Genomic DNA, 72,089 nt, shown 5'->3' with positions numbered 1-72,089 from the left:
CACACTCTGCACTTAAAAAGTGAATTGGTCTCGGGTGTTTTTAGGATTGCGGTTTGTTCTCAGCTTCCAGTGAAAGGGGTTTCCTTTCTTTTGGGAAATGATGTCGCTGGAGGAAAAGTCCTTCCAGTTCCGGAGGTTGTAGACGTACCGATGTTGGTTACGGACGTGGACTCAAGTCTGGCTTCAGTCTACCCTGCGTGTGTCATTACGCGAGCGCAAGCTCGTAGGTATCAAGATGAAGTTGGGTTATCTGATACTTTTATGTCGTTCGACCCTTCGCCTGTGATTTCTGCGCATGTATCTGAGGAGATGTCCACATGTGGCGATGCTGCAGCTGCTGATGACGTGTGGCTGAGCGTAGATAAAGTGTTGATTGCTGGTGAACAGAAGACTGAGCCTTCTCTGGCCCGGTGCCGTACTGCTGCCAGAGAAGAAGGTGTAGTTAACACATCATCGTCATTTTACTGGGAAGATGGATTTTTAATGCGGAAGTGGATTCCACCACACAGTGAAGATTTGGGGTGGAATGCGGTTATTCAGCTTGTGGTTCCTGCTAAATTTAGAGGTCAGGTACTGGCCGTCGGGCACGACCATGACTTTGCTGGTCATTTGGGGGTAAATAAGACATACCACCGTATTTTACGCCACTTCTTTTGGCCAGGTTTAAGATCTGATGTGGTTAAATACTGCCGGTCATGCCATCGCTGTCAAATAGCAGGAAAACCAAATCAGGTGATTCCCCCTGCTCTGCTCCGTCCCATCCCAGTCATTTCTGAGCCATTTGAGAGAATTATTTTAGATTGTGTAGGACCTTTGCCTACGACAAAGTCTGGGCATCGATATTTGCTGACTATTATGTGTGCTGCAACACGCTATCCTGAAGCCGTCCCATTACGTTCACTCAAAGCTAAACCTGTTTTACGCGCACTGATCCGGTTCTTTTCTACGTTTGGACTGCCAAAGGTAGTACAGACAGATCAGGGCTCTAACTTTCTATCACGCCTGTTTAAGGAAGTGTTGAGTGAGTTGTCCATTAAGCATGTGGTGTCTAGTGCTTATCATCCAGAGTCTCAAGGAGCCTTGGAAAGATTTCATCAGACGCTGAAGACCATGTTTCGTACGTACATTGATGACACTAAAGAGTGGGATGATGGGTTGCCACTCTTATTGTTCGCTGTTCGTGAAACACCCCAAGAGTCACTTGGGTTTAGTCCTGCGGATTTGATCTTTGGCCACACCATCCGGGGCCCATTGAAACTTTTGCGTGAGAAGTGGGGATCTCAGGGCAAAGAGAATTCACGGAACATTCTTGATTTTGTGAGTTCATTTCGTGAGCGTTTGCATCGAGCATGTGAGTGTGCACGCAACGCTTTAGAAAAATCTCAGTTAAAGATGAAGGGGCGTTATGACCGTAAGGCTGTGAGTCGGGAGTTCCAGCCTGGTGAAAAAGTGCTTGTGCTCTTGCCTGTTGTAGGATCTGCGTTACAAGCAAGGTTTTCTGGCCCTTATGAAGTTGTGTCTAAACTGAGTGAAACAGATTATGTCATTCGTACGCCTGATAGACGGCGTAAAACTAGAGTGTGTCACATTAATATGCTCAAGTCTTATGTTACCAGGGATGTGGAGAAAGTAGCTGCTGGAGTCGTTCCAGTCGCAGCCATATCCACTGCGGTGATTCCCTGCTACAGTCCTGAGGAGGATGGCCTTACTCTGCGAGACGTTCCTGTGACTTGTGCCCGTCTCCAGAATTCTGAGATCATGTCTGATCTGGACTCGTTTCTGTCACATCTCTCTGATCAGCATGCCTGTGAGATTAAAAATTTAATAGGCCTCTTTCCTTCTTTGTTTTCAGATGTGCCATCTTGTTGTAATGTCCTGTGCCATGACATTGACGTGGGTGACCATGCTCCCATAAAGCAGCATGCATACCGCCTCAATCCCACAAGGAGGGCTGCGATGGCAGCTGAGGTGGCCTATCTTGCTGATCATGGATTAGCAGTGCCCAGTTCTAGTGCCTGGAGTTCTCCGTGCATTCTGGTTCCTAAACCAGATGGAACTCATCGGTTCTGCACTGACTATCGTAAAGTGAATGCAGTCACACGACCTGACTCCCACTGCCTCGTATGGAGGATTGCGTCGACCGTGTGGGCTCAGCTAGCTTTGTCAGTAAGCTGGACTTGTTGAAAGGCTACTGGCAGGTGCCACTGACACCTAGAGCTGCTGAGGTCTCAGCATTCGTGACGCCAGATAGTTTTATGCAGTATTCTGTAATGGCATTCGGGTTGCGGAATGCACCAGCAACCTTTCAGCGTCTTATGACTACCGTGTTTGCAGGAGTGCCAAATTGTGAGGCGTACCTCGATGATGTAGTCATTCATTCGTCTACCTGGTCTGACCATGTGCAGTCACTCCACACTGTGTTTGACCGCTTGTGTAAAGCTTCGCTCACCCTAAACTTGGCGAAGTGTGAGTTTGCGAAAGCAACTGTGAGTTATTTGGGTAAACAAGTTGGTCAGGGACAAGTTCGTCCCCTTGCAGCTAAAGTAGTAGCCATCTTTGACTTTCCCATACCAACCACTCAGCGAGAGCTGCGTAGGTTCCTTGGGATGATTGGGTACTACCGTAGTTTTTGTAAAAACTTCTCTGATGTAGTGTTGCCACTGACGAATCTGCTCCGTAAAAATACTGTCTTTGTTTGGTCTGCAGATTGCCAGAAGGCATTTGAACATGCCAAAGCATTGCTTTGTAGTTCTCCAGTTCTTGCTGCTCCAAACTTTAATGTTTTTAGTGGTGGGGGTGTTACGTCCTGGTATTTTGGGGTGTGTTTCTGTTCTGTGTTTTGTGCTGTTTGCAGGTGCCTGGTGATTGTAAATTGAGTCCACCTGTACCTGCTGTGGGACAGACAGAATAAAAGGAGCCTCAGTCTCCTTTTACGGGGCTGCGCTTGCCGTGCCATCCACCCACCCGCCTTCCTACCATTTCCCTTTGACATCACTTCCGGTTTCCCCTGCGCTTCCCCTAGGAGGCGACGCAACTTGTTGTGTCGGCCTGCTTCGGTGTTTGTTTTTCTCTGTTTTCCTGTTTTGTTTGCTGTTATTCGTTGTAATTCGTTTTGTATGTATTTCTTCTTTATTTATATATTTAGTAGTTAATAAAATACTTGTTAAAATTATCCGTTTCGTCATAGTAGGTTTACGTTTGTGTCCTTTCTTTTGTTACGGGCCAGAGCCCCTAGACCGGTTCGTAACACCAGGGACAAGGCGGCTGTCGTCGTCCACCCAGCGAGTCGCGGCACCTTGGATCTCAGCGGGACGGCGTCGGCTGCGTCCAGATGTGGTCACGTCTTTCTGTCACAACCATCTGGCATGACGAGGCAGGTGAACTGAGACGGTGACAAACTAGACGAGAAGGACGCATTCACATGACGTCATGATACAGAGGTTTTAATTTGTGATGAACAGGACAGGGGAGACATCTGGTGAACATGTAACATAACAAAGACCCGACGGAGAACAGACACGAGCAGGGCAGCTTTATATGAAAATTTTGGAAGCTCCTAGTCACATCCTGGCACACAGTTTGAGCGGTCTGACTCCAAGATCGAGACAGGAGATTTATCCTGTACCTTTATACAAGGAAGATTTTCAAGTTCACTAAAAGTGCCCTAAAATTGTCTGCCTCATCAGCTTTCTGGTTGGACTCATGCATACAGCAAGATCTCCTCCACAATTATGAATTGCATTTAGGTGCCTGGAATGTGTACATTCCTGTGAGCAGCAGAGAGATAAACCAGAGTGGCAGAAGAAGGACATCTGATGGAGGAAATGGAAGGATATATATTCTTCTGGAAAGAAAAACCTGCTATTGACCTATGGATACATGAGGTTGGACTGGGAGGACTGGGAGAATCAGGATTGAGACGATTATGGTGCAGCAGACAGGCAGGAGAGACGTGGAGCATGGTCAAAGAACAAAGTTGTCAAAATGAAACTTTTACTCAGGTAAAAGGCTTGCAGCAAACAACAATGAGCTTGCAATGAACAATATGGCTGCTGAATATCTTATGTCCCTCACCTTGTTATAGATAATCCCCCAAGTGGATGGCCTGTGCCAAGGACACCAAGAGCAGGGTGAGAAGGACTGTGGACTGTGACAGTACTTGCCAGACACCCCACAGTACTGCTCCAGCAGTGAGACAGACTACCTCTGGGACTCGGCAGCACCAGGGAGAGTGATTGTCAAATTTCAGCACTGACGACCAACATCAGCCTAGTGGCTGCTGGACCCACCTCCGCAGCTCCTGTACGGTTCAGCAAACTCTTTATCATGCAAACAAATCAGCTGATTCAAGACATTATTTTATTATCATGGTTCCAATTCATAATGCAAGTGGGCACAACTTTTGTATTCCAGGTTTTCCTAATGATTTTTATTTCATTATTTCATATGGTTTTTATGGTTTAAATGTGAAGCACTTTTATTTTACAAATGAAAGAATGTGAAACAAATGTGAATAGGTCTCCCACCTTATACCTTGTCATCAGCACAACATATGCCTGATAAACAATAAAAAAAACTTCCCATTACCCCAGTTTGTTTATACATCATTTCTCCATGCAGGATAACCCACAGCCTGCAACTAGCAACTTTACGCCAGTGTCCTGACCTATCCTTAACCATGTGTTTAGCCTTCCCCAATCCCTCTCTCCTATTGCTCATAGAGCCTCAATGTGCTTGAACCCTGATCTGGCACAAGAGAAATGGAAACAGGGATTGAATACACTTCACAACTTCTCACTCCCTGATGACACTAACCTCCCCTTTTTTTTGTGTGTCACCTCCAAGTACATAAAAACATACAAATATCCAGTTGATGTTGAGTCATGGTTTACTGAACTAATGAAAGTCGGCATTAGATTATCTGGTATTATGTAGGATGAATTACAGTGTTCCCGCATTGTCCCTCACATCAACACATCTCTTCAAATCTAGGCTTCTCCTCTCTTCTGCAGCTAATACTTTAATTAAATATTTCTATTTTTTTGCTACTGATTCTGTCATTAAACTATAAGTCTTTGCATAAAGTTCATTAGAAGGCCATGGTTTCCATAGAATACTTCACAATGCTGAGGATTTGTAATGCTACTGAACTGAACCAGACAAGTTGGCGATCAAATGAAACTCAAGACATTTAATTCAAACAATAACATCCCCATACTGTATTAATGACAAAATCACACATTGCATTATCTCAGTTGTCTAAGACAGGATATAGGTCATGCAGAAGTACCCTACAAAGTTTCAAGGCTGTCAAGATGTTTATATGCGAAAAGGATTTGATTTAGAGGAGAAAAGGGAGCAAATACAAACAGCCCAAATCTGATATGACACTGATGTTGAAGTGAGAATTGACTCTCAGTGTTTCCTCTACTTGTGCTGCATAATAAGCAGTGAGTTCTCACACAGTTTAATATTTCTAATAACAAAGAACATCATGGTGGTCAGTACATCATAAATGTATATGTAGTTAGTCTTTAGAATCCACTGACTATGTAGATGGTCCTTAGAATATACCAGTAAATAAACAGATAAAAGGATAATATTCCTTTAACGGTGTGATCTATATGGCATTTACATATAATAAGAAATCTAAAGATTCATGCAATTTAGTATTCGTGGAGGGGGGTGTCCTGGAATCAATCCCCCTGTGGAAATCGAGGAATGAGTGTCCTCTATACTCAATTCAGACTGTGACCACTGATTAGAATGCTTGAAGCCCAGACTACAGAAATCTTTGATATTTTTGAGGAGTCATAAGGGAATCCATTGTAATCACAATTCATCACCAAGGATGCCTTCATAACTCACTATCTACACTCACCATTTAATAAATGCCATTTATTTCTTCTTTTCTAAGACGATAACATTTTGCCATATAAGCTGAACAATCAGGAAATTTTGTGTGCCAATTATGACTGATTATCAGGCTGATGTGAATGCCACTTCATTATTTTCTGTTCTCCGGGGAATATGAAAATGTGACAGATGTCACCTCAAATAGACACCAATGAATAAAAAATATATGCAGAGCTGGCACTGTTTTCAAAACTTTTGCATATGAAACATATTTTGCATTAAACAGGAGAAGGTTCAGGCTGAAGTTCTTAGTATCGTACCTGGAGTTCCCTCCCAGACAGAATGTTTTTATTCCTGCATTCGGTGCTTTCAACCTGCAACTTCCATATTGGTGATTAATTGCCTGATCTTAATTAAAACACTATCCAGGAACAGTAATGGGAAGTTGCTGAAGCTGTTATGTTCATACTGTAAGGGTTCTGTATAGAGGTTGTAAAAAATGTTTACATCATAGTGCACTTTGTGATGAATACTTATTTACATTTATTATTAATTAGACTATTTGCTTCAGCTGTAATCAGACACAAGACAAGAAACTCCAATTTGACTCAAATATAGCTAGTCAGGTAATTCACTCAAATAGATAAATAGACGATAGGGTGGTAGTAGCCTAGTGGGTAACACACTCGCCTGTGAACCAGAAGACCCAGGTTCAAATCCCACTTACTACCATTGTGTCCCTGAGCAAGACACTTAACCCTAAATTGCTCCAGGGGGACTGTCCCCTGTAACTAGTCGCTCTGGATAAGGGCGTCTGATAAATGCCATAAATGTAGACGAAAGACAATAGGGAATGGATGATTTAAAAGGTACTAAAGACACTGTGAATTTGTATCAGCGTTACCAAGTCCAATCAATAAACAGTGGCCAAATTTGATTAATAACAGAACTCATTACCCTGTGGATTTGCACCATCTTACAAAAGGCTGATCACATACCGGATAGTTATGGTTCACATCTTGTGGCCATATTACTAGAAAGTTTCCACTATAACCAACAACTTTAGTTAAAAGGATCTTCTATTTTAAGACCTGAGATTAAATATATCAATATTCACATTATGATACAAAATCTTTTTACCGATATGATAAATATAATTCCTAATTGTCCAAACATGAGGTCTTACACATTGTCATAGGTCAAGATCAAAATCAATCCAACATAGCAAGCCGATGTTACACACATCACTGGATAAAAAGACTGGTTGCAGAATTCTAAATAACCATTGTGGGAGAGATTGAATGCAGAGACTCCCTGAGTGGCCCATAACCTTCCCTTTTGTATTCTGTTTGGAGACTTTTCATCTTGCTATGGTTTAGGGTTCTGGCTTTTACATCCTCTTCTCATAACAGGTATGAGTTTAATTTTATGTGACTGGAGCCAATGAGTGACACCAAAAACACATAGTGCTGTCATGAAGATTGGTGCGTCTCCAGGTGCACCCAATCGTGACAGAGGAATGTGTGAAACCGGCCTAGGAAAGGTGCAGCAAAGGCTGTGAATACTTATATACATGTTCTTTCTCATTTTTTTTAAATCAATTTGCCAAACCTCAAATAATATTTTTTTCATGTTTATATTTACATTTACATTTACGGCATTTGGCAGACGCCCTTATCCAGAGCGACTTACAACGTGCTTTCAAGTTACCACAATTCCGGCTCACTAGGATCCCCAACTATGAATATTCACTCTGTTGTAGATTCTGTACACAAGTTCGACAATAACAAAGTTACACGTTAATCTAGATATTCTTTAAAGAGGAAGGTCTTGAGCTGTCGTTTGAAAATACTCAGTGACTGAGCTGTTCTGACCTCGAGGGGAAGTTCATTCCACCACCGAGGGGCCAAGACGGAGAAGAGGAGGACCTAGCACCGAGCCTTGAGGGACCCCAGTGGAGAGTCTACGTGAGGTAGAGGTGGATCTTTTCCAAGTCACTTGGTAAGATCGCCCATCAAGGTAGGAAGCAAACCACTGCCATGCTGAGCCCTGAATTCCAAGCCTCTTCAGGATTGACAAGAGAGTCTTGTGGTTAACGGTGTTAAATGCTGCAGAGAGGTCGAGGAGAATAAGTACAGATGACAGTTTTGCCAATCTGGCCGCATGTAGCTGCTTAGTAATAGCCAGAAGGGCCGTCTCAGTAGAATGAGCTGTTCTGAAGCCAGACTGGTTAGGATCCAGGAGGTTGTTCTGTGATAGATGAAGTGATAGCTGATTGTAGACTCAGCGCTCAAGGATTTTGGATAGAAATGAGAGGAGGGAAACTGGTCTGTAATTGTTAATGTCTGTAGGATCAGCAGTGGGTTTCTTTAGGATTGGAAGAACCCTGGCTGTTTTAAAGGCGGATGGTACATGGCCAGATGACATTGAGCTGTTTATAATATAAGAAATGAAAGGAATGAGGTCAGGGGAGATAGTTTGAAGCATTGCATAAGGGATTGGATCTAGTGGACAGGTGGTTGGGTTGCCTGTAGATATGATCTGAATGATTTCATCAGATGTGAGTTTAGAAAATTGATTTAGAGCAGTTGTAGGGTAGAGTAGGATTTGTGGTGGAAAATGTCTCAGATTTTGTCTTCCATTTTTTCAATGTGAAGAAGTTGGCAAAATCACTGGCTGTTAGGGAAGACGGGGCAGTGGGAGTCAGAGGGTTGAGTAGGGATAAGAAGATGTTGTGGAGTTTTTGAGGGTTGTGGGCAGAGGTTTCTAGTTTTGTTTTGTAGAAAGCAGTCTTAGCAGAAGTGAGGTTAGTGGAAAATTTGCACAGAAGATTCTGGTAATACAGTAGGTCTGAGTCAAGTTGAGATTTCTTGTATTTTCTCTCCGCTGCTCGAAGAACTCTTCGATTGCTGCGCAATGTATCGGAGAGCCAGGGTGCAGGGGGAGAAGTCTTTTTGGGTTTTGTTGATAGAGGACAGAGTTGATCCATGGAAAGGGAAAGTGAGGTGAGGAGAGAGTTAGAAGGACATTCCCTCCTTTGTGTGAGATGTTGCTGTTGGTCAAGGAAAAAGAGTGGAGAAGGGGAAGAAGGCAGGATGAATGGAGTTTGGCTGATGGAAGGTTGAAGCCACCAAGGAGAGAGAAAATGCTGAGGAGAGTGTCCAATTCATCTATAAAAGGTCCCAAGTGGCCCTGGAGGACAATATAAGACAATGAGAAGGATGTTCACAGGAGAAGAAACTGAGACTGCATGGAATTCGAAAGAAGAGATGTGGGAGAGGCATTGGTGTGAAGGACCAATTTCTTGATATTAAAAGGCCAGTACCCCCTCCTCTCCCAGTTTTTCTAGGAGTGAGGGAGAACGTGTAGGCAGAAGAGAGGGCAGCAGGTGTAGCTGTGTTCTGAGGGGATATCCAGGTCTCTGTTAGAGCCAGGAAATCTAGGGAGTGGAGAATAGTGAGACCAGAGATAAAGTCAGCTTTTTTAACAGCGGATTGACAGTTCCAGAGCCCACCTACCACACTTGGTACCACTAATGTTGTCATTATGGGCTGTTGTGTGTAGGATTAAGAAAAAAAAAATGCATTCAAATAATATTTGTAATAAGGCTGTAACATGACAAAATGTGAAAAAAGTGAATACTTTCCAGATGCACTGTAATAAAATGATGCAAAATACTGGAAATGCACAAACTATAACTCTTAACATGTTCTATATAACAAAAAAAACAGACACAAATGTAGCTGTACCGATGACACTGTGCTGACACTGTACTGAAAAAATGCTAAATGAAGTACAACTACAGTACACAAACACAAGCATAAATGTATCAGCAGAGTGAACATGATACTGTAGTACACATGATGTAGTGGTGTCATGATCCGGACCGGCAGGGGTTACTCCGGATCTGGAGTCCGGACCGGAGTTTCATGTTAGTCCTGTGTAATGTTCCCTGATCGTGTTCACCTGCTGTCTATTTATATAATTGTATAAAACTATCCTGTTCGTGTCTATTCGCCGTCGGGTCATTGTGCATGTTCATGTTCCCCTGTCTTGTGAAGTTTGTATTAAACCCCTGTCCTGTGATCGTGCGAATGCGTCCTCCTTCATGCCATGTCCAGCCCACCCGTGACAAGTGGTAATAGCAACAGTGGGGGGGTCAATGGAAAAAGCGAGGGACCCATGAAATGTGTAATGCTGAGTAAGAAGGTCGGGTGGGAGATTAACTGCCCACAGAATTTTTTTCCATAGTCTGTAGACTCAGTAGCCACAGAATCAGATCCAAACACCAGTCACTTCTGAACAGATGAACAGCCCCAAGTAAGTATAATGAGTTAATTAGTCCATTAAGGTACTGTTGACTGTGTGCTTGCACCAACCATATATACATTCTTGATATGTTTTTCGTAAAATGTATTAAATGTATTTTTAGTAAGGTTGTACTATAATGACATGAGCTATACATTTGACATGAATAATTAATATAAGATGGACGTACTGTACTGGTATTAAAATCAAAATTATATTATTGTATTCTATTGTTATTGTATATTATCAGCAGTTGCAATAACTAATAACAGTTCTGCAATATCGCACATCTTTTTTGTTCATCTTACCAGAACTTTTATCACTGCTTACTTTATTTACTTTGTCAATATGTTAGATGGTATCTTCTATTTAATTTGACTTATTTTTACTTATCTTTGATTGAAACAATAGTTTTAATGTGCATGTGCGGGTCTGCTCCTAATGTTATCTTGCTGTACTTATATAGTATAGAATTCTACCTATATTTTAAACATTTAAACAAGATTATCTGAGCCCACCATGGGTGTGGTAGGGGGATGCAGAGAAAGATTGTATGGTGTCTTGCTCAGGGACCCAATGGTAGTAAGTGGGGTTTGAACGTAGGTCTTCTGGTTCATAAGCGATCGTGTTACCCACAAGGCTTCTACTACCCATAAGGTGCCTAGCACTGGTGGACTACTTGATCACCCGCTAGTTAAATACCCATCTACCATGTCTAGCACGTCATGATCTGGTTGTGTAAAATTCAAAGTGCTGTTACAAGCAGACCAGAAGATCATTTTGGAGTGTTCCCCAAGTTGTTTAATTATCATAATGTGAAAAGTAAATTGGAACAATTAATAATTGTATTGACTAGAATTGAAAAAGTTTTGACTGTGGAAATTTGATTTTGTTACAGTTCATTATGTTCACAATTTTTATTTACTTCTTTATTTAATTCTTTTAACTATTTGTCATTTCCTATGACTCTAGACTCATCTATATATACACATATTTAAATAACATCTAAATATAAGCTGTCTCAATATTAAAATATATAGAGAGAACAGATAGTTCTCACATAGTACATAATGACACAGTTCCAGAGACATTTTTTGTTTTGCAGGTCTTTCACTGCCAGAAAAGAAGTCTCATCCACTTTGTCAGAATGTTTACTGTAGAATAAAATGAAAGCAGTGTTGCAGTATGGTAGAACCAAGTGCTTTTCATGTGAGATGCAGCCTCATCCCATTTCTGCTTTTAATCTCAAATACGCTATAGTTATAATGCCAGGGGCTCCATAGAATGACGGAAAGTGGGTCAGGGCAGGTCTTTGTATTTTACTCATCTGACTCACCCTCTCAGTCTGAGCCCTGTCTGGTCTGTGAGCATCGTTACAACTTAGCCTTTCTGACAAGACTCCTCACTACAGTATGATCTTGTAAATATCATAAATATCTACAGTAAATAACCGTATATATTCTGGCATATCGATTCATGTTAGCACTAACAATATCTGACTATTCCAGTCGGAAATAACTAAAAATAATTTAATAAAGATACTTGAAAACGATATCAGATAAATTAATCTTCTCTGGCCCACTACCCTAGTTTCATGGTAGCAGGCTCCTAGATATAAATCGCTGGTTGTTGGAGTGGTGTCCAAAAAATAAAGTGGGTTTTATTAATAACTGGCCAACATTTCTGGGGGAGTTCCCCCAAAACTGGTAGGACGCCACTCAGTTATCTAAAAATCTTAGATAACTAAGAATCAAGAGTCTTAGAACCAACATTTTTGACTGGCTCGCCACAGCTGAGACCAGGTGGCGTGAGGATCTGCCATTTGATAGAGCTGCCACCCACTTTGTGCACTATTGACACTGTCTGTACCTCTCTCTTTTAAAACAAGAGCTCCTACAACAACATTATTAATATAACACATAAATAACCACACTGTGTCTGTTCCCCAGACTGGGTGGGTGTCTGTTTCAGCATCATTTCTACTGAGTGTACTACCAGCACCTCTGATGTAAGAAAAGGATTATTATATGTTAGATCTCTCACATCTAAAACGCTCATTGTTAATTAAATTATTGCAGATTAGGGGTTTGATGTACTGTGCCTGACCAAAACATTTTTAAAACAAAATTTAAAAGTCTAGCTTTCCTGCATACAATTATGTACACCAACCTTACAAAACCTATCCTTTAAATGATTAATTTGTCGCTTAGCACTGGCAACGTATCAAGTTCGTTCAAGGGAGCAGTCAATCATACCCATGATTACAAAACAGATCTTCATCGATCAATAGACCAATATCCACCCTCCTTTTTATATAAAATTTTTTAGAAAAGGTTGTATATCAACACAGCAACAGCATTCATGAATTATATCAGTTGGGATTTAGACCTCATCATCGTACTGACTAAAGTGGTTAATGACCTGCAGTTGGCATTTGATCAGGGCCACATCTCACCTCTTGTCTTGCTTGACCTTAGTGCAACGTTTTACACTACTGACAATGCTATTCTATCCTGGTCCAGGTCATATTTGACTGATCAGTATCAGTTTGTGGACATTAATGGTGATTCATGTTCACATAGCAAATTGTAGTTTGCTGTTCCACAAGGTTCCATCGTCAGTTGCTTTTTTCCTTATACATGTTACCTTTAATTCACATTACCTTTAGTTCATTAACTTTCACTGCTATGCCGGCGACACAGAGCTGTATATTTCAACAATGCCAGATGAGAGGCAGCATGCTGAGCAGAATAAGGAATTGTCTAAAGGACATTAGACAGTGGATGCTCACCAACTTCTTCTGTTAAATCCTGATAAGCTCTTGTAATTGGGCCTTATGCAGCCAGATGTAAGCTATATATCACATCCTTATTTTTTCACATCTAAATAATTTCACTAAGCGTTCTTTCACCTTAGAAATATTGCAAAAATAAGAAATATAATCTCAATGCATGATGCAGAAAAGTTATTTATCACATCAAGGTTAGATTACTGCAACACATTACTGTCTGGATGTTCTACTAGGTGCATGAGCAAACTCCAGCTAGTTTAGAATGCTGCAGCAAGAGTTTTACCTAGAACCAGAAAATATGACCATATCACTCAGGTCTTCCCTTCACTGCACTGGCTACCTTAGGTTTGACCACAAAATCCTATTCTTGACCTATAAAGCACTTAATGGTCTCACCCCACAGTACCCGAGTGAGCTTTTAGTTATTTACGATACAGCATGGCACCTGCGTTTGAAGGGTGCGGATCACTTTGCACTTTGGACTTTCCTACCACTACACCTATAGCACCATTTTTTCTTGGACAAATCATTACCAACCCTGCACTGACACCAATTGCTGGCTCACTCTACCTAAGGGGGTCCCTCTCTGACTCACTCCTTCCCAAGATTTCTTTCTTTTCTTGTTTTCTCTCTCCCAGAATTTTTTTTAGTGGCGCTTTTCCTTGTGTGCAGATGTGTCAGTTGTTGGGTCTGTCAAAGCCCATTCTGTATGTGAGTTTTTTTGTTTGGGAAATTAGGTAGAAAATGGTTTTGTGAAGTGTGGGGGTGTAACATCTTCGCTTTGAGCACACTGCCCATTGCCATAAAGAAAAATGATTGTTGATTGTTGTCTATCATTTGCAAACAAAGCAGCACTTTGCTTTTCGTTGGTGTAATTGTTGGGCGAAGGATCATATTTCTGGTTTATTTGTTAATAGTAAGAGTAGAACAATATTTTTTGCAGATTCACAGACATCCACAGATTACTGGATATCCAGAATACAATTCACAGTCTGCCACCCACTTTGGATGGTGGGAGGAAATTGGAGAAGTTGGAGGAAACCTGAGCAAATACAGGGAGAGTCTGAAAATTAAACACACTGCACATGAAAAAGCATACCACGGTAGATCTGACCAGGCATGTTAATTGTGGCATAATTATAATGGTATACCTCAGCCTTAAGTATATAATTGCATGTTAATCCAGAAAGGAGAACCTTTTGCAAACCTGAATTCTCTGCAGAGTCTGCCAACATGCTCTAATGACCCACCCGCTGTCATTCAGTTCTGCCGCTCAAAATCCATCTTGAAAATACTCACTTTAAAAGCTTACCTTTCTTCCTAATATGACATATGCTTCGCTGTATAATCGCCAGACACACATTTGAATGGATTAGCACTGGTGCAAGGCCCATGATTTCATGGCCTAATATTTTGTGAAGGCGAATCTGTGTTTAATTTGTGCGCTGAAGCACTCTGGTTTAGGATTACTCAGCTGAACTCCTTGCTCTTGGCTTTGGCTGTAAAGCTTTGGTCAAATGGATGAATGGAAACAAACATTCACTTACCTGTGAGGAGCCAGTTCCAAGAGCTTTATATCTCAAAGAGCTTAGTCAGAAAAAAAGTGGGAGCACTACACTCAGCCTACAGTTACTGCATTAAGAGCATCTTGTAACCTCTGGTGCACGCACAACTTTGGTCCAGGAAGATCGCCACTCTCTCAAACAAAACTTAAACAACTTCATTTTAGGGCATATTATCTAAAGTCCATTAAGAGCAATGGTTTTCTAACCCTACGTATCCTAGACAAGGTTGTGGGCAAAAAGCCAGACAGAGAGTGCTCAGGTTTAAGAAAATACATGTAGGCAGTGATATTATGTTCTTACACATTTGGTGCTGGTTGTGTTCTTTTTATATGATTCAAATGAGCAAGCATATAATCATTCTCAAAGGGTTGACATTTTATTTACTGACTGCAACCATTATGATTATACATTTGTTCTTTCTATCCCGAAGACCAGAAGCAAGACTAAATGTGTAATATCATTGTCATTACCATTGCAGAGATGGAGGAAGCATAACTTCTTGTCTATATTTCTTCAAAATGTCAAAACATAAGTAATTGTTCTTGGTGGCCAAAATGAAACATAACCAAGGCCCTGGACAAGACAAATGCATACTCTGTCCTTCAAAGGTTGCAGCACCCAAGAATTGTTCTATGTGGTGGTTTAGCTTCAGATAATTTCCTATTTTTGTCTGTCACCAGTGCCCGACGAGTTTCAGGATTTAAGATTCATCAAGGAGTCTTTCAAATGCAACAGCCATTGAATTGGGGTGTATAACACTGTGCAAGAGTTTTTAATCCCAGCCACCGGGAATGCACACAACAGTGTATTTTTTGGTGCTGTTCTCAAGCTCAAATAAAGAGGGTTTCACCAGAAATTGTATCCGACATGTTAACATGGACAACCGGTTGACGTTCTGCATAAAAAACATTTGAAAAGCTGCAAGATGGGAGTCCTTGACCCCCAGTTTGTCTCCAAGCTGTGGCCTCACCGTCATGGGCAATGACTGTCACCAGGGTGCAACAAATGGCCGGAAGTGCCAAGATGGGAGAGTTTTGGGGGGAAGGGGGGTGGGGGTGACCACTGTATTCCTGTATCAGGTTTTTCTGGATAAAGCGGATACATAAAAGGGCAATCTTTACTTTACTTAGCAGACGCTTTTATCCAAAGCTACTTACAATCTGATTGGTTTGTGGTAACCTTTTGGGAGCCAAATGTCTAGTTTTCAGACCTATGTGACAAGATTCTTTTCACAGCTCCTCTATTCCCTTTTCCCTCTTGTTTCCAGGCTCCAGTTTGGCTCTTTGCAATTTCTCTCTCTTTTCCTTTGCATCTCTTTTTCCATTTCACTAATGTTTCTGTTTTATTGGTACATTTTACATACAATAACTTTACATAAAATAGTAATCAACTGCATTAATACATTAGAAACATCAGATTAGTTAGAGAATACATTGCTTATAATTATTGGAGTCAGATTATCAAGGTCAACGCAATCTCTGACGTCCACCCTTCATTGCAGAGTTGAATTAAATTTTCGGGCCAACTGGCAGGGTGTTTTAAAAATCTAAATAAAGGTTTTCCCCATTTTTTCAGGAAAGGCAATGGAAGGGTACTAAAGGTATAGAACACACAGATAATAATTAAGATGTGAAAGTGGCAATAATTTAATTTTAGAAAAACATGTTTATCTACAGATTTACTACTAAGAACTCAGGATTGGTTTCTCCCAAGTCTACACATGGAGGATGATATTGTATTGCTGCTCAATAGAACAATAGAACAATAGGAGTCTCTTTTACTCTAGGAAATTTAGCAAACAAACTTTTCAGGTAAACCGATTTTCGATCAATGTTTGATTATTGGATAATGTTTGTTGCTGACACACTTTCAGCCTGTTCACCTGAATTCTGAGCACCTGCAACTCTCTGCACCCCCCCAGAGATCGGAGCAGTTGACCATTCTTGAGCCCATCTGTCGTGTGTTTGCTTAGCATAACATCTAATGATTCTAAACTCTGTGTAACTTTTCCCAATCTAGGGGAGACGTAACAATGGCGTGGAGAGGGAGCAGTGTTGACACACCCAAAAGGCTATGACTAAAGGTACAATTAAGTGCTCTTTAATTATCCGTGAATAACACATCACAAACAACAGGGACAAGAGAAGAACAAACAAACAGAAGATGTTAGGCAGCGGTTGGGAGAGCCAGAAGAGACAAAAAAAAGTGGCGAAGCTAAACACACAGGCGGCGACTCTAACACTCAGGGAGCAGTAGATCCCTACCAAAACTCCCAAAACATGGACCGAGGTCTTCTTAAATATCCAGCCAGTATTCATGTTGCATTTACACTCAAATGCATGGCTGCGCACAAATACAAACATGATCAAAGACAATGGTGGGTGCCTAGCAGTTAAGGAAGTGGCCCTGTAATCAGAAGGTTATTGGTTCGAATCCCGATCCGTCAAGGTACCACTGAGCAAAGCACCGTCCCCACACACTGCTCCCCGGGTGCCTTTCATGGCTGCCCACTGCTCACCAAGGGTAATTTCTGAAGGTTTCATTCTGCCTTGATTTAAGCTAACAAATGCAAATGTGCCAGGCTTCACAGGTAATGGGTGTGTTTTCAGAACAAAAGCAAGATAACAATGGAGCGCAGCAGGATGCCAGTAGGTGTGAGGTCCTGGGAATTTGTGCAGGCTTAGTAAATCTAGTGTTAAAAGGAGAGGACACATTTTGTTGTGTCACCGTGTGCTTTGCTGCAGTGTATCACAATGACAATCCCTTCACTTTTACTTCACATGACATTGGCTGGCATGTGTTCTGGACTACAGATAGCAGGCTGTCTGTTTTTTTCACACAACTCAAGAAGCATCCATTACATTTTAGAGAGGATCCATGTCAAAGGGACAGATTCAACATTTTAGTTCAGGTTTTTCAGTATGTGGAATTTAGCCTTGGCAGAACTGCATGTGACTACATATAGCCCTAAAAATGTCAAAAACACAGCTGAATACTTCTGAATACCTTCAATTAAGGGTCGTCACAGCGGATAAACCAGTCTGGTTGTCCAGACAATTTGCCAGGCTGAAGATTAATGCTGGATTCCCTTCCTTAAGCAACCCTCCCCATTTACCCTGAATTTGGGCCTGGGTTAACTGAAATCCTCCACATTCTTATATGAAATCGGAGTACAAGGTGCTTTGATATTATTTGATGATTATTAGGATAATAATTGTTGTTGTCATCCTGTCATCCTGCTTGTGCACTCTGTTTGACAGAAGACTCGCCAACTTTCCTGATCCCTGAGTTTAGGTCAAGCTAAATTGCACAGTTGCTGAAAGTAGCTGAGTGTTTTAAGGGCTTTTTAATGAAGACAAATTCTCAGTTTTCTGAATGTCACTTGCCAGTGAGGCACATTAAATATTCACAACAGCCACATTGGACGAGGATTAAGTTGTCCAGTTTTGGCACAGCTTTCTACAAAACCAACTCCGGTCTCAAGAGAAGCCCTTACAATACTTTGCATCATTCTTGTCCAAATACTGTCAGATTCCAAGGTATCAGTGCGAAGCAAATCATCATTAAAAAGGTAAAGTTTACTTAGTATAAGAAATGTTTAATAGCCTCATGTCATGTCTACGAGGCTCCCAAAAGTCATCATTGTGCTAATCATTTCTCAGCATATTAAAGCAGTCTCCAGGCTCTTTTTATTTATATGCTCAGGGTTTCATGGGAGTTGATCAGGACTGGATTGCAACACAGACTATTCACACTTGATTTATAAGTCCTGGAAAAGTAATAAAAGCTGCCCACTCAAGCATTTGAATCCAATTATCTTTCATGGAATACTGGTGTTATCCAATTAAAACTCCCTGTGCTCTTGAGAATTATAATAAGTTATTATTATTATTTATATATTTTGGGGGGGCTTTTGACAGGGATGATGTATAGAGACTTCTGTACAGCTTGTTCAGACAAGGATAACTGAATGTAAAAAGTGAGAGAAAGAATGTAATGTCAAATAGTTTCTAGGTTAGATCATCCATATTCGGAGGACATTCGGGAAGGTTTATTCCCGCAGTTTTTAATCAGCGATGACTAGAAAATCGGTGCTTTGTTTGAGTCCCATCGACTTCAGGCTTACTTGTTTAGACTGGTTGAAGTTGAGATGATCCCTGTTACCCTGACTCCTAGCTGCCTTATCGCTTCCCTTCCACTGGTGGTGTCCAAGCGTTCATATAATAAAAACCAAACTTACCTGCTTAATTGTGTGTATCTGCATTTGGGTTCACCTACTTTCACAACACTCGCTGCTCCGTGGCTGTGTAATCTTTCGCCCTGTGACGTTTTTTGTTCTTGAGAAAAATTATGTTCACTTTACATATCAAAATGGATGGAACATAACACAATATTGATTAAAAATCATATCCATAAATTGTTACTGTTTTAAATGTCCATGGCAACTCCAAATGGATTATAAATTTAAATGTAGAGAAGCCCATTATCTGGACGTCTGTCAATTTAAAAGGTTAATTGAGTACTACAAACCACTTTTGGAATGATCTTAGTACAGCTGGAACAGTTGTCAATGACTATTCCTTTTTCATTTTGTAATATGTTCTATTCAAAATCATTTCCCTTTTAATTGAAAACAAGGACATATAAATAAGAAATAAATGTACCACAATAAATATAATAACATCTGGAATCATGAGCTTTATTCAGCAATATAAAATATACACCAGGGAAAATAGTTTCCTCTATCAATCATATATTTTTTAAATATTTTATTTGTTTTAATCCAAAAATCATCTTACTTTGCCCACTTGCAGATCCCAGTGAAAAGAACAGTCAAATTCCACACCAGAAGTTCACAGAGTTAAAAAAAGAGTTTTTTTTGTGTTTGTATCAATCTGGAATTGAGGATAAATGGGTTAGGTGAGGATTCTCTTAAATCCTCACATCCATTTATTGGGACTGTTTGGACTCTGACTCTCGAAAGAGTCTGGCCAGTGTGTGAACCTCCGGTCCCCATTCATCCAGGTCACTGGAGTCAAACTCAGATTGGGCGGCAGGGAGATCCAGGGAGCTAATGGATCCGGTGGGAGATCCATGGCCCTCGTAGGCATAGGTCTGCAGGGAGTCATATGGGGGTCCCCTGGTGTCCCGGTCAGCCACCGCCACCCTCTGTTTGATTATTTCATTGATATCCTCATCAGCCAGGGCCAAAGAGACACAGCTAGCCCCAACAGCAGCCCCTGCTTCCCAAGCCTGGAACAAGACGTCTCTCCGGAGCTTCATTTCCCCGACAGCTGAAGGGTTCCTCAGTGCTGTGATGTCAAAGGCCTCTGTGTCTTCCTCGCCGCCTCCCTCATCGTCGTATGTTACAACATTCTCCCGAACGTCCTCTTCCGAAATGATAAGCGGCTCTTTCTTGGTCTTCTTGCTCCGGAGAGTGACAAACAGCACCACGATGGCTAAAACCCAAAGCAGAAAACCCCTATTTAACCCTGTTTTGTTGTCCTTGCATCACTTCTGTACTTTACAAAGCAAAATCAGATATTCTGCATTAAAGTAGTAGAAACTGTTTTGGCAGTGAAGTCATGCTCTATAATTGGAAACTGATAGCTGAAGTACCAGTGGTTTTAACACATGCTGCAGGTATGCAATCGGTTCTCACGTCTGTCTCTTACCCAGGAGGATGATTATGCATAGCAGGATGGCAACTAGGGCTCCAGTGCTGAGGCCGGCCGAAGACAGGAAAGCCTGGGCTTGGCAGACACGTGCCCGGCCACCTCTCTGGCAGGGGCAGACCCTGAGGGTAAGGGTGCTGGTGCTGCTGAGCAGTGGCTCGCCCCCATCCCCGACCTCCACGGCCAGCTGGTACACCTCCTGCTCCGCCTGACTGAAGCCCCGCCTCCGAGACATTATACTGGCACTGTTATCTGCATGAGGAAAGAGCAAAAGATGTTTTTTCTTGGTGGGAAATGCATTATGCAAACAAGCGCAGCCTGAGTGCACTGGGGACTCCAGAGAAGGATAAGCAGCATCTGCTGATTGGCTATCTGCACTTTCATTTTCGGCTGTGCGCTTTTCTCTTTCTGATGATTACAGTGTTGGAACACATAGTCTGTGCCCCTGGAAAAATGTTCCCATATAGTGTGGTATAAATCATTGCATTTGAAAAAAAAATAAAAACAGTGGTTCTTGTTTCTCTGACTGAACCGGTCTGAGCCAGTAAAAGAAAAACAGGCTTGTAGAGGGGTCAGGAACATGGTGCCTTATTAAGTCTTCCCCATTATACAACTTTTCTCATTCTGAAGAGGCCTGGGCAGAGGGTACAGATGCATGTCTCCAACTCCCCCAGATCAGCATTTGCAATCACGGCCCACCACTTCAACATGCAGATTCCACAGGCCTCCCTGGGAACCTCTGTGGTGTCCAGCATCCCAGGCAGCAGAAGGAGCAAGATGGGCTCTCTTCAAGCCAGGAGCCTCTCACATGCAGGGGGGCAGTGACCCTATAGGTGTGGGGCTTTCTATTACTAGACCAAGGGACTGTGAAGCACGGCAACACGTAAGGAGCGGACATTTGTTTTGGTGCCATCGCCAACAGTCAGTCTTGCTTACACTGCATATTTTGACTCATCCTGTTATCCTCATTAGGCAAATCAGCAAACCCTTCACTGTTTTTAGATTCACGCAGGTGAGACCAGATTGTTGGCTTGAACCTCTTAAGAATAAACTGCACAAGGCAATATGATTAGAAGCCTATTTCAGAGACTTAACAGATGTGCTAATAATCACAAGGTAGCTATCAAATTAATTAAAAATTACTGAAAATGTTTGTGCAACCTACTCCACAGAGTAATTTGAGGAGCATGAGCTCAGATGCTGCTTGTTTTTTCTCAAGCAGAAACTGCAGTGGGCCATATGAAAATATTTTCCCAGAGTGGGGGAAAATTCACACTCCACGCCATGGTTACTGAGCATCACCAATTAGACCCTGATGTCAACCCTCTCGCGATAACTTGTCTCAGATTAAATCATTGGATTAAATCATTCATAAATAAAAATCTGTGAAAATATCATGGGAAGCAGGCTTGCTAAAACTACGGTGAGAGGAAATTCCTCTCACCGTAGGACGAGCACCACAGCACGTGCAGAATGAACCTTCTGGCTCCCTTCGTGACTGCAGCACTGGGAAACGTGCATGGCTACAAATGGTGGTTGAAAGTGAACTGGTGGGGATGCCACACCAGACATGAGCTGCTCCCATGAGTGAATCCTGCATCCCGGATGAGACTTGAGACGTGTGCATTCCTACCCACGCTTGCCCGGTTCACTCTACTGGCTCAGTGGTTGCTGGTGTGCATAAAATGAGCGGTGCTGTTCAGCTCGAGGTTATTAGTATTTGCAGTGGTGTTTCACTGATTAAAGATGACACAGGATGTGTTGGGCTTGTACAATCAGTGATGGGCAAAATCTTTTGCAGGATGGGTAGTTGGCTCTCCATTGTGTAAACAGGGCTTTAATAGCTCATCTATGGGGATGCTGTCTTAGTGCTGTAATGCGTGAGGGTAGAAAGGGCTTGGCTGGAGAAAAGGGGTTCAGAGAAAGGAAAAAAAAAAAAAAGAAAAATGCAACTTCATGGCTTGTGGTCAGTGTATTGCTAGCTTGCTGCAGCGAAAGCCTTAGAAATTCACCAGGAGCCCCTTTCTTTAGCTGATCCCTAAAACTGGCCACCTGAGAAGGCATTGTGCTGGCAACGTCAAGACTGGTTGCCTGAGAAACACCACTGTCAGCATTTCCTTTATTAAATGGGTGATTTGAAGAGGTGGTGGTGGATGTGGGGCATAACAAAATTGTGTCCAACAAATTGGTTTTTAACCCTTCAGAAGAAATGCTGGTCTAGAGCCTGCTGTGTAGGATCCATATTGGGCCCTTTTTTTGCACAAGTGCAAAGGCAAGTGCTCTGTCATCTCTGGCAGCAACATGTAACAGAAGACACCAGTGCTGTTTGCTAGAGCTTTATTTCAGTATGGTGCTGCACACAAAAATGTAAAGCTGAAGATAGTGCTGTTCACACACACACACACACACACACACACAAAACAAGTCAAAACTGACCATTTTACATTTATTTAATGTAAAATGGTACTGTAATAAAATGTTGAACTCAACAGAATTAATCTGTAATCAGAATGTGTAAAACAATGGAAATAAATTATATATAAATAAATAATAAAAGCACAAAAATAAATAAATATAAAAGGATCATTTCTATTATACAGGGTGGGCCATTTATATGGATACACCTAAATAAAATGGGAATGGTTGGTGACATTGAACACATTTTATAAGTGGTCAGAAACTTGTAAATAACTCATGAAAGAATAAAGTTACGTTAAAAGCACACCATTGTTTTTCTTGTGAAATTACCAATACATTTGATGTGTCACATGACCCTCTTCCTATTGAAAAAAAACAAAAAGTTGGATCCAAGATGACCGACTTCAAAATGGCCACTATGGTCACCACCCATCTTGAAAAGTTTGCCCCCTCACATATACTAATGTGCCACAAAGAGGACGTTAATATCACCAACCATTCCCATTTTATTAAGGTGTATCCATATAAATGGCCCACCCTGTACATTTATATAATAATAGTGAGTACATGTGATGCACTGACATGATATTATATAAACAAATAAACTTGAAGTTTATTAGAGTTAATTAGTTTATTAGTTTTTATGCATGTTTTATATTTATATTATTTAGACATCTGGTAATTATAGGTAACTGCACACAGACCTATTTATTAAGGCCAATCATTTAATTACTGTAATGCCATGTGGGATGGAAGTGAATGAGGAAACGCAAATGCTCATCACAGTGCAAGTAAGTAATAAGAAACCTGATCGTTGGAACAAACAGAAAAGGCACAGCAAAGTCTTGGAGGAAGTTTACAAAAAGTGAAGTGATTGTCACACGTGATACACAGCAGCACAGCACACAGTGCACACAGTGAAATTTGTCCTCTGCATTTAACCCATCAATCTGAGTGAGCAGTGGGCAGCCATGACAGGCGCCCGGGGAGCAGTGTGTGGGGACGGTGCTTTGCTCAGTGGCACCTCAGTGGTACCTTGGCAGATCGGGATTCGAACCAGCAACCTTCTGATTACGGGGCCGCTTCCTTAACCGCTAGGCCACCACTACCCCAAGGGACCAGCGTCTATACACAGTCTACTTTTGAAGCCCCCTAATGTCAGGCATGACGGCACCTGGTCTTATCACCTGTGCCCAATCCGGACAGCCTATAAAGGACTGGAGCTCCGCCCCTTCTGGAGCTCCGACATTTTCATGGACTTTCGTGAACTTGACTTTGCAATGGTGTACGTGTTAGTCTTTTGAGTTCTGGCAATCGCCACACACCTGCGGGCAAGTTTATGTTCTCCCCTTTGTTGAAACTGTTTTCGGCCACTGAGCCGCGTTTATTTGTGTGTATTTATTGGTTAATAATAAAACCCCGTTCCCAGCATGTCCCGCCTCTGCGCTTCCTTCCCCCGTCAGCTCGCCAGCGTGACACCTAATGCAAACAGGTGTCACCTGACTAGCCCAGTGACACACAAGGAATCATAATTACTAAACATATCAATTACCATGTGATATTTTGCTCCATCGAGCATTTCATTTATTAGTGTAATTATTTACCCAACTGAGTAGTTGTTTCACTAAGTGTGATATGATAATTCGTTTTAATAAGTAATTGTGCATACTGAAGCTTGGCTTATGGCAGCATACTGCAGAAAACATTTGTAAATACAGATTTATGATGGACTTTGCACAAAGAGAAAAGATGAGGTTTCAAATATTTTATGCGTTAATCTTAACTTTGCATTCTTTTTTGTGTGTGTGTGTGTGTGTGTGTGTGTGTGAATTGTTCTGTGACCTCAGCATAGCAGAAGTAGATGAACAGTGAAAGCTGCTTTGCCTTTTTGTTGGTTCTTTAATGCCTTACAATAACATTTCTGAAACATTATAATATTTTGTTATTAGGTTGTTTTTGCTTCTATTAGATTTGCATTTGAATGAGGAGGCAGTGGTGACCAGCCGACATGAAGACTCATTTCAGGGTGCTTCACGGTGACAAATGCTACTGTAAATGCTACTGTCTCACCTGCATGTTCTTATTTCTTTGCTTTGGTTTCCGGGATATTTTATTCAATTTTGGGGTATCATGAAGCCATTGTCAACATGCAGGAGACACCCGGAACTTACAGGAGACTTGGTATCTCTGGACAGTTTTTAAAATTAATATTATACATTTTCATGAGGGTGTCAGTGAAACGGTTTTACTCATGTCATATCATATTTCAAATCACTTCTTAGGAGAGGATAGCATTTTAATTATCATTTAAAAGCCGGTACGTCATGTTGAACTGTAATAAAACAGCTCTGAAAGCTGTAAAATGATGACTAACCTCACATCTGTGACTAAGTGTGCTATCATCAGTTTTTAGTTGTTTTACAAGTAATCGCTGGCTGGAATCAATTTATAATGGAAATGGAGTTTGTGTTTGTTTCGTGTTATGTACACAATATCAATTTAAAAATTTCAAAATATGAAATTGTATTGATGAAATTGGCTGAATGATGACGTGGAGGTTAGCATTTTGGTCTTGGTTTTCACAGATGCTTAAAATGTTTACATTTTGAATGCCCTCTATGTAGTAGAGTAAATGTCCTAACTTGCTGTGTCCTTGACTGTAGTTTTGACTGTGGATGACAGTTGAATAACATATATGGCACATATATGGAAACTCTTGAAATCAAACTGAAAAAAAGTTGCTCAAACTTCCTGTTCAGTGCAGCCCTAGACAATGAACAAATGCTGCATCAAAATACCTTGAGTAGGTTCTTTGAATTGGAAGTGATATTTTTATAAATCAAATGATCTGTTGCTCATTGACAAATCTCTTTAAATTGACCATACAAAAAGAAGTGCTCTACAGTGTTCAGTTCACCATCTTTGAAATGCAAATCATAATCATGAGTCAATAATCATGAGTCACATGTTTTTATGTATTTATTAATTCATTTCATTTGGCAGAAGCTTTCACCCAATGTGACTTGAGAGCAGACAAGATGTGTCAACAACACGTCAATGGACTTAGCATGCAAAACCCGTGTGACTCATGACAACTCGTGAAGTTACTATTTATAACATGTACCTTCGTTATCCTTCAGGGTGAAGTTGGGGTTGACTGGCAGATCTCCAGGCAGAGAGAAGGAAAACCGGCCGTTTGCGAAGTCATCCTTGTCTGTGGCTCTGACTATCTGGATTACCTTTATATAAGAAGAGGCAAACAGAGAGAAATGAAATGGGGGAAAGAGAGAGAGACAGAGAGAGAGTTAATAAAAAGAAGGAAAAGACCACAGTGACATGCCTTTAGTGAAGGTCTCTCAGGATCACTAGTGTAATTGGACTACCTGGGGGTTTTCCTCTACTTTTCGTTTTGTGAAGGGCGTTGGGCAGAGGGTCCCGCGCGGCCTCAGGCACATCGAGCAGCTCAGCCTCAGCGGGGGGGCGGGTTGAGGGTCTGCGAGGCTATGTGTATTCTGTCTCCTAGCATGGCTCCTTCCCACTGAAATTGTGTCAGCTCGATAAGCTAAATTATCTCCTGCTAGCGGACTGGCACAGAGTGAGAACCTCCAGCTGAGCCCATTCCAATTATTTCGGCTTCACACCTGTTTGTGGCAGCTCTGGGATGGCCAGGTGAGAAGCTGGGATCGCCCAGTGCATGAACGAACCGTTCTTTCATGCTTTGTTTTAAGCATTTATTTTTTTTTAATCATTTTTTTTTCATTTATTTCTTGGTATTTTTAGTTTTGTATATTTTGGGTTTGAATATGGTGATGGATAGATGTAGATTTATTTAGTATGTTATTATAAAAATGTTGAGTCTTTCTTTTTTCTTTTATTTTTTTATTTCAGAAATTAATGAATAAATAAAGAAACCAATTAACGAACAAATGCATAAACGAGCACAAAGTAATGAGATTAAAAAGGGGAGGGTCGTGACCGGTAATGGCGCTCTCATTCATGTCCAACAGCTGTAGAGCTGCGCATGTTTTTGAACTAATGCTTTCATGCAGTGGAATTTCTCCATGAATCATCTCAATTAGAGGTCACCAGTCGACATCCACCGCAGCATCCCTTATGGATCTGACATTTTAAAGTATAAACGTGAAAGAGGAGCAATGGGCAGTTCAGAGGAGCAGATGTCACAACTTTTTTTCTTAGTTTTTTTTTATTTTTATGCAGGGTCTCTTAATTAGCTTTAGATGACAGCAGAAGGTGAGATCCAAGGGGACATGGGAGAAATGAGTCTGACAGAGTTGAAAGTATTGCATAAATACCACCCGGCAAAATCAGAGCCGGTCTTTTAACATTGTCACTCCCCAACCCCCTCAGCCAATCCCCTCCTGCACACCAGACTAAGGCAGTGATTCTTCATTAGTCCTTTTAAGTTTTACCTCCCGTTAATATCTGCTGCAATGTTGTGAGATGTCTCTTGACATTTAATCTGCACATGCATCATCTGTCACCTCCCTTATGTGCGCAGATTATGTGCCGCTGCCAGGTTAGCAGTCTTCATTCAAGGGGAAAAATATGAAGAGAAAATGCTGCGGCGATGCAAATCTGCGCTGCCCCGCTTTGCTGCGCACGGCCCCCAATTTGAATGAACGATGATTAACATTTCCAGCAAGCCAGCTCCGGAGCGTTCTGCGCTCAGCCTATCTGCTGCTGGAGACACTGGTACACGCTGAATAATTTATAGGTTCAAGGGGCTGCAAAGTCTGCAGAGCCCCAGATAAATCCATCCCTGATGGTGTCAGACGTATCATAAAAGTGTGTGTGTGCAGATGCGTTTGGAGTCTATGTGCGTTGAAGGCAAGAAAGAAGACAAAAAAAAAGGAAGATGCAACAAATGAAGGGAAAATATATAGAATATAATCAGGTTTGAAGATGGGTGCAGGGATTGAGGGTGAAGATAGAGTAGAGGCTGATTGAGGGTGAAGAGGAGAGAAAATGAGATGGCAAAAAAAAAAAAAAAAAATGGATTAGAAGACAGAAAGGAGACGGGATGCAAGTGGAAGACTCACCTGGCCCACTCTGGAACTTTCACACACAATGATGTCACTGTCTGTGGCGATGTACGGCATGTTGTCGTTGACATCCAAGACCTGGACCGTGACTGGGACATAAGTGACAAGACTGGGATTGTCTGTAAACAAGAATTTTTTTTTTTTAACAGAAAGCATCAAAAGCATAAAGCTATTGTTCAATTCATTTTGCAAATCCAGAACATCAGATAAAGTTTTCAAACAGATTTTCCAAAAAGTCAGTGATCATACATCAAATTTAAACCTACAGCCAATGTGCCCTTGTCCCACGAATGTCCAAAATTAATGCAAAAGTTGTGCTGAATACCTGCGGTTCTGTAATAAATATGAAGCTCTGAAAATCATTTAAAATAATATGAAAGTGTTTAAAACAGCATCAGTATGAAACAGTACTAATTCAATGTTCTGTACTAAAAATATAAATAAATGAAAGTTGATTTGTCACCAGACAAGAGTCATGTGACGTGATAAAAGACATTTGTGGCGGTGTGACTGGAGTCGTGTCATTGGAGAGTATTAAAATCCTCTGCATAATTCAAGTTAACCTACCATGACTGAATATTATGCCATCAGAAAAATAAAGCATATTGCTCTGGCAACATGACAGGATAACCACTGAACTCGCTTTGCATGAAGGAAAAACTCTCATTAAAGTATTCATCCACTCTGATTTCACAAAATTAGAAAATGCCTTCATTTATATTAAAACAAGACCGGTTGGAATTTCAGCCTCTAATATAGAAGCAGTATCTCAAGCTGTTGATGTAAAATACACACGTACACACACCTTTATCTCCCACACACATACTTTCCTTGGCGATATAAATCCAGACAAACCCCCACCCCCTTTTGTCTTAACATTTCCATTTATTAAAGTCACATCCTCAATGTGAGCTCAGTTTGTTTATCTTCTTACGTCTCCTGAGGTCACCTAAGTTGCCAGTTAGACACTTTAGCATTCAGTCACTGTCTTGCCATTGACCGATGACTCCAGTCCCTCCTGTCAGACTCCAGAATAAGCACAGACATCAATAACATGCCTGACGAGTTTATTCAAGCATTTGCAAGGGCCGCGTCACGCCCGACACTGAAGACATCGTCCTTGTCACCTGATGTGCTGCAGTCACCAGATATAATCAATGGCATCAATTATGAGTGTGCATGTGTTACTTGGATCCACACGCTCATTTCTGGAATACCTCACTTAATCTGTTGCTGTAAACAGCCAAGCGAACATCCAAATTGCATATCAGTCTCACACTAAGCCTTGTGATGGCATGCACTTCAAGACCTCATAACTGGTTGACAAATTATCATATAAGTGAGCTTATATTTAATTTAAGGAGATGTATAATCCTTGTCGATTAGTTGTTTAATGGCTTGGCAAGAAAATCTATTGCAGTATGACTGTGACCTGTTTTAACACTCACATTTTGTGTTTGAAATGTTAACTCAGTTAACACAAGCTTTAAGAGACTTTAAGAGGCTTTAAGTGCCACGAGGTAATGCCTTCCTATTTTTTGTGAATACAAAACTGAACCAATAATTTTGTGAATGATGAAAATGAAACTGAATGCTGCTCATGTTTTAATGCATGCAGCAACCATGTGCTTCAGATGCTCTGCACATGCATACACTTGCTAAAGTTAAACCTTCACAGATGCAAATTTACAGCAATATGACTGCATTATGACTGATCCAAATATTCTATTATTTTTTCATTATATTAATACAACTCTGTTGTATTATGTTTATTATATTTTTGGAACTGTGAACTTAATTAAAAAAACAAAAAGAATTATGCAAGTAAACTACTGCATTTTCATTTGTATAATCTGAACTATGAAGTATTTAATCAATGTAAAAAACAAACAAACAAAACAGCAAAACACTGGAAAATGGCATATGCAGGCCCTGCCCCTGCACGTCTCTGCTCCCAGCTCAACATACATGTTGTGGAGAATATGCTGTCGAAATAAATGTTTTCACAAGGGACTAAAACAAAGTGCATTTCATTCCGGGTTATTAAATTTTTAATTTATAGATGATGCTAGATTTGTGTATTTATAAGATTTATAATACTAGCATCTTATTGTATGTTGATGTGTGGTGCTAGAAGCTTTTGGCTTGTTCCAATGTTATGGAAAAAAATTATTTTATTTTTATTTTCTTGGTTTGATCTTTGCTTGATTTTTTTGAATTTATTCACTTGCTAACACCATTCTTTGTTTCTTTGCTGAACAAGTATAGTGGTGGAATTAAGTATATAAGTCAAAAGCAAAATCATTGGGAATGAACTAGTTAATATGGAAACTTTACATCATCAGCCTTGCACTGGCTGACATTATCGACGGCTAGTTTCAGTCCATTAGCCAAACACCATTGTGAAGAAAGGGTAAAGGAAAGGGTAATTGCTTAGATAAGCATCAATGAAGGAAAAAAAAATGACGAAAAATTGATTCAACTCCTCCACCTTCAGCGTTAAACCTTGATATGGGCTGCCATCTCTGCTTTAGTCATAAAGAATCATTTGCTGTATTCAGTTTCAAATACTGAATTCAAATGTTTTCTTTAGAAATGCATAATGAAATAATCATCCCACCCCATCATGCCTAATAAATGTCTACTTACCAACCTCTGTGGCCATTACAGTGATGTTGTGCCAGGCAACATCTTCTCTGTCAAGGATGTGTTTTGTTGTAATGAGTCCACTACTGACATCAATGTTGAAATTTTGATCCACATGGCCATTTTTATCAATGGCGTACCTAAAATAAATGAAAACCAAAAAAAAAAATAAATAAAAAAATATCAAACAGTTGCAGTACAATGTGAAATGTCAACTTTACAAATTACAAAAAAAAAATGTAAAAGGAGCAGTAAATTGAAAATGTTCAATTGAAAATCATTATGATATTATATACAGTGCTTTTCTAGTGATTTATGCATTGTTGCTGTAATTTCATGGCATCTAACGTTGTGATGCCCCGGGGCCATGGGGCAGGTGCCCATGCACCTGATTATGGAGTCATGATCCAATGCACCTGGCACCAATTGGGCTTAATAGATCGGGACTCCCATAAAACTGGAATGCAGCAGGCAGTCCAATGTTGCAACATTAGTGGACACTGTTTATTTTGTGTTAATAAATAAATCCAACTTGCAAGTATGTCTTGTTTCTGTGCTTCCTTTCCCCGTCAGCCCGCAGACGTGACAAAGTATTGAAGCGTAATCCATTGACTGTACTCCAAGTTGTAGTAGGGTGGTAGCAGCTTAGTGGCTAACACACTCGAATATGAAGCACACCACAAAGTCACAGGTTTCAAACTCCACTTATTCCACCTATTGTGTCCCTGAGCAAGACGCTTAATGTTGAGTTGCTCCAGGGGAACTGTTGCTCAGGAGAAGTATAAATGTATATGTATAATACAGTATTTTTTAACCTATTTCAGAAAATATGTAAAATATAGGATAATTTAATAAATTTACACAAACTTTTCTCAAATACAATTTTTTTTGTATTAATTCATGGACACATTTATGGTGCACTATCACAATTTTAGTACAAAAAAGGCTTTGTTCGCTATGAGCATTAGACAGGGGAATTAGAGGTTGGCATGTTAAAGGTTATCTATCATGAAAAATTCACTTTGTGAGATTATTTAACATTCATCTGAGTTCCCCTAGCCTGTCTATTGTTCTGTCGTGGCTAGAAATGGCGATAGCTGCAAAGAGTGCTTTGGCCATTCTGCTTCACTGTTTAGAGAGCGGCAGTTCAGATGGTCGGATCTGGAATTTGAAGTGAAGTGATGTTTGTAGGTCTGCTGACTTAGGCTGTAATATATAATTTACTCTCGTCCCAATCGACCGTTGTGCAAAATCTTGCCTAATAAGGGCAGTAAAAAGTCTAACAGCAATACTTAGATTATATTGTGGTATACTGTGGTGTTTAGTGTTTTTACAATGTATGTGTCACTTGAAAGTATGTTGAGGGTATATTTTTTAATCTGTATCTTCTCTTACTCGCTTAGCCTTGTTTACTCAGGGTCATGAATGCTAGAGCCCATCTCAGGATACTAGCTACCAGGCAGGGACTCACAAAACACCATTCTCTCACAACTACGCTCAATTTAGAACCACCAATCCACCTAGTGTACATGTCTTTGTAGTTTGTGAAGAAAACCAAAGCGCATTGAGCAAAGGTCCAAGCTTGGATTCAATCCCAAAACCTTGTGGGATTACCTCTGACAACCTCGGTTACCTTTCAGCTGTATGTTTTTACTTCAGTCAGCCAGAATAAAAGTTAAAGTGAAGTGATTGTCACATGTGATACACAGCAGCACAGCACACGGTGCACACAGTGAAATTTGTCCTCTGCATTTAACCCATCACCCTGAGTGAGCAGTGGGCAGCCATGACCAGCGCCCGGGGAGCAGTGTGTGGGGACGGTGCTTTGCTCAGTGGCACCTCAGTGGTACCTTGGCGGATCTGGATTCGAACCGGCAACCTTCTGATTACGGGGTCGCTTCCTTAACCGCTAGGCCACCACTTTTCATCTTTAATGATATTTTTACAAACAGAGATTAAAACGGGAGCCCAATGATTGTTAAATTCTCATTCTGGATGATTTAAACCTGCCACTCTCAATACGTCACACGTGCAAACATCAGTAAAGGTCTTGTTTCCTTCTTTTATATATTTATTTATGGTAACCCTTACACTATTAAACAAACCTCACAATGCTTAGCACAATGTGCTATATACTGCCAGGTCAAGTATAGTGCCCTTAGTAGTTAAATCTACATACACTCCAGAGCCACAAGAAGGAACAATGTCACTCAAAAATGTAATTAAATCACAACCTTTGGGTCACAACCTCTGGTGCATTGTCTTAGTCTCCTATCCATGAAGGAAACAGTGTTGTGGTTTGCAATCAGATTCTGGAAAAGACAGGCCTTCCAACATTTCCCTCAGAAATTGATGCTGCTGTTTGGAAGAGTGTTTCAATTCGGATAAGTTGCCATCAACAGCCACTTGCCCAGCTCTCAAAGGCCCTGCAAATCTGTACCCTTGAAGCAAGACTGTAACCTGACGTGCATATATAAATACCACAGACCACACCACAAAGAAACACAACTTTAAACCAACTGAAGGTTCAAAAAATCTATTAACAGCAGGCTGTCACCTTGGAAACCCTGGTGCCTTTATTAATCCCCCAAACATTCACATCCCTCGAAAGACCACGTCTGCCCACTGAAATCACCCATCACCCCCAGGCAGAACAAAACCAACCACCTGCCAAAAAAATAAACTCTTGGTCACAGAGTTATTCTTGTCGTGGTGCTATTGTGCATACTCAATAGCACCATAACACAATTGTTTAATTCCAAGGTCTCAATTTACATTTACAAATAAAATGTTCTTCTTATCTTTTGTCAAATGTAATCATTAGAACAAATATTTTATGAAACAATAATAATATTTTTATATAATAATTATAACAATGTAAAAATAATGTTTGATTATTTTAATTACACTGGTATTGAACAAATGGACTAAAAACTAAGCTTTATGCTTTTCTCACGAATTAAAAATTAAGCTTGGTAGACAAAGCATCAGACAGCAGGCTGAGAATGGAGGCTGTTTTTTTAAAATGAGCAATGATTCTCTGTCCTTCAAAGCTGGTTTTCTAATTTGCAAAATGATTAAAGAAACGACAAATACTGATGTCTTCATTCAAGAGTTGGAGGTCAATGGAAGGCACATGGCCATTAATGTTTTGAAAAGCCCTGATATTTGTGAAATCAACTCCTGAGGGATTTAACTGCTCTTGCATTTGATCATAGATATAATATTACATTCTTTAGAAAATATATAGGGCATGGCCAGACAGTCTGATAACAATAGTAAAAAGCTTCCCACAAACTCATGAAAGAGACCAAATAAAAAATAAGATTAAGACTGTTAAAGAATGAAAAACAAGAGAAAGGCAAACAGCCTCGTTGATCATTGCTGCTGCACCTACTTCCCTCAGCAGCCAAGCAACCTGGAAAGCCTTACCTGACTGCACTTTTGGTGCTGTCTGGATCCTGCGCGGTTACCGTGCCAACCTCTGTCCCAATGGGGGCATTTTCATAGACATCCAAAATGTAATAGTCCATGGAAAAGACTGGCGCCTCGTCCACGTCCCCAATAATTATCTTCAGTGTGGTGGTGTCTTTGAAAGGGCCCAGGTGAGAAAAGCGTGAATCCAGGTGTGTGTTAACCCCTTCAATTTGAAGCGTGTAGGCTTTCTTCTTCTCATAGTCTAAAGTCTGTAGAACATAGAACAAGTTACTTACTAAGGATTAATTCTAAAAACACATTCTATACTCAATATATAATAGTATATTTTATTTGGTTACACTAATGTAATGAGTAACTGAGTAATGCATAATCCCAGCACTGGCTACTGTATTTTGATGGAATCTGGTACGCACCATTTTCAAAGAGAGAACACCTTCCTTCTTGTCACTATCGGTTGAGATTGAGAACATGGTGTCTCCATCTGGGTTGGTGATGCTGTAAGTCATTTCTGCATTGATGCCAAAGTCTTCATCGTTGGCTTTTATTTTTCCCACGGCTTTTCCAACCTGGGCTGACTCTGGAACATAGAGCTGGTAGTTCTCTATGGTCATATAAAATGAATTAAATAGGTCATAAAAATCTGAATAATACAGAAAAGTAAAGGAAAATATTGAGGAATATAAAAGAAATCTAGTACATACTCTGAGGGAATCTGGGTGGATTGTCGTTCACGTCAGTTAGTGTGATGTTGATAGTGGTTGATCCAGAAAGACCGCCAACCTGGCCAGCCATGTCTTTTGCTTGTATGATGATTGAGTAGAATTCCCTTGACTCCCGGTCCATGTTGGCCAATCCGGTCCTAATAATACCTGTAAAAGCAGCTTTTATGAACATACTGTGCAGATTGCGCAATATATGAAAAGGATTAACATAGATGCATGTAATCAGTTACAAAATTGTCGTTCAGTCTTGAGTTCGCTATTCATACTTTTTGCAAAATATATTTTTCGTTACAAAAGGTACAACCATATTTGCAGACAATCCAGTCAATAGTGAAACATTAATGTTCATTTAGTCAGTTTTAATTTAATTTACATATTAACTATATATTGGGTGTCAGCTTCGCTGCACAGAGAAATCAATTTAAAAACTCATAGTGGTCAACAAACATGACCTTCTAGCCTCTATGTCTAGGTGCAAAACCCACTCCTGTGCGCCAAGCAGCACCCACATGCATGATGAATTTCATAAGGCCACCTGCCATCTGTCCCAGCCACCCACCATGGATCAGAGACAATGGCAGGCAGATTGAGTTTCCTCATTGCACCTATACAGGCATGAAACCTTAGGGAGCACTGTACCCCCACCCCCACCCCACTCTGAAGGCAGCGGGGGCATGGGATGGCAGTCATGAGTCACCAAGTCCACTGAAGAACTCTTCAACCGGAAATACCCAGAGGCTGGGGGGAAAGCGCTTTGACATTTAACAATCCACTCAACAGGGAGTCATGAGTGTGGCCTGATAGTGGGGTGTTTCCCAGGGAAGCCATATCTGAGCTGAGTTTCCATTTACATGTCCAGGGCATTTCTCAAACATATTTGTCCTGGAGACCAGAACTGCAAGGCCCTGCATAAATGACGGCCCTCAAATTTGTTTTTGTGGCTGTCATAATTTTGTGTAAAAGGGTGATGCTTCTCGCCTCTGGCAAAAACTCATCCTGTAAGTTGCCATTGTCTGTGGACATAATTTTTTTAAAAATAAAAATAGACTTGCTCTCTTTAAATACCCCATGATTTTGAATGCCCCATGAAGGGTAGGAATGCTGACCTTTTTAGAACGCTGAAACAAGGGGCTGGGAAGGGAATACAGTGACAGAAGCGCTGAGATCAGACCTGGTCTGACTGAATTTTAATAAGTACAGAATCGAGGCTCCACTCATAGTTTGAGTGCAATAGGGAATAGCATAATTGCTACCCTTACTTGTGTGTACTTTGTGCTCTCTCTCATATACAGTATATATATGAAACATAGATGCAAAGGTAAACACTAATTTTTTTTTAATAAAAGACAGCTTGGAAGAAAATGCATCCATGGATATAACCTTAATGGAAAATGAAAGTGTGCCATCTGTGGCAGATATAAGCTCTTGCAGCATAGAAGGAGGACATTTAGCAAGGTGTGAAAATGGAGTTGGGGGGCTTGGTGGAGACTGAGGAAATATATGCAGGCAGACAGACAACTCAGTCCGGCAGACCGACTAAGTCCGCCACAGCGCTCGGCCTCAAAGAATGTCACAGAGATGGCACCCTGAACATCCCGACCAGATACCCATGACAAAGACAAGGGATTTTGTCCAAATTCATAAAAGTAAATAAATAAATATAAAACATGTTAATGCTAAGCTGTCACTTTGTATTCAACTAAGGTCCAAAGACCAGAGACCGAACATAAACCAAGCAAACAGAATCAGACACTGATGCAGTGCGGGCATATAAATTAAATATTCCACGGCCACGCTGTTATATAGTCGTTCACTATGGTCTTCATAACGAAATATTTTGTAAACCGTGGCTTGTTTTCATGGACAGCAATTATGGAATTATTGACTCGGTTGCAACTGATGAACGATCACCACACTGTGTGCGTCAGGGTTAACATTGAATTTTGGAGGTGATGGAACTACATTACATGGGTGAGCTGTGATTTGTTCCACTTGCCTGCTTTAATTTCAGATGGTGTGCATATCATCATCTCACCCTCTGACCAACTGCACACAGGGTGAATAGTAATTGGATAATGTTCATGTACATGCTCAGCACAAAAAGTGTGAAATAGAAATACAGTGCATTCGGAAAGTATTCACAGCACGTTTTCCACATTTTGTTATATTACAGCCTCATTAAAAAATTCTTTAATTTGGAAAGACACACACCTCCTGTATAAGGTCCCACAGTTGACAACTCATGTTAGAGCACAAACCAAGTAAGAAGTCAAAGGAATTGTCTGTAGACAATTCAACTAGGATTCAACAGGATTGTCTCGAGGCACAAATCTGGGGAAGGTTACAGAATAAGTTCTGCTGCTTTGAAGTTCCCAATTAAGACAACCATCTCTGGAGCAATCCACCTGTATGGTACAGTGGCCAGAGGGAAACCACTCCTTAGTAAAAGGCACATGGCACAAAAAGCACCTGAAGGACTCTCAGACCATGAGAAACAAAATTCTGTGGTCTGACGAGACAAAGATTGAACTTTAGTCTGAATGCCGTTGTGACGTTTGGAGAAAACCAGGCACCAATCATCACCAGGCCAATACCTTCCCTAGAGTGAAGCATGGTGTTGGCAGCATCATGCTGTAGTGATGTTTATCAGCTGCAGGAACCGGATGAGTAGTCAGGATGGAGGGAAAGATGACTGCAACAAATGTATAGAGACATCCTGGATGAAAACCTGCTCCAGAGCACTCTTGAACTCAGACTGTGGCGACGGTTCATCTTTCAGCACAAAATGGTGAAAAGTTTGAATACTTTCTGGATGCACTGTATTTCCTCATAAACATAACATGCTTGTCACAACCAAAGTTCTGAAGCATTATGAAAGAAGGGCCTCATGTTGACATTGTTGCACGTTGAAACAATACATAGACATATTGGATATGATACATATTGGAGTGTTTTGTAAACTGATATACAAAGAAACATCAGAATTGCTTTACAAAACCTTGCTTTTTCAAAGGCATGCTAGAACCTGATTGGTCAATTTTTTTATACTATACAATGCTAAAGAAGCTGTGTGCAAATTTCAAATAACAATGAAGCATTTCCATTGAACACCTCCATTAAGTTAGAAAGAAAAAGTGATACACAGGTGCCTAGGCAGTTTGGGTTTGAACCAGCAACCTTTCGTTACAAGTCTGCTTCCTTACCACTAGGCCACCAAAGCCCATAATGGGGCTAATTGTTGACTAATTTTCCAGACTAAGTCACAGCCTAGCACTTTTTTGTTTTGTTTAAATCTTTGTACAAGCTTTTGTTCACTGACATTTTACTTTTGCTAGTGGATTTTTCTATCATAATGCTGTTGAGCCATTGAGATCTGCTGACATAGCAATATTACTCTTGGGTATATAATCATCATATCGGCAGCCGTTCGATGGGATCTTACCCAAATCCCTGGCCATCATTCTGTAATTTAACCAGCCGGAATGATGATTGTCGAAAGTGAATGTTACAAGCACTGTTTTGCTGGCTTTCCAGCCTCGTCCAATTTTACTGATGATGCAGGTGCACATGCATAACAGATTGATTCTGGCCTCTGCGGTTATTGGTCATAGTGTTTCTGTGCCAGGAGTTTAGTGCTCAAGCTGCAAATTTGAACAGTCTGAGCCATTAGCTTTTGCTATGATGAGAGTTTGCTGCAGTTTGCAGACATACACACACATACACACAAGCAAACAAACAAAAAAACAGGTGTGGATGTGCAGAAATTCACACCTCACCAATTCATCAAAGACAAAGTGGTGCATAGACTGTAGTATAATTGTCAGATAATTAAAATAAAAAAAAACTGAACTCAGCAATGCACAGCTTATTGTTTTAGCCACAGCATTAACACTGAATGCATAAAGTCTGAACCCTTTAATGGTCTTAACAATAAAGAGCTGGTTATAAAATCTGCAAAGAAATAAAATATATACAGAAAAAAAAAGAAAACAGCACTCCTGAGACCACGCCTCTGCTACTGCTGCTGCTACTATCACTGTGCATTTCTGCAATGATGTATTGATGGGAAATGATGATAAAAAGATTCATTCAGATACACTTTTATATAGAGACAAAAACATGGAACGATCTGGATGGTTTATGCCGTTGCAAGCAGAGATAGCTACTTTTGCCAATAAAGGCACTTTAGACAAGAATAAAAACCAGAAGGACAAATCTCTGACTATGAGAAAAAGGGTAATCCTAGCCCACAGGTAAAATAAATGTAACTATATTTATTTTTAAATTCTAGAACACAAATTATTTGCTGCATGTGCAAAAATAAGTCGTTTCCGCTTTGAATCCGTGAATGGTGCATGTGTGTCAGAACCCTGAGTAGGACAAAGCTGTTTTGAAAAACGAGTTAGTTAAATTTTTCATGCAAGGAGGAAAATTAAGTTTGCCTGTCTTTAAAACAGTTCCACAGAGTTCTGTGTTAAGACTGCATATTTAATTGGTTTTTGGGAATGGCAGGTGAGTCTGGAGTCTACAGACATGGAAACCACATGACAGGCATTCTCCCACAGGACAGGTGACCGCACCCTGACTATGTATGTTACAATAAATCTAGGCATCTTCCGTAATAAAAGCTGAAATGCACATCACGCCACAGTCTATGAATTCTCCTTCTCACTGAATGTCAGAATAACATAAAATGAAATAAAGTGTAATTTAGACAGTGCAGTGGGACTTGGTTATGATGGCAGGTTCAGTGATGGCAGCTCCCAGTAGAACTCTGCAGTGCTGAGGTCTTCTGTGGTGGGAATCTGGGTGCAGTACAGAGAGATTAGAGTTTTTTTTTCTCTTTCGTGTTTCTTTTTTTGCAGAGTTTGATTTATTAACAGGCTGACCTTGAAATCTTTTTATCCTCGCCAATGACCAGAGGTGCCCAATTAGAGTGCAGTCCAGAAGATCAAATTACAAGGAGGTTTATCAACTTTTTTCTCGCCGGTTATATTAAGCTTTAATATGCTCTTAATGGCATTTTGGGCTGTGTCTTTCAACAAATAAGTTTGCTTGCAGTATAGCTTGTGTATATTTTTTACTAGCCTTCTTTTATTCATTTTTAAGAACTTACGTTAACTATGCACAGTGAAAACTGTGGGGCAGTGGTGGGCCTAGCGGTTAAGGAAGCGGCCCTGTAATCAGAAGGTTGCTGGTTTGAATCCCGAGCCGGCAAGTTGCCACTGAGGTGCCACTGAGCAAAGCACCGTCCCCACACACTGCTCCCCGGGCGCTTGTCATGGCTGCCCACTGCTCACTCAGGGTGATGGGTTAAATGCAGAGGACAAATTTCACTGTGTGCACTGTGTGCTGTGCTGCTGTGTATCACATGTGACAATCACTTCACTTTAACTTTAACTTCACTTTAACAGAGTGGTTCAGGGTGCATTTCACTGCGTGTTTTCTGCACCTCAGAAAACAAAGACAGCCCAGCGCATCATTGGAACCTGCCTCCGAACTTTTGAGCAGATCCATCACACCCGGTGTAGAGGCAGACTGAAGGCAGACTAGAGGCAGACAGGGTGGTAGTATCCTAGTGGGTGACACACGAAGACCCAGGTTCAAATGCCGCTTACTACAATTGTGTCCCTGAGAAGGAAACTTAACCCTAAGTTGTTCCAGGAGGACTGTCCCTGTAACTACTGTTGCTCTGGATAAGGGCGTCTGATTAATGCCGTAAATGTAAATGTAAATGTAAGAACATCATGATACATGAGACACACCCTGTACACATGTTCTTCACACTGCTGCCCTCTGGCAAGCGCAAGTGCTTCAGGACTCTGTTCACACATGCATCCCGGTTCAGGAACAGTTTCGACTCCACCGTCATCAAACTGCAGAATCCCCAGCACAGCTTCTAATTAACATTAGGACTCACTGGACTTCTGCAAGGACACACACACACACACACACACACACACACACACACACACACACACACTGCTACCCTGGACTTGTACACACCCATTCTGTCATTATTTAATGCTGTTTTTAAAAATTATTGTGCACTACTCATACACTTTATGTCTTGAAGTGCAATAACTGTTGAGCAAAATTATCCCCAATCATCATCATCATCATCATCTTAACTGCTGTAATGTCAAAAGGGTGCACAAATGCCTCCTTTAAAGAAAAAATATTGAGATTTACTAAACAGAAAACAAAACAAAGGCATGATGACACAGTTCTAACATGTTTCTTTACCATAAAAAAAAAAGAAAAAAGACAGGACAACCTGAGCGTCTCCTCCTTTCAGCTACTCCTTATAAAGTGTCCGGATCACTCAAGCCTAATGAGGGGCTGCTGTGAGTGATCAGGACCCAATTATCAGGTAGACAGGAACCAGCTGGGTACGTTAACTGGTTACTTTATATTGTAACTATATTTTATTAATCTTTGTTGGAAAATAAAGAGAAGATGAAGACATGGAAGTCTGTCAGTCCTTTTATCTTAGGGCTGGTGCTGGACCAATGATGAGAGGTGTAGGGTGGGGATTTAATTTTGGCGACAGGTTGATGTGCTAGGAAAAGACCTCTCCTCTGAACTCTATGCTACATAATAAAAATTCTTAAACATAAAAAGTTTTTTGTACACAGCATAAAATATGTTTTATACCAATACACTCAAATGAGTGTACATTGATAGTGGCTCAGTCCTAATATATTTACTATATTCATGAGTTTGTGACAGTCTTGAGTTTAGCAACCTCTTCAACAAGTATCTTTCTGTAAGATTCCAGTGTGAAGAGATAGGGTGAGAGGTACAGTACAGGCCAAAAGTTTGGACACACGCTCTCATTCAATGTGTTTTCTTTACTTTCATGACTATTTACGTTGGTAGATTCTCACTGAAGGCATTAAAACCATGAATGAACACGTGGAGTTATGTTCTTAACAAAAAAAGTTGAAATAACTGAAAACATGTTTTATATTCTAGTTTCTTCAAAATAGCCGCCCTTTGCTCTGATTACTGCTTCGCACACTCTTGGCATTCTCTCGATGAGCTTCAAGAGGTCGTCACCTGAAATGCTTTTCCAACAGTCTTGAAGGTGTTTAGCACTTGTTGGCCCCTTTGCCTTCACTCTGCGGTCCAGCTCACCCCAAACCATCTCCATTGGGTTCAGGTCCGGTGACTGTGGAGGCCAGGTCTCCACTTTTTATTAAGTACATAACTCCACATGTGTTCATTCATAGTTTTGATGCCTTCAGTGAGAATCTACCAATGCAAATGGTCATGAAAATAAAGAAAACACATTGAATAAGAGGTGTGTCAAAACTTTTGGCCTGTACTGTAGCGTTTCTTTTCTTATCAGTCTTAGGTCCAGCACCATCAGCTAGACGTGAATACAGGAAGGCTGAGCACCTCTGGAAAAAGAACTGGCTGCAGGTGTCTTTAGACATTCTAAAAGAAAAACTGAGCATATCAAAAGTATTTCTCTGATATAGTTTCTAACAATTGTCACAAGCCTGGAATTCTTTTCCGTTCCATCAATGCCTCTCTCAATAGCACTCATGCAAACTGTCTGGAAGTCCCCCTGATACTTGTGAAATATTTTCTAACTATTTTGTGGACAAAGTTAAAAATGTTAGAGCTCTAATTACACCCCCATCTCACGACCCATTTGCTCCATCCTCATGCCTCAGTTTGAGCCAGTTTCTCTGTCCATCATTGAGGAAGTGATTTCAAATATGAAATTATCACCTGGTCTTACTGATGTGGTGCCACCCTGACTTATTAAAGATACTTTTATGGATTTAGGTCACTGCATTCAGAAATTGCTTAATAGTAGTCTTACCTCCAGCATCGTCCCAACCTACATCAAACAGACTCTAGTGCAACCAATGATCAGGAAACACCCCTAGACACCTCCACTTTGAATAATGTTAGACCGATATCTAAACGGCCGTTTATTTCGAAGCTGCTGGAAAAACTGGTCCTGTCTTAGATCCAGTCCTATTTGGATAAGAAAACCTTTATAGTTAGGATTTAAAGGCCTCCATAGCATGTATACTGCCTTGTTGAAGGTTTATAATGATCTTTTATAAGATGCTGATTCTGGTGATTATGCCATCCTCATACTGTTGGACCTTACAGCAGAATTTGATACAGTTGACAAGAGTTTATTAATTTCCAGACTGGAGCATTGTGTGGGTATTAAAGAGTGGTAGAGAGCACTAGAGTGGTTTAGATCCTCTCTGACAGACGTAGATACCTCTCTGACAGACGTTGTTCTGTCAGCATTGGTGACTGTACATCCTTCAGGTCTCCTGTTCACTATGGGGTGCCCCAGGGATCTGTACTTGGCCCTTTGCTGTTTTCTTTATACACACTCCCACTAGGATGTTTTATTGCTTTTTTATGCCGATGATATGCAAATCTACCTGCCCCTAAAACAGTAACATACCTTTTTTAAAACCATTACTTGACGACCTGGATGCCATAAAAGAATGGATGGGTTTGAACTTTTTACATTTTAATCAAGGCAATTCAGAGGTTTTCAATTCAAATATCTCAATTTGGTTCGGGAACAGCACCATGCAGGACAGGCGACCCCTACAGAGGGAGGTTCGATCAGCCGAACGAATCATCCATACCAAGCTCCCTGACCTTCAATCCATCTACAGCAAACGTTGCTGTACCAGGGCCAGGAAGATAGTGAAGGACCTCAGCCACCCCAACAATGGACTCTTCTCTCTGTTGCGATCAAGGAAGCGCTTTCGCTCCCTGAAGTTCAACACAGAGAGAATGAGGAGGAGCTTCTTCCCGCAGGCTGTCCGAGCTCTCAACAACAACAGTACATAGAACTCCAGCACAATCACTCTGGACTCTTTGCACAAAATCACTTTGCACAAAATCTTTGCGCTTTTTACTTTACTGCTATTTTTATGGCTCTTTTCTTTAAACATTGTCTTTCACTCATTTGCACACCTTCACCCTACCAGTTACACATATTTTACAATAATTTTGTAATAATTGGTTATGTTTGCAATATTCGCATATTGGTTCATTGTATACTTGCAACATTTGCAATACTGCGGTCTGTAGCAGTCGCAAAAAGCATTTCACTGCATATCATACCGTGTATGACTATGTATGTGACAAATAAAATTTGAGGTTTTTAACTTTTAAGCCCAATGCCGGCTCTTGCCTTAAATTGAACATTGTTTCCCTATTATAGTTCCCCTATAATAAGTCCTTGGTACAGAACCTGGGTGTAATAATGGATGGTGATTTTAAAATAGACAAGCAAATAAATGTTGTTGTCGAGTCAAGTTTTTGAGTCTCTGACACTTTTAACTAGTTAAAAGTTAAGCCTATTTTACATTTGAATGATTTTGAAGTCAGTACATTACATCGTAGCTTGACTACTGCAACACTCTCTATATTGGTCTCCCACTGTCACTGTTATCACAGCTTCAGCTGGTCCAGAATACTGCAGCGCGCTTGCTGACAAGTACTAAAAAGAGACAACACATAACCCCAGTTTTTGCATCACTGCACTGGTTGCCGGTTCATTTTTGAATTCAGTTTAAAATCTTATTGGACAGGCCCCACCCCACATAACAGATCTTGTTCATTTTCAGCCAACTCCTACATCCTTAAGATCGAGTGGCAATGCCCTCCTCCATGTACCCCAATCTCGCCTTAAGCAAGGTGACAGAGCCTTCACAATTGCTGGGCCCCACCTATGGAACCAGCTACCACTTGACATTAAATTTGCCCTTACAATCTCTGCTTTTAAATCCAGGCTTAAAACTCACCTCTACTCTTTAGCTTTCCCAGACTTTTAAAAAGTTTTCCCTCAATGTGTTTTTATTTTTTTGTCCTCTTCAGCCCTCCCTATCTTTTAACTTTTAAATTTTAGGTTTAATCCTATCATTATACTTTTATGTCATTTTCTTTTTATTGACTTATTTTATTTGTTTATTTATCCCTATTTGTTGCTTCTGCTGTCCATGTATTTTACATCCATGTGTTCTTCTTATGTATAACTGTTTGTCCTTTTATGCCTGTACAGCATTTTGGTCCAGTGGTACTGTTTTTAAAAAGTGCTCTAGAACTGAAGTTGACTTGACTTGACCAAGTGGACAATTTTATGAACAAAGAGTGCATAAGGTTGTGCAGGCTTATGATCATATTCAACCAGCCCGCATGTCCCCTAATATTGTGGCTGTCAAAATGTTAATTTAAGTATTTATTTTATTTTATCCCAATTAAATTAATGAATGCAATGAATCTGATTACTCTTTTGGATACCCAGTTACGTTACTACACTCAAAACACAAGAGCAGAGTGCTTGGGGTGTGTCTGTGATGTGCCTACAACTTTTTTCCAGAGTGCAGTAAGTTGAAAGGTGCAATTAAATTAGTGTGTCAACTGCCATTCCTGCTTAAAAATTCATGCTTTTCCAGCACATCTCACAGATGGTCAATCTGATGTGAGTTGTGGGGACTTTTAAGGACTGACAAAGATGCTGACTTGGTCTTATACATTATCCAAGTGAAATTGGTAATTAGTGCAAATGATCAGCAACATCTAGATGAACACACAACCCATGGATTCCCAGCAGAACCCTGTTCAGAGCATGACAAGCTTGCCTTCTTGTAATCTCACAAGGCCACTTTCATTAAATGAGCAGGTTTGTTGCTCACATGCCAGTCATAGAAGCTTTTGAGGCTGGAAAGAGGGTCACTCCCTTGTCAACAGCTACACAGTTCCAACAGCAAGCTGTGAGCCAAAGTGTGCCCTGGCATCTTTCCTTCATGATCAGCATTCGCTTCCCCAACCCCTCCCCAATAAAAGCTTAGGCACCCAAAATACTTAAACATTAACAGCCAAACCAGAATCCATTTATACTTTATTGTAAATAAAAGGCAGAAGCTAAACAACATATAAAGGTGTTCCCAGTAGATGTCTGGTTTTACTGAACCTGCTAGTTTTGCTGTCATTGCTGATGGGGTCCCGATGAGCCAGAGAAACAGCTGAAAAAGATGGCTGAACTGAGGGCACTCCCATGGGAGCTCACTCAGCTCCTTTTTCAGGAAAGCTTTTGTTGCCCATTCTCTGTTACTGTGCCAACATGGTTCTGAAGTCAGCTTCCACATTTTTTTCAGCTGTTTGGACTATTCCAAAATATTTAAATCCTTCATAGGCTTGGGTAGCTATTGCACATTAGACAGTGATGTCATTACTATCATATATCGTAAAAAGCTTGATACTACATGCATATTACATATTAAAATCACAATAAAAGAGCATTAAAACAACCACTTCCCATAACCACTTAGTCCTACTATCCTGGGACACTGGGCTTAGTGTGGGGACTCACCAAGGGTGGGACGCCAGTCAACCTCAGGCCACACACACACACACACACACACACACACGGTCTCACTCTGACACTTACTGACAATTCAGAGTCACCATGTGTGCATTCCTTTGCAAGTGCCCTCCCATGACTGTGTGGCCAGTCACTGCTCAAACACAATCTTGAGGTTTGGTGATTACATGGTGGTGAAGGGTTCATCTTAAACCACAATAAGATGGCCTACATGGAGGAGGTAGAGAGCCTCATATCATGGTGTCAGGAAAACTACCTCCAGCTGAACATAAGCAAGACAAAGTGCTGGTGGTGGATGTCAGCAAGTGATGGCAACGGGGCTACAAGCCCTTCAACATCTGTAGGATTCCAGTGGAGAGGGTGACCAGTTTCAAGGTGTCTCTAGGCATGAGTTTGTATCCTCATGCTATAAGGATGCTGAACCAGGACCTCACACCACGACCATCTGAATGTTTGCAATCTGCTACTGCTACACTGGTAATTGCGCATTCAATACACAATGCACTTTAATAGTATCAATAACCACTACGCAGTGATGTCTGTGTCTTATGCTCTCCATGTACATAAATATTTGCTTGCATTTTAGTGCGCTTACCTTTTTACAAGTCTCATTCCTCGTTTATTACATTTTATTTTCCCCTTTATTCTATTTTATTTATTTTTATTGCCTTATTTCTTTAACTATGCACAGCTAAACAGAGCGGTTCAGGGTGCACGTTGTACTTCTAGAACTATGCATTTGACAAAAAAAAAAAATCAGAAATCTTGAATACGAGATATGACTTAACATTTTTAAATCATAAAAATAAATATGCAAAAAAAAAATATATATATTCTGCCTCTTTGTAGCCTACAAACACCACAATCATAGATTAAGTAAATTAAGTAAATGCACTTGATTACAGTAAATGAATGTGAAAATACTGATATTATATGCATCAAATTTAAATTATTTTCGAGCATTTTGAATAGTGGACACTGGATAAATAATTTAAATATACATTTTTTGAATAGTTTCAGAAAATATTGTGGAAAGGTCATATTCCCATCATCCCTACCATAAATTATGACCATGGATAGTTTCATGCCCATGGAGCGTGAGATTACCCGTGGAGACTTTTGTCTCGAATATTTCAGTGAGGAATCAAAACAAACTCTGTGCTGTATTGGTGCGGCTTTCTATAACAATACTGTTGATTGGCCCAGAGGAGCAATATTTAATTAAGGTCAGAGTGGTTTCCAGATAAAATCAAGAATTTAAATGATTATTATTTTGAACCACTAAACGATGGCTTCTGTTTGCATTAGCTAAGAGGGCTGCTGGATAATGCTGCGGTTAATAATTATACACATAATAGTATTGTGTATAAATGAAAGGGGGAGAGTCAACATTTCCCTGTATTCTTTCAGATGTAGTCGTGCACCAAAATCCCAGCAGTTTTTGAGTAATTTGGGAGATTTGTTCACAGCTGAAATTTCAAAAGATCAATATCTGAGGTCAAGTTTGAATCCAGACACCAGACTATGCTTCTTTCTGTCTCTACACAAGCACACACACACACATACACTTGCACGTTCCCAAATCATTATATTGATGTGCACCCTCCTGTGAAAATCACATTCTGAGCAAAGATGCAGTCTCTTTGTACGTTTTTTTTTCTTATTTCTTCAAAGCAATGAACAAGTGCCTGAAAGCATAGCAACAATGCCAAGTCCTGTCAATTGTTTGTGTGATGGGGATGTTTACTTGATGCCTTGTTGATTTTGTTAGATCGTATTTCTGCTGACTTATGTTTGTCTGCTGTATGTTTTGCATATGCTGAGAAGGTCGCACAGAGAGTAAAACCCATTTAGTGCAGTGATTTGTCACGTTATAACCTGCTGTTTAAACACTCACACGCACACACACTTCCACCTTGCTTCGGGGTTATAATGTACATTCAGAGTTTTAGACTGGGTGAGAGAGTCTGAAGGCCACAGCAGTGCTACTGTAAACTGCTAAAAAGAACTCCTGCATTCAGCAAAAAGTGCAGAAAACAGCAGACTGCTCACCGGTTTTGGGGTCAACAGAGAAGTACGGCTGTCCTTGCAAAATGCTGTACACAATCCGGGCACTGTTTCCATAGGTTGGGTCATCCGCATCTGTGGCAGTAATCTGAAAGACGGACGTTCCTGTAGACAGAAGGGAAATTTAAGTAACCCGCTCGCCTCTCACAGTGCAGGCAAACACACACAAATGCACATGCATGGCTGAATGTGAATGAACCCAGACAATGGCAAAAAACAAATGAATGAAATAAAACAGCGGATATTCAGTCTGTCTTCATTTCCTGACCATTTATTATGGTCTTTTTCAGAGGGGGGTACAACTATCTCCTTTTGTCAGCGTCTGTAGTGGCCTTGTGCACAAAAGCCCAAAGAAACACACCCCAGCACTAACATGCAGAAAAGGATGAGGGCAAAATTTCTCTCATACATCATAATTCCCCAGCCTGCCTCAGCCGAATCCTACGCCAATAAAGCCACTAACTGAACGTGGGCGTCTACAGCAGAAGCTTCCCTGGGTAAAAGTACAGGTAAACATCATCAGGCTTAATAAGGAAGCTTGGGTTCCACTTAGCCAAATGCCAGTGTTCTAATAGGCCTCTAATAGATGTTTCTAAAAATGTCAGATTGAATGGAGCCCTTAATGCATGTGACCTTAAAATCAGCAAAAAGATGTTATTTATTAATTTGCATTATTGATCTTGAGCACAGAAAACCATCCATTTGTTTGGTTGCATTTGCACTGCAATTAACAAGCCTCTGAACTGCATATGGACCACATAATGAACAAATTAACATTTCCTTTTTTTTATGAATCTAAAAAGACAATGTGGGAATAAATATGTCTTTTTCCTTTGAATCTGTTCGCAGAGAGAGTTAACCATCAGGAAGAATGATAATTTCAAAGCTCCTTGACCTGTGCCCAGTGAATCGATTTGCCAAGAAAGGAGGAAAAGGGGAGACAATTAGCACTTTCCTGACACTCCATTTACAGTACAAGCTTCTGAGCTTCAGTGTCGATACAGACCGTAGGGGCTTTTGGGTGTGGGGAGTTGGGTTCTATGTTAATAAAACCCATCAGAACAGCCTGAATACATCTGCCATTGAATGGGTGATCTAATTTGGCAAAAATTTGTTTGATAATGCAAAAATGACCTATCCCACAATTAACAGAAGCTATTTAAATTACATAAAAAACAAACAAACAAATACAATCTAAATCTTGTCAAACAACCATATACAACAGAAAAAAGTTCACAGACAAACTTTACAATCATCTTTGATGTCACGAGATTTTTTCCGCATGACTGGGATGTGGAAACCAGGCGACACAACTCCTATAAATATGCAAGATGCTGTCATTCCCTGCTCAGTCATTGCTTGCTGTACCTGGCCATTCATTCACCAACCTCTTTGTGCCTCTATGCATTGGGGTTATTGTTTTTTTGTTGATGTTTTTGTGATGTTCATGAAAACTGCATTGTGCTAATAGCTGGGATTAGATAGCCCTGACCTGTTTGCCCTCACAATAAAACATTTTACCTCAAGAAACGATCTAGCATCACATCTTAGTCCTACATGAGAGAAAGAAGAATTAGCACTTCATCTAGGGCTGACAATGCTTACATGAGCAATAATGAATAAAGCCCATATATTCTAATTAACAGTATTAAATTGAATTCTAACCATGTTTATCTTAAAGATATATCCGGTGAATGATTAATTTATCGTAGTGGCAGACACAGAGGACGGGAGATGTGTTAATGAGTTGGTGGGGGGTATAGGACAACCTCCACAGAGTAGCTGAGTCCAAGAAAGATTAAAAGATTGACATCTGTTCTACAAGAAGACCATTTAAGCCACTGTGAGAGCTCCCTGCCTGGCCAGAATGCAGCCTGTTAACCACCTGACACCTGACTAATCCTAGAGGCCCTAGTCTCTCACCAATGTCAGCCATCTCAGGCACGGAGGCTTTGAAGGGACCATCTGGAAACTTGGGGGCATTGTCATTGACATCCTGGACCTTGATGATGAATTCAGACTCGGGCTCCACTGCTCGGTTGGTGAGGTGGTCGATGGCCTGAGCATGCAGCACATAGTGGCTTTTCTTCTCCCTGTCCAGGCTCTTGGTGGCGTGGATGTCTCCTGTGACCTCATTGATGATGAATATGGTGCCAGCACCCTCCCCCGAGAGGAGGTAATGCACAGACCCATCACCTTTGTCCGAATTGGAGTGGAGCTGGCAATGAAAAAGAGAGAGATAGGTTGTGAGGAAGCAGGTGTTACCAAGTGTTTGTCATTTCCTGTTAAAGGTAACTGGTTCTTGGCAAAGAAGCCAGAATGACTGTAGTTTCTTGTACGTTTTGCCCCAAATTTCATTTTGTAAAAATTGAGTCTTTTGAGTTGAGTTTAATGCTTCTTACAGTCTAACTGGTTTGCTTTTTGAAAGTGTAACAAAAAAAAGGGAGAATGTCACTTGAGGGGACCAAAAAGTACTAACACTCTTTGAAAGTTTGATGCAATTAATAACAAGAAATGGTCCCGGCTCTGTTAAAAGGCCAGGGTATGACTGATGAAATTTTGTCCAAAGTCGCGAACCAGAGCTAATTTTAAAAGCTATATATGTCAAGTCAAATTAGCAATTCTCAAATGAAATCACCCCACCAAAACCACCCCTGCTGTGACATTCTGAGAATAATTCCTTTGACACTAAACCTAAACAAAATTACACTGAAGTTGAATTATGAGTGTAATAATGCTGCCTTGTGATATTTATTAAGGCAACAAATATTGACTAGGCTCATCTGCACAGAATATTTTGTTGTTGTGCATAAATACAAGCACTTTGAGTGGTATCTTTTCAGCCTGTATTGTATCTTGTTTGAAATACTCTTGTCTGTACATGTACATGGTTTCAGTGCACAAGGACTAACAAGCAAAGTCCAACTTTTCACAGACTGTAATCCAAATCAGTATAGTAGTATAGTATCATGAAAAAAATGTCATTTAAAAAATATAAATCTCAGTTATGGCATTGGCTCTTATTGGTGTGTGGTATTTAGTGTTGTGAGTTTGAGTGTTATGGCCTGGGTTAGTCACTGCTCTGAGGCAAATGTCCCAAAATGGATGGTACATGAATGATAGTTATGCAAGTGTGAGGAGTACAACTCTCCAAAGGCTGTTAACCATATGTCAGTGACTGCATGCATCAGTTTCGATAAGAACGATAAGAACCGTTGGTGCATGAGAATGTCTGAAGCATTTACAGTGCAGCATGTCATGTCACTTGATGTACAATCTGCAAAAAAAGCAATTATTGAAATTAATTGTAATTATAATGAATGATTAGGATTATTTTCCCATAATAAAAAAGTTTGGAAAGAAATGCAAGCCCATTGGAAAGCACAGAAAGCCTCCTCCTGGCCACAGAATTGCAGGTCATTTATCTTAACATGGATGCTTGCACTTAATTTGATAATAATCATGTCTTTTTTTAACACACAAATCCTGTGAGAGAACATGGTCCAGAAAGCAAGTGGCAGCTGCTGGCAGTAAACATCCCTGGGTGAAATAAACACATTATTTGGCGTGTTTGGTTGTATTGAAGCGATTCCCCTTTCCTCCCCCACTGTGGGCTTCCATTTCTTGGCTGCCGCTATAATCCCTGAGCAGAGAGCAATTAGTCGGGACAGTGTTCACCTTCCAAACATTTTCCCCATGGCGAGAAAGGACACTCACCTCTACAGCAGCGCATATGGCAGACTAGAACATGCTTGGTTCTTTGCACACGCATCCTCCATCCGCCAATTAGGAACACCATCCATCAAAATACCTCTTCTCCCTTAAAGCTATTGTATTCTTTCCGTGTGACCTTAATGTCCCCATAAACTTCCCTGACAGCCCCATCTAGAAAGTGTGGCCGATGTTGTGATTGCATCCAAATAACATATGGCTAACACAACTTCAGTTCTCGATTAGGGCTTCAACATCTATGCTACTGGCGTTTCGTTTATTCTGATCTGACCTCCTGGTGCCAACTGTCTAATTAACTCACGTGGGGCACTGGTGGCCTAGCGGTTAAGGAAGCGGCCCCGTAATCAGAAGGCTTGCCACTGAGCAAAGAACTGTCCCCACACGCTGCTCCCCAGGCACCATGCCATTGTCCACAGCCCCACAGTCCCCTCAATATCAAGCATCTTTTTTTATGATTTAATTTATAATTGCAGACCATTCTTATCAGGTCATAGATTTTTATTATTTTGTATAATAATTTTAACACAAATGAATGCATAATGAAATCAGATACAGTAGCATTGAAAGTGTATTCAAATTAAAATATTTGTTCATACACATCATACAGTAGTAAGATAGTTATGTTCCACTTTCCTCCCACAGTCCTAAAACAAAGTCTAAAAAACTGTAAATACACAAAGTTTATTGTTTTCAACTGGTACTCTTTCTAAGACTTATACATACATTCTCTCACTATCTGACAACTAATTCCTCAAGTGTTACCATTTGGCAGACGCCCTTATCCAGAGTGACTTACAACGTGATTCCATGTTACGATCAATTAAGTAATCAATTCTGGTTCACTAGGACCCCAACTATGAATACAATCTTTTTATTTATTCTGTTTTAGTTTCTATGCATAAGTAAGACAATAAGAAGGTTACAAGTTAATCTAAATATTCTCTAAGGAGGAAGGTCTTGAGTTGCCATTTGCAAGTGCTTAGTGACTGAGCTGTTCTGACCTTGAGGGGTACTGGAGGCTCGGAGTATACGAGGTGCAGAGCGAGGTGTAATAAGGGCTGTGAGGTAGGATGGTGCTACTCCATGTTTGGCTTTGTAGGCTAGCATCAGTATTTTGAATCTGATGCGTGCAGCTACTGGGAGCCAGTGGAGGGAGGGTAGCAGAGGGGTGGTGTGGGAGAATTTGGGAAGGTTGAAGATCAGTCATGCTGCTGCTTTCTGTATTAGTTGTAGAGGTTGGATGGTAGACCAGCCAAATTGAAAATAATGCTTCAGAAGCTGTGTTAGAAAATTTTGTTGGATGGGGTAGCATATGAGGGCAAATCCTATTTCTCAGAGCACAGTTCCACAATCACAAACTCTTACAGGGAATAAGAGGAAACAGAACAGAAAGACACATGAATACATGTGCTCCAAGTGTAGAGGTGGACATTCACATATACACCAGTTGAAACATGGTGACAAACTTAATACTCATTACTCAGGACTGAAAAAAACTAATGTACAGGTGGCATAATGGCATGTCTTATGCCATGTCTTATCTCTTAAGCAGGTCTTTTGGAAAATATATTATATTTGTCTAATATGACAAAATCCTCACATCTGTGTTTTAATCATAATCAATATTTAAGCCTGTGCATGGCCTGATTTAGCTGCTTCCTATTTACGTAGGTCTCAAACAATGTAGTGTAGTATGATTTATATACTCCTCTTTGTAAAATAATCGCTCAAATGACTAAATCTAAATAAATACATATAAACTAAACACAAACTTATCATATGTGGTCAATCAAGCCTAAAAGGAAACATTATGCAATAAAAGCATCAAAAACTTTGTGTGACATGTGTGCTCCACATTTTTAATGTTGTGATCTTTACAACACCCAATATAAATCAAAGAAAGATCTGCATGACAATGAAACTTCCTCTAGATAGTCCACTCTACAAGAAGTCGCCAACCAGAGTAGTCATGAAATCTGTAAGCAATAACCTCTCAGCAGAGTGTGTCGACTTAAAGGATTGTCCACTTCATGTCAGCTGAAATTAAACTGGCACCTAACAATTTTTATTAGTCAATGGTAGAAACAGGGGTTAAATCATTTAGAATAACTCACTGAAGCATACTCACTACACATTACCCTTTAGTGCTAAGCAGGGCCGTGGCTGCCAGAGTCCATCCCGGGACTCAGGGTACAAAGTTGGTGCACACACACACACACACACACACACACACACAAACACACAATTTAGAGTCACCAGTTCACCTAGCGTTCATGCCTTTGGATAGCAGGAAAGAGCATACAAAGTATACTACTGGTGAGCATATTTAATAATCATGACAAAAGAAAAGGTAAAAGTGTAAAAGTTCCACCTTTTTCTGCAAGGTCATGGATCATTTCTGCCAGAGTATGGGTCTGAACCTAATGAATGCTAATGAATGCCAATAAATCCCAATGAAGGTTTTCTACCCCATCAACTAAAACAGAACAGCTGCACTGGTCTTTTCTATAGGAACATTTCCAGAGCGTCCAGAGCTACTCACTCCAAATGTCAAAGTCACATGAAATTTCACAAATAAATATAGTGATGTCTTGTACAAATATCTACACAGTGTATTGGTTTTCCTTTACCTGCAACAGAATATAAAACAAAACCCCAATTTTCAGGTATTTTTGGAATTCCTGGACTTCTGGGTGTCACAGATTGTATGCCAATTCTGTTTCAGCAATGAGTAGAGTAAAGTGTATAGTGTACAATATTCTGAACAGTGATAATATTTCAGCAAAATAATAATGCAGTGCACACACTACTGAATTTCGACAGTATAAATGCATGGAATGAAAAACTGAAAAAAATTGCTAGGGAGAGAAAAAAGAAACATAGCAAATAATGTAACTATTGTGACTCCTGGTAAAACAAATTGCTTTGTTTTTTAAGTGAAAAAAATGTAAATTTTATAAATATTTATTTGATTGTTTTCATATTATAATTTTTTTCTTTTCTTTTGTCTTTTTAACATTCAGATTATACCATTTTCATGAAGAGCTTCATGCTCATACACACTCAAATACATTTATTTTGCTCTGGTATGTTTTCTACCCACAGTGAAATTGTGCTTTGCAAATTGAAAATAGGGTCCTATTTCAGTTAAGGGCAGAGTCGCTTAATTTTTTGAGCTTTTAGCTTCCGACTTTTTTATTCTATTGTTCTATGATTCAATTTTGATTTAAATGTCAGGCATGAATAGTATACTAAGAATGATCCATAAAGATCCATTAATTCAACGCAAAATTTTTTTTTTTTGCACTACTGACCAGAGAACTCACAATTTCCTAGACAAAATATTTGTCTGTGTGTCACGACTACAGACTTACGGGGGAAGGAAGCGCAGAGGTTTGACATGTTGGGAAGGGGTTTTATTATAACAAACAATAAACACAAAGAAACAATGGCGCGATGGCCGAAAACAATTTAACTTAAATCAAGAACATAAACTAACCCGTAGGCCTGTGCCGATTGCCAGAACTCAAATTACAAACATACACGCTGTTGCCCAATGAAGTTCACGAAAATGCCGGAGATCTGGAAGGGGCGGAAATATCTGGCATTTATACGCCGTCAGGATTGACGGCAGCTGTGCTCAACACCGGTGGCCAATCCTGACACCGTGAAATAAAAAAAATGTATATATGTTTTTTTTTCAGATATGTAAATGGACTTGGTAAGTAAGACTTAAGTCTGCAATTAGATCAAATCAGGGACAGATTTGCAAAAATCTCTGTATTTAATCAGCCAATGGCAAATTAACTGTTGTATTCACCAATGTTTTCATGCTTTTGAAGAGGGTTAGGATACAAATTTTTGATCCTAACCCTGTATAATGGAACACGTTGGAAGACGTAATCCTTTCATCCTCTGTCACATGGTCTGAAAATGTGGTTTGACAGCATTTTACCACATCTCAACAAAATCCATAGGAACCTTAATCAAGGGAAAAAAAACCTAGTCATCCAATTACATTCCAATACATTTACTTTCAATTACAACTCAGCAAATGGATTGCAAATTCAAGATGTTTAAGCCAGAATAAAAATGGCATGGGTTATATCCAGTCAATCATATGGAAGTATGACTGCACACAAACCCCTAAATGATGTCAAGGACAGTCTGTGTCAAATGATCAACTAGCATTCCTACTGCATTTAGGCTTGTTCAGCACTCATCATATAGATAATTCTTCTTTACAATCCAACAGTGCATGATGAGCAAATCTAGGCCTCTCTCAGACAAAACAAACCCATGAACTCATTCCTGCTATACGACCAAACATTTCAACAGACATGAAAAGTGCTCTGTGCAAACAGACTGTGATCATTACAGGTACTCCCAAGATGTGGACCGTGACCCCTGCTGGCACAAATGGTCTCTGGACAATCTGGATCTATCAGACATCCTGGTGTGAAAGTTCATGGCAGTGCTATCAGTCATGGCTGTGCAGGACATGAATTTGCTCAAAGGGAATTCAAAAGCTGGATAATAGGTGTGATGCTCACCCACGGCACTGCGTTATCATTGCGATGAGCAGATAAGGGGCTGACAAAACCTGGGGATCCTGCAATATTGTGCGGACACACACATCCAAATGCACCAAAAAAAAAACGCAAAAACAATCTAGACCTTTACCTTTTCCTAGGCTCTGGGGAAAAATATGCTGGCTAAGCACTTCTGTGTACTGTATCAACTCCGGTGCTCCAAAAATACTACAATGAATGAAAGGTGCTTTTTCTTAGCGGCAGCAGCTTGTGCAGAATACCCTGTCACGTTAGGCACAGTAGCTGCTTCAGCAGCAACACGTTTGCAGTTGCACACTGTTTTTCACAGGTTTGCCGCATGGCCAGATGCTCCGTCGCGTTAACAGGCAACCTCAACCATGCCCACAGTATGGGCACAATTATGCAACATCCCCATAGCCATGCAGCCCAGAGAGGGCTGCCAGAGAATGCAAGATGAGCAATTAGAGCATAAATATTCAATGGAGCTAACTAGAACATTGACTGCACACCTGATCTGAGAAGAAAAGGAGCGTTTGATGGGCAGGTAGCCTCAACAGATTTAAGACAGATGGCATGGTTGTATGGAGGTTGATAAACTTGCTCATAACACAAGAAGCAAGGTGCTGATTAAATAAGGAGTCAAACTGCTGGTGTTGCTGATGGAAAGGTCAATTTTGCCTGTAGTGTGAGCACCTTGGAACAGTAAAAGGAAGTGGGCAGAAGAAGCAGCAGGTCCAGTAATTTGTCATTAGCATGAAGGGGAGGGAGGTGAAAAGGTTCAAATCAATCCCTGATTCAGGACGGCAGACATTTAATCATCCCCTCTGTCACTCGGAGACGATGGTGTGGCACTTAGTCCGCCATCAGGCAAAAAATAAGCTAAATCCATGATGCAGCATTGGCGCATCATCAGACGTGGAAGACGGATTTACATTCTGTGATCAAAATGACATATAAATGAAGTATTTGAGATATAAATGAAGTATTTGCTTTGCAAATGAGGATGGAAATTGCACAAATCTGTGACTAGGGACCCAACTGCGGTGTTATATAAGATGCTCATATGGATCAGAGGACTGGGCTTACATATTTCCATGGCCAGCATTAAAAAATGGTCAACAAAGATTGCAATTTAGTCAGATTTGGAGCTGAAAAACATAACCTTTCTGACTCCAATATTTGTCTGGCTGTGAAAATGCATCAAACAAGTATGTGATAGAGGACAAATCATTAAAAACGGCACACAAATAGAAACTAAACTCAAATGAAGTCAATGAATTATTAAATTAACTGAGCAGCTAGTAAAACACACATTGATTACCGGTACACATGTAAATGATGATATGAAGAAATGTCTTTGTCTTCCATGAGAGGATTTTTGTTGTTTTATTAAAGGACAAACAATTGTTTTCTAGTATCAAAAATTACATCTTTAACACGAGTACAGTATTAATCAAATATCTGAGGTAATATAAAAGAGAGATTCCCCCCAAAAAAATCAACCCCAGTAGACGCCAATCCCCTTTAAACATTTTGCATTCAAAATATAAAATGTAATGTGATCTATAATGTTTATTAACTTTCTTTTATAATGTTTTATTGTTCTATTATCATTTGTCTGTAACAGAACTCATGCATAATTAACTCCTTTTAAGTGAAAAGACATTTTCCATAACTCCTATTCATAGTTGTTGCTGCCGGAGCTCATCCTAGGACACTGGGCAAAGTTTACAGAGGGTAGGGTGTTACCCCACTGCAGGGTGCACACACCCACACACCATTCACTCACACACTCACACCTACTGACAAGTCCGAGTAACAGTTTCACTTTGTGTACATGCCTTTGGACAGTGGGAGGAAACCAGAGAACCCAGTGGAAACCTGTTCCAACACAGGGAGAGAATGCTAACTACACACACAATAGGTTTGATCCAGAATACGAGAATAGTTTGAGCCACGCCGCTAATTGAACATCAAATATTCTGACACGGATCATTATTGGCACAAAACATTAAAGAAGAACACTTTCCATTATTTGAAATAGCAGCATTTAAGAACTTAAGTTTCAGTTTATTTGTGACTACATCAAGTACGTTAAACTTGAAACATGTTCACAAATGTTTTGTTTTTTTTACTATATTGCATCTAATGTTTGGCATGAACCTTTCTACAGTAAAAATATTTTCCATAATTAAGTGGAGTAAAATAAAAAAAATACTGTACAAAAAAAAAAAAAAAAGGTCACAAATTACATTTACCTTGTTGTCCACTCCTGGTGCAAAACATTTCTTTTTCTTAAGTGATTGGTCAACCTCACAGTTTAGTGGAGCACATCTACAAAGAGGTCAGCTCCCCTTCTGATCTTCGCTGGCTGCTGAAGGGGGGTCGGGGGGTGGTGAGTAAAAAAAGCGGCAGACTAAAATCCAGAGCAGAATGCAATGAGCTCCAGCCTCTTTCTGTCACACTGCCGCAAGCAGGCTTCATTGCAATATTCATCTCGCTCAAGTAACAGCATGTCCAAGAGCAAGGTCACACCACAACACAGATTTAAGTGTTACCCATGTGGGACAGAGAGGCCTACTTAGGGTTTTGCCTTTCCCAACCGCACTCATTCTTGTAACATATTTTAAAATTAATGCTCTTTTCATGGTTTTGCTCTCCCTTTGTGCAAAATGGTCTTATAGAAATCCCAAAATCCAGTTTATAATCTTAAAACTGGTTATATTAATCCATAAATTAATCTGAACTTTGTACATTTCTAACATGGCCATTCCAGGACTGTAGAATAAGATCTACTCATGCTCAGCTGGATTCGAAAGCGGTTGGTGGGGTTGCAAACCTTTTTTACCCAATAATGTTCGATGTATGTCAGTTAGTGTCACATCTGTCAAATCATATTTAGTCCACAAAACAGAGTGCAGCGATCCAGAAGTATCAGTCTGGCCAACTGGTGTCATGGCCTCATGACTTTCAGCACCTTCAGTTTTTCTCCCTATACTAACTGCAAGTAAAGTAAATGCAGGATACTGCTGGTTAAAAGTTGACTAGCCGTCAAACTGTAAAATGTGTTTTTTTTTAAGGTCTCAATACACAATAATTGGCTAGTCAAGAATTAAAGAATTGTATAAAGCGTTCAAACCCTTGAGAAATTAGTTAGGTTTGAGTTTACTGATTCTTGGTGATCTTTGCAGTGTGAGAAGGAGCAATGCCTTGTGGAAATTTTCTGTATTATGCTCTTGGATTCCAAAGCATTAATAGATTTTTCCAAGTGGACGAGCTCTTCAGTACCACCAGCTAAAAAGGCTCCCACACCTCCTTGCTAAATGGAACTAAAAATTAATGCATGGGCCTATTTTTAAAACAGATCTTGTATAGACCATCACCATGCAGATCTAGTTGTGATTCATCCCTAAGCACAACTCATAATAAGAAAACTTTGATTCAGAGTGACTCAGTGGCTCCATCTGTCCTGGATGGCTTTTTAACACACCTTTCAGGGAAAAAAAGTGGATAACATTTGAGTTATCGTTCTTGCTTTTTATGTAATTTGTCCTGTCTGTCTGAGTTGTACATTAAAATTATTACATTAAGCAGCACTTCTTTAAAGAAGTTAGTTTAAACTTTTTAAAAAGTAATAATATTACTTTATCTATTACTCAGATGTAGCAGATGTAATTAATTACTATATATTTAAATTGCATAACCACACACGCACTGTAGCCATATATATAAAGGGGACAGTCAGAATTTTTATATTTCCTGTTTTGCCATTTTGAATTGGGTCCCACGGAGTGTTAATGAGCACACTTTCAGAATAGTACATTTTAAGACCAAATGCATACATCTCTACAGACATGTCATACTAGCTCAAAAGTGCAAGAGGACCTTTTTGTTGACAAAAAAGGAAACATTAGTTCAGTAGTATATGCTTCATTGCACTGAGAAAAAAAATCTAAATCAAAGATCAGCACATTTCCAAAAAGTCAGACCACATTCTCACAGGATGAGTCTCCATACTTCTATATTTTGAGTAAGACCCTTAATAACTTACAAGTAGGGCTGGACCATTATATGATCTCGATCGATGACCACAATAAAATTCTGCTTGATCTTGGTGATTTGGGCATTTTTCACACTTAACTTCTTTTGTGTGTATTTATATTATTTTTAAATGGAGACAAGAGGCTGGAATACAGAAGCTGGCCAAAATAATCAGGTCAAATTATGTCGAGTTCTAATTTGCATTTAGTAAAACTGCATGTGGTTCACTGCATAAAGCAAGCAAAGACCAAAATGGCTGAAATGAAGAGTCCGGGAAGGCAGCTAAAATCATGACTTGCAGTTATGTGAAGTCATTGTTGACTGAAAAGGTTCTAAAATTAAGTTCTTTGGAAAGCAATGGCCAAAGCAATGTGGATGTGGAGCAAATGATAGATGTATTAGAAATGCACCTTCAAAGACAGACAATACAACAAAAAATTTTAATCACTTACAAAAAATACCACCCAAGTGACCACACAGAAAGCATGCAGTGAAAGTGAAGTGATTGTCACACACGGTGCACACAGTGAAATTTGTCCTCTGCATTTAACCCATCACCCTGAGTGAGCAGTGGGCAGCCATGACAGGCGCCCGGGGAGCAGTGTGTGGGGACGGTGCTTTGCTCAGTGGCACCTCAGTGGCACCTTGGCAGATCGGGATTCGAACCGGCAACCTTCTGATTAGGGGCCGCTTCCTTAACCGCTAGGCCACTGCAAATACCAGCTCAGCCTCCACAGCCTGCCTAAAATCAATCATCTTTTGCGGCCATTAAGCAAAAAACATGATGCTTCTGAACACTTCTGAGAATGTTGGGCTTTGATAATTTATTAATATATACAACCAAACAACTGTTTATTATCTTAAATGTATTTGGTTTCAGTCTGGCAATATCAGACAAATTGTGTTAAATATCAGTTGAAAAATCTTGTACAGTATATTGAGATCCATTTTTGTTGCTATATCACCCTGCCATACATGCAAATGGGCTGGAATCAAATTCCAAATATTACAGATCCTGCTGAAGTGTACTAGGGGGTAGAATAAGGGGGATACAATAAAATAAATAAATGAAATGGTAACTGCCATTAATGCCATTATTAGCAGTCACATTAATCTCTCTCGCTCATGGGTTCCTTCTGGCCTATATGAGGGATCTTAATCACGCATGAATTAGAGTCATGCAAATCACGGGTCATTTTCTTATGAAGTCAAATAAATTCCTTCAAAAACCCAAGCTGTTTACTCTTCATGAGAAAAAAAAGAACAGGTGGTCAACCTCTCATTTTAATCACAGCAGAAATAAATAAGGCATAGCAATATTAAAAAAATATTATTGTACTCGTCCATTGGAAAACAGGTAATTCAACTAATTAGCAGCAACAATTTAAAAGCAGCCTTGTGCATGTTCAGCCTATCAGTGTCCTGATGATAAATGACCTGTAACCAATATACCAGTTTGGCTTTAATTGAAAGCTTAGCAACTCATTAGTGGGAACCATTTTCCATTTACAGCGCTAACTGTTTTATTCACATTTAGTTTTTCATGCACACACGTGCTCACACACACTTCAGATTACAAAAGCAGCTTTTACCTTCCCTACATGCTGAGGCTCTGGTCCAATGTGTTCCTCCAATACATAGAACTGGTTCCAGATCCAGCCTCGTTTGGGCCGATTATGCTGGTCTTTCTCCTGCTCTGGGTTTCCTGTCTGGTTCTGACTTTGGCTTTGGTTTAGGTTCCGTAAGGTTTTAATGGGGGACGTCTGTGACAGGGTCCCACAGCTCCTCTGGGCCACATATAGACAAATCAACAATGGGCAAAGGCGGGCAGTGGCACAGGTGGAGACTCTCATGGTAAAGAAAGGGTGTGGCGACTCCCACCGCAACCCCCAGGTACGCTGTGCACCCGGAGGCTGCTGCCGCTGATAGATAGCACAAAGCTCAGTACAGGCTGGTCCAAAGGCTCCTTCTGATGTCCATCGTGTTTAATCCACTCATGGGGGACGTGCACTCCATGTGCATCATGCACAGATGATGAAAGGCACTGGATAAATTAGCCAAGAGAGAATGCGTAGGTGGCTCACCAAAGAAAAGATGACATATCCACAGTGGATCTGTGCAGCGAGAGAAAAGAAGACATGATTAGGGTAAAACTGGTACAAAACAATGGACTACTTAAGTCCGGGTTCAGGCTGGAACATCAACACACTCTCCCAGCAGCTCCAAATTCAGCCAGATTTGACAAAATTGCGAAGTGGTAAGAGAGTGTCATTCTATAGTAACAGATAACAGACTTGGGGTAGATCTGGGCCACACCTATAACAGCATCAGGGTAAAGATGAATTAGCAAAGCCAGGATTTGGTCCGAGAGCACAAGTCCGTGGGCTTTTTAATCACCGATCTGCCTCAGACACTTTGAAAGTCTGTGCTATTCCCGCTGACATTTTTCAGCTGAGGTCTGGAACACAGAACAGGCTCAGAACAAGAGCGGCTGTAGAACAAGAGCAGATTTGTGCTGAAACCACACTTTGATTTGGACCCAGTCCATATGCGCGAGGCCTTTGTGCTTTCATGCAGATATGGCCCCGAAAATGTTATGCTACCTGGGCATACAATTGCAAAATGGGAAATTTGTTATGCTCAACTGTCATCTGTTACAGATTTTATTACTACGGGACTTTGTGAACTGCGGTCGTTTTCATTAATCCCCTGCAAATTCTCCCTCTCGACGATATCCGAGGCAACTGATAACATCTGAGTGTCTTCCCCACGTTTACAGCGTCAGACAAGAAGTTCTTAAAAAAAAAAAGTAACCCGAAAGCACCGTTTACAGTGGCAAACACAAGAAAACTGGATGCCAGCGCGCTTTTAATCCCACGGGAAGCGGTAATGGATCTGTTTTGCCGTGCAGTGTTTTGTGTTTTTACCTGAAGGGTTTTGATCTGCGATGCGAGTTGCACTTTTTTTTATTTTTTCCCTTCATGCAGGTTCCGCAAATAAATAAATACACACCTGTCATGACAGATACGCTTCACTGGAAAGTAACAATGAACAATTTCTCTGCGGTGAGTATTTCACGTTGGGCCGAATGCAAACTTGGCAGTGGGTTTTAATGGAGCTCTAATTTACAGTCTTCTCACAAACTACAGAAGATGTCATCATATCAAGGCTCGTGAATACATGTTGTGGGGTCACGTCTCATGCTTTATGCCCATATTGGAATCTGATGTTGATTTAACTTGTGGTTTTTAATGGTGCTTGAGAGGAAAATACTGCAACATTTGATGTTGGGACTGATTGGCTGTAAGACATTCCTCTGCTTGCAAAAAGCATTTTCAAATTTTATTGTCAAGTGCATAAACACTTGAGCTTGTAGATATTTTTCTCTGTGTAATTTTGCAGAAACTGTAGAAGTCATTTTTCTCGCTGCATCTTACAACAAGAATTGTTGTTCACAGCAGCCCGAAGGGATGACTGTTTTTATCCAACTCTTCCATCTGATGTCACTGAGTATAACGCTGGCGAGAGGAAGGCGACAGCACACATAGCGATACATTCAATTTGTACTCCACCAGTGGTCAGCTGAATGTGAGCGTGAGCTTTCCATGAATCTTAACTGTGTCTTTGAACTGGTTCAGAATTACATACACTATGTGTCAACTTATGCTGACACTCCAATATATCTTGGATTCAGATATATTGAACCATGGGTTGGCAATCTAAGGCCCGTTTTTTCACCTCACTTGGTGCTGTCCTCAAAGATTCTGCAGGCATATTACTCATTTCCTCACCATCCACTTGTGTTTTGCACTGGTAGGGGTGTTTTTTCATAATTATTTCGGACACATTGCTGTTTTTAAGATGGGAAATTACACATTTCACCCTCAAAATCCATGTCTAATCTGATTTCTCAGGTCAAAATGGCATTGTTACATCAACCAACCATTAAAAGGTAGGGATGTTAGAGCTATCTAACATCCCTGCCTGTTAATGGTTCAATGATGAGTCACTCTGATTGGCTTGTTAGTTCTCACAGTAAAAAAACGAGAGTTAGGACAAAGCTTTTCTGTCTTGGACTGGCGCAAAGTCTATTTTTCACTCACTCTCCCTCATTCTGCAGACAAAACACAATTTTGGATTGTCCAGCTCAGAGAGTATCAATGAGACAAAAGAGCTGTCTGGAGGGTTATGGCTGCATTGTCCTGGTGCTAGATAAGGCTTATGGGGGCTGCTATCCAAAATCACATGAAGAACATCCTCTGGATTTGGAGAAATAAATATATACAAATTGATAGAAACAAAAGTATCTTTGAGTGGAGAAACTAACCTACCTATAATAACACAGAAACATTCCTTGTAAGGACTTATTTTTAAGCCCAGAATACACATTGGTAATTTGTAAACAAAGTCTACAGTAATGATTGACAGCTGTCAGATGCAACCTACTTCTGCATTCTGCTTCTGTCAACTTGTCAAATGCCTAGTGTTGCACGGCATCCCATCTCATCTCTTTCTTCTCAATAATCCCATTGTCTACATTCATAACAGCAGTTCTACACAGTGGGTGTCAGGCAATCAAGGACCATGGCTGCTACAAAGCCAAACATCCATATCATCAGCGCTTAATGAAAAACGTGCCAGTGGGCGAACAAGCCAAGGTAACATTGGCCAACGTGCCCTGTCCGCCAAGTCTTATTTACCTCCTGTCTAAAGCACTCAGCTAACTAATACACATGGCTGGCAGAAACAAAACACTGGCATGGATTGTTAACCTGTAAACCTGAACCTTCAGCACCAATTTATTTTACATCTCCCTGAATTCTAGGTATTAACGCAGAGTTCACTGAACAATTCATGAAGGAAAAGCTGATGACACAAATAACATATTGCAAATCATGTAAATGCTTGCTACCAGAAGTCATTTTTGTTTTGATTTAAAAATGCATAAAGGAATTATATAAAATGAATAACTGGATAATGCATGGGTATGTTGAGGCCAGTTCTGAAAAGAAAAAAAAATCAACAGAAACTGTAGGGCATTTGGTGGTGACATGGAAAAAAAAAAAAACACATTTTACTGCCTGGACGAAGCTTGATTGCACACAGCAAACCAATGGTTTTTTAGAAATTCCAGGCAACACCCTCACACTGCCCTCTGTCCACCCCTGGTCAGCTATTACAGCAAAAAAGAAAACCAAAAAAGATCAATCTCATGATGCTGAAATTGTTCTGCTGCTGGACTCATTAATGAATTTAATCATTTAATTTGAAGACAGACAGTGTCAGAATACCCAAACTTAAACTTACACGGCAGAATAAAACACATCTCTAACTCTTTCTATGAACACACAGTGACCATGATATTAATGGAACACAAATAAAAACAGTAATTCTTGCCTGCTACAAGCTTAAATGGCCACAAAAAAGGTTGCATGAACCATAAAATGCTGTCTAAACATTATAGTGGTCAGAGTACATAAGCATTCATCCAGGAGCTTTAAACCTTGCAGTTAAAAAAGGTGTGGTTGAGGAGACACATGAAATATGATGGTGCATTTCTTCCCCTTAAAAGCTACTTCAAAGAAGAGAAATTGTTTAAAATTATGCAGCTTTAAGACATCTGGATGCAGTTTTTAGAAGCATCATGGTGGAAGGATGCTTATTAGTCTTTTTTTTTTTTGCACTGCAGCGCTTTGGGGCAAGCGAAACCTGCTTTTCGTTTCAAACAATTGTTGTTCCTAGAAAAAAACATGCCCCCGGGACGTGATGGTGATTCTTTAAAATCATTGATTTCCTGTCCTTCACCGACCATTAAAGTGATGGGACACCTGTCCACATCATTACCGCTTTATTAGTGTCAATAGGGTATTTGACCCTTGTGCTTATTTCTCCACTGTTGAATGAATGCATCGGTCAGCAGGTCACATCAAATGGTAATAATAAAATGGGTGCAACTGTAAAGAAAAAAATACGAACAATAAAGCTTTTGGACGAGAACAAAAAAAAATAATATTAGCATTTCAGCCAAATAGTGAGCTAAAATTTATTCCAGAAAAGCAGACCAGGTCTGTATGTCGGCTTTCCACATTCAGCACCCAAGAGCATATTGCACAGCAAAAATCATGTATAAAACTTTAATAAAGATATCTTTGACACTCAAGCGAGCAGGCCTGGCTGCCAGCAAAATAAATTCATTTGGCTTGATGTCTGAAACAAGCCGGGGATGTCTCAAGTGTTCTGGAGAACTAGATGTTTGAAAGTGTAAACATCAGACTTTCTCACTCGCTAGCTCCCACTCAAGCAGTCCAAGATGTTGTTTACTGTTCTGAGCTCAAATCACTTCTAAATTACAAATGTTTGCCACCAAACTGGATGATAACTGGTTAACAAGAGGTTGACTGGAGCCACACGGCCACAAGATAAGGGGCAGTGGTGGACTTGCGGGTAAGGAAATGGCCCCGTAATCGGGTGGTTGCCAGTTCGAATCCCGAATTGCCAAGGTGTCCCCACGCACGGCTGCCCATTGCTCAACTAAGGATGATGGGTCTAATGCGGAGGACACGTGTCCACGAAAGAGCCTCTAATTACTTTTTAAACGAGCAAAGGGTACAGACAGGTCCACTCCCCTGTCGCACGTCTGGAACGTAAGTTATTCACCTTTACGTTAATAGTCGTTGAGTGAGGACAATTTTCCCAACCTGAGCATCTCCTGTTGATCCTGCCAGGTTGGCAGTGGAACAGAGCGGTAGGTGCTGAAAGCAGGTGTTAATTGGTACGTCCTTGTTCTACATTTCAAGAGCAAAGCTACCGACTAATGTATGCAGGTCCTCCCGAGGTCCTCAAAACAAATTTGCAATACTGATTAATATCCACTGTGGCTAATTACAATGCTAATTGGAATAGAGAGGTGTGTGCACAGTGGCCCAAAAGATGGTCGGCGAGAGGGTAGGCCTTTTTAAAACGGCCGTCTGCGAGCGATCGGCTTTTATCCTAAGACCTTTTCACCGATCGCAGTCTCCTGCCACGTAAAGGGCGCACTCCAAGTTATTCAACAATTTTTCATTAGCTATTTAAATTGAATTCGGCCACTGGTGACATGTAGGCATTAACTCCGGCAGCCAAAAAGGCTTTCAGCTAACTGAATGGTCTTATTGTAATGAGGATACACTTATGGCCAGGACTGTAATTTTTATGAAAAGAGGCATTTTTTTCTCTCCTTTGTTTCGTACAGATGTAGCATTAAGCAGATGAGTTTGGAAATTGGCATAATTTTGGTTTGGGGAACAGAACGTCATAATGAATGTCCCTTTTTTTGCACGGATTTAACATTTGTTTGGTTATACTACTGAGATGTACCCAACCGGAGGTCTATTTGTCTATTGTACCCTGACAAGAGAAAGCCTCAGCTCTTAAATAGGTGTGATTTTAAAGGCTGATTGGACATTAAAGGATTAGCAGTGTTCTGGTCTCCGGGGAGGGCCTGAGAGGTGTCTGTTACCATGCCGTGCGGGCAGCACGTGAGAGTCCACAGCCAAAGGTGCGCTGACCGACAATACATCTATCACCCCACCAAACCCCCCCCACCATGCGCATCAAAGAAGCCCTGGGGAGGCCGTCAGTACAAGCTCTCTGAGAAGGGGTTTTAAAGAGCTGCTTAGCATGCGCCCCATCATTTCCCCTCCCTCGCCTTAAAAGATCAATAGATAGAGCCGTTCCAAGTAAGAGGCGAAAGACCCCCCCCCCCCCCCCCTCCTCTACACACACACACACACACACACGCACACACACACCCCTCCCCATCACTACACCATTTCAGCACATTTCTCTGCTTACATGATGGGACCACTGCAGCTGACTGGAGATGGGGATGTGGGGGGCTTTATTTCTGTAGCATATGTTCCTTGTCAAAGCGTATCACATTTTCATGGTCTTCAGCACAATACAGACATACAAGGGGAAAACATGACCCAAAGCCACGTCTGAATTAAAAGCCAACTCTGTGCCTTCGGGCATTTTCTTTTCTCACTCTGAGAGCACGTCCCACTCTGAGGAATTACAGCCTGCGAGTAACGGACGCCGGAGTGAAGTGCTGTAGCGTTTAAAAAAAAAAGGGGGAGCCGCACTTTTGATGCCTTCGGAATCCCACCCAAATGTCTTGTTTCCTGGTGCACATGCCTTCGCACGAGCACTAACTCACCAGCACTCTTTCCCAGGATAAAAAAAAAAAAAAAAAGAATACCAGCTGCAGCAGCTGCACGCACTTGACCAGATGTGCAGGAGTGCAGAGCTAGATGGAGAGATAGAGAAGGTGGAAGGGGCGAGCCCTTACCTCACACGCCAGTCCCGGTAGGGTGACCCGCCGCAGGAAACGAGAGGAGCGAGGATCCGAGCCGACTCCCTCATTTTCACAGCCGCTCTGCTCCCAATCCACCTCCGAGCAGAGCTGTCCGCTGCCTCCCCAAACCGCCAGCCTACCGCAGCTCAGGAGGGGCTCTCTGATTGGTCGGTTAAGCACACAGTTATACCAACACATTCACATACACTCTCTCTCTCTCTCTCTGTCTCTTCAGTCTCGCTCCATTTTCTCTTTCCTTCTCTCTCTTTTTGTACATGCATGCCACACACTTTTTGCAGTCCCATCACACACACAACCGAGATTTTCTTACTCTGCCTTCAAATGTTCATCCTTCCTAATATTTTCAATCCTGCACTTTCCTCTTCATCTCCCTCTCTTTTGCTGTCTCTGAGCTCAGACATGCAGTACGAGCAGTGGTGTGACACAGGATGTGTGTAGTTTAGGGCTATAACGTGGCTCTGAAACCCAATTAATAATATAAGAAGGGACTGCAGGGTAATGGGGGACTGGGGTGGCATAGAAGAGGCTGGGCAAGAAGCACCTATAGATCAAAGACCCCCCCCCCCACACACACTCTCACACCCCATCACATGTCCACACTCATAATAGAACTAGAGACAGGGCAGGCTGAGAGTGCTGGGAGAGTGGGGGGAATGAGAAAGTAATGAAACCAAGGCATTGTGGGTAAAGAGTGAAGAGTTGAATTTTCTGTTGCGTAGCTCCCAGTTGTCAGATGGGGACAAAATGTGGCATAAGGAGCATCTGGCATTCATCCTGCCAGCCAATCATGTGCATGAGTAGATTTTTTTTTTTTTTTGCTTTTTTTTTTTTTTTTTAAGAGTCAGTTGTTTTAATAAACATACCAAGGAAACCATAGGGTGTACCATAGGGTTTCCTCCAGGTTCTCCAGTTTCCTCCCACCAACCACAGGCATACACTCTTGGTGAATTTGTGATTTTTCTCAGTTGGTTGTAGGTGTGGGCGAATTCTCACCCTGCCCAATGTCCTTCAATGGGCTCCAGAATATGCAACCTTTACACATGTGACATATTGATGGCAGTCACCAGGTTCGTCCCGTTTTAAACTCTCTTTATAAAGGAAGATTGTTTTATAGCTGCTAGAAATATCAGATTATGGCTGATATAACACAGCAGGCTTAGTGTGAAGCAGTTTGAGTAGCACCAGTTTGAAAAAGAGTGCCCAACATCTTTACATTTCCAGCCACCTGATTAACCTGATGCGAATAACATTGCAGGATTAAAAAAACTCAACGTTTTTGTATTTTGAATATACAATTACAAATATTCCTGTAACTGCCAATATAGCATCAGCTAAATTTATAGTTAGATTGAAGTCAGTTGTTTGGTTTGGTTGCATCATTTGCTTCCAAGCATAATCAATCATGCTGCGGTTCATGTTGGAAGTTTTACAGTAATGATACTAGGTTGCCAGCATATTTATATATTAATGTTTCTCCCATTCCCACAAAACACTGAATATTTTTCATTAATTGTATATTTATAAATACATGAATTTCATTCTAGGATTTGGGTCGATATCATGAAAGCTGCAGACAGTAGAACAATATACAAGACTTCACCAGAAAGAAATTTGATCCCCAAAGAATATCTGTCTGTCACTGAATAAAAATAAGTCACCGTGTCTCATTGCTGCTGTATTTAGGACAGCACTGTGTGATGTTAGCCAGACATGAAGTGTGTTGACATGGAAGTCGCTCCCCAGTGCTGACAAAGCAATGTCTATGGATGTGACACCTGACGACACAAAATCGAAGGTGTGTGTTCAGCTATTGGGAAACCCATAATCCACCACTTCATTGTTTGGAGATATGAGAAAGTCAATAAATCAGCAGAAGACCTATGGACAAAATCAGCCTGGTTTCTATCATGACACCTTTTTCACTGGTGCTCATGCATCTGAATCCATACCCCGATTCCCCAGCGGCCACGTACACAAAACATTTAGTGAATTAGTAATGAGCGAATTGGAAGTGGGTGGAGTGAATCGCAGTGAGAGGGAAAGGAGCAAAACACATCAGGGCTCTGTACGAGACCATGAAATAAAAATGATTATGCTCTGGGACAAATCGCGTTTTAAGATTCCGCCGTGGCATGTTGAGCCTGAGTGTTTTTGTTGTTGATTGTGTCTGCGTGTGTGCGAGTATGAGGATGTGAGAAAAGAATGATAGCGAGACAGAAAGGGAGAGGGGGCTCGAGGAGATGAATGACCCACGTTGACAGGGTTCTGTCAGGAGGACTGTGGGACCCCGTTTCCCTGGTGGAATTATATCCAGCCTTGCTGTTGCCAGTTAGACTTTATGAGCCTGAAGATGAATGCCAATGTGAGATTATGTTCCAAGAGCAAGATAATCTTCCTATTGTGCTGAAGGTAAATAACAGGGCCCGCCATATATTTTTGAAAGTGTTCCTGGGGTTTGTAATCTTTAGCCATGCAGATATAAATTTGAGGAACACAGTATGCAACAAATACAATCTACTTAATTCAGCCATCTGGGATAAATGGAAAACACAGTAGTGGAAATGACTTGAAAATGTCCTGCAAATATCGGTAAGATAAATACTTTGTATCTCAATTTCTAGTGGGACACTTCATCAAAAGTCCACTCTGGATACAGAAATGAACTCAGCAGGATTAGAAATGTCTTTGTGGACAATTAAAAAATGTGGACAATAAAGTCATAAATTGCAAGTGTGTGAATTGCACACTCCTGAATAAACATACAAGGCAGACTAATTTGGATGCATGAAGGGATTTTGGCAAAGATAATGCTGAAGCCTCCTGGCCAGGTTTCATTCATTTAATTTGATCTCCTTAGCTCAAAGTAATTGCAAGACCTTTGTTGTTGTCTTGGTGCATTCAAAACCAGTGTAGAGGGAGGGACAGTGGTGGTCTAGCGGTTAAGGAAGCGGCCCTGTAATCCGAAGGTTGCCGGTTCGAATCCTGATCCGCTGAGGTGCCACTGAGCAAAGCACCATCCCCACACACTGTCATGGCTGCTCACTGCTCACTCATGGTGATGGGTTAAAGGCAGAGGACAAATTACACTGTGTGCACCGTGTGCTGTGCTGCTGTGTATCACAAATGACAACCACTTCACTTTTTTTACTTGTAATTGTAATTCAGTTAAAATACAAAAAAAAAAGTGCTGTATTTTATTGGTCCTTTACTTATTAATTTGTTGAACAGATTGACTATATTATTAAATTTAATGTAATGAAAATTCAGTATAGTTCACAGAACGTGTGTAAATATGCGACATGGCCTCACACCTCCAAGGTCATGGTTTTGAATACCAGCTCTGGCCTTGTGTGTTGTGGGTTTGCGTGTGCTCCTCGTGTTGATGTTGGGTTTTTCCGGTATCCTCTCTCTGTAAAAAAACATGTTGTCCATAGGTATTGGGTGAGTGTGACGGTGTGTGCATGCATATGTGACC

At 40.6% G+C, this 72,089-nt stretch overlaps 1 protein-coding gene across 2 annotated transcripts; it reads right to left on the bottom strand.

Annotated features, from left to right (window-relative positions):
- Positions 1–19,265: 19,265 nt before the first annotated feature.
- LOC114788448 (cadherin-18-like) lies at positions 19,266–68,781 on the bottom strand. Of its 2 annotated transcripts, none has more exons than XM_028977031.1 (12): positions 68,588–68,781; positions 61,851–62,372; positions 49,856–50,150; positions 47,918–48,037; positions 34,462–34,629; positions 34,174–34,361; positions 33,755–34,008; positions 30,326–30,462; positions 27,674–27,795; positions 25,738–25,852; positions 20,196–20,447; positions 19,266–19,979 (listed from the first exon to the last, which is right to left on the bottom strand). In XM_028977031.1, exons 2-12 carry the CDS (start codon positions 62,109–62,111, stop codon positions 19,471–19,473), a joined length of 2,421 nt encoding a protein of 806 aa, XP_028832864.1. In that variant the 5' UTR covers positions 62,112–62,372; positions 68,588–68,781; the 3' UTR covers positions 19,266–19,470. The 2 variants fall into 2 exon arrangements, with proteins under 2 accessions (XP_028832864.1, XP_028832865.1); XM_028977032.1 differs by having other exon boundaries at positions 27,674–27,765.
- Positions 68,782–72,089: the final 3,308 nt, after the last annotated feature.

This window comes from Denticeps clupeoides, chromosome 4, assembly GCF_900700375.1.
Source record: "Denticeps clupeoides chromosome 4, fDenClu1.1, whole genome shotgun sequence".
NCBI lineage: Eukaryota > Metazoa > Chordata > Actinopteri > Clupeiformes > Denticipitidae > Denticeps > Denticeps clupeoides.
The sequence above is the reverse complement of the archived record's forward strand: the minus strand, read 5'-3'. Positions and strand labels throughout refer to the sequence as shown.

Excerpts from the sequence above, each read along its gene's own strand:
- LOC114788448 (XM_028977031.1), bottom strand. The coding sequence starts at position 62,111 with ATGAGAGTCTCCACCTGTGCCACTGCCCGCCTTTGCCCATTGTTGATT. Across the intron at positions 30,463-33,754 it reads AGCACCAAAAGTGCAGTCAG|GTACGCCATTGATAAAAATG; the intron begins GTAAGGCTTTCC and ends CATTTATTTTAG. Across the intron at positions 19,980-20,195 it reads ATGCATAATCATCCTCCTGG|CCATCGTGGTGCTGTTTGTC; the intron begins GTAAGAGACAGA and ends TTTGGGTTTTAG.